Source organism: Cricetulus griseus, chromosome 5, assembly GCF_003668045.3.
Source record: "Cricetulus griseus strain 17A/GY chromosome 5, alternate assembly CriGri-PICRH-1.0, whole genome shotgun sequence".
Classification (NCBI taxonomy): domain Eukaryota; kingdom Metazoa; phylum Chordata; class Mammalia; order Rodentia; family Cricetidae; genus Cricetulus; species Cricetulus griseus.
This window is the reverse complement of record NC_048598.1, coordinates 78,726,482-78,798,570: the sequence shown is the minus strand read 5'-3', so window position 1 is coordinate 78,798,570 and position 72,089 is coordinate 78,726,482.

Genomic DNA, 72,089 nt, shown 5'->3' with positions numbered 1-72,089 from the left:
CAAAAACAAACAAGAATAAACAGTCAATGGACCTTATTTTCCCTTAATATTAATGGTCTTAACTGGCCTATAACAACACACAGGCTAAAAAATTGGATACGAAGACAGAATCCATCCTTCTGCTACATACACAAAACACACCTCGAATTCAAAGACAGACATTACGTCAGAGTAAAGGGTTGGGATAAAATATTCCAATCAAATGGACCCAAGAAACGAGCTGGGGTAGATATCCTAGTATCTAACAAGTTAGGCTTCAAACTAAAATCAATCAAAAGAGATGAAGATAGTCATTTCATGTTCATCACAGGAAAAATCCATCAGGAAGAAGTCTCAATTCTAAACATCTATGCCCCAAATACAAAGGCATCAACATTCGTAAAAGAAACATTATTAGAACTCAAATCACAAATAAGAGCTCACACTGTAATAGTGGGAGACTTCAACACCACACTCTCACCATTGGACAGGACCACCAGACAGAAACTTAACAAAGAGACAAAGGAACTAACAGAAGTCATGACCCATATGGGATTAACAGACATCTATAGAACTTTCCATCCAAACACAAAAGAATATACTTCTTTTCAGCATCACATGGAATCATCTCAAAAATTGACCACATACTCGGCAACATAGCACACCTCAACAGTTACAAAAAAATTGGAATAATCCCCTGTGTCTTATCAGACCACCATGCTTTAAAGTTAGAAATTAAAAACAAAACAAATTACAGAAAACCTACCAACTCATGGAAATTGAACAACACGCAATTGTACCATGCCTGGGTCAAGGAAGAAATAAAGAAAGAAATTAAAGACTTCCTAGAATTCAATGAAAATGTAGACACAACTTACCCAAACTTACGGGACACTATGAAAGCAGTACTAAGAGGAAAGTTCATAGATCTAAATGGTCACATGAAGAAACTAGACTAGCCACACCGGAGAGTTGATATCACAGCTGAAAGCTCTAGAACAAATGGAAGCAAATTCACCCTGGAGGAGTAGATGCCTGGAAATAATCAAACTGAGACCAGAAATCAATAAAGTGGAAACAAAGAAAACAATTCAAAGGATCAAGGTAACAAAGAGTTGGTTCTTGGAGAAAATCAACAAGATAGACAAACGGTTATACACTTTAACCAAAGAGCAGAGAAAGAACATTCAAATTAACAAAATCAGAAATGAAAAGGGGGACACAACAACTGAGGAAATCCAGAGAATCTTCAGGTCATACTATGAAAACCTGTACTCCACAAAATTTGAAAATTTAAAGGAAATGAACAATTTTCTAGACAGATATCACTTACCAATATTGAATCAAGAACAGATAAGCAACTTAAATAGACCTATAACCTCTAAGGAAATAGAAGCAGTCATCAACAGTCTCCCAACAAAAAAAAAAAAAAAAAAAAAAAAAAAAAAAAAAAAAAAAAAAAACCTGGGGCCAGATAGATTCACTGAAGAATTCTACCAGAAATTCAAAGAAGAGCTAATACCAATACTCCTCAAATTGTTCCACACAATAGAAGCAGAAGGGACATTGCCAAACTCTTTACAAGGCTACAATTACATTGAAACACAAGCCACACAAAGACACAACTAAGAAACAGAACAACAGACCAATATCCTTCATAAACAATGATGCAAAAATTCTCAATAAAATACTGGCAAATCGAATGCAAGAACACATCAGAGAAATCATCCAACATGATCAAGTAGGCTTCAACCCAGGGATGCAACCATGGTTCAACATATGAAAATCCATCAATGTAATCCACTATATAAACAGACTGAGGAAAAAAAAAAAAAAAAAAAAAACACATGATCATCTCACTAGATGCCGCAAAAGCCTTTGACAAAATCCAACACCCCTTCATGATAAAGGTCTTGGAGAAATCAGGGATTACAGGAACATACCTCAACATAACAAAAGCAATATACAGCAAGCCAACAGCCAACATCAAATTAAATGGATAGAAACTCGATCCACTTCCTCTAAAATCGGGGACAAGACAAGGCTGTCCACTCTGTCCATACCTCTTCAATATTGTCCTTGAAGTTCTAGCTAGAGCAATAAGACAACAAAAGGAGATCAAGGGAATACAAATCAGAAAGGAAGAAGTCAAACTCTTACTATTTACAGACTATATGATACTCTACATTAGTGACCCGAAAAACTCTACCAGGGAACTCCTACATCTTTTAACACTTTCAGGAAATTGGCAGGATACAAGATTAACCCAAAAAAATCTGTAGCCCTACTATATACCAGTGACACATTGGTGGAGAAAGAAATCAGACAAAAATCACACTTTACAATTGCCACAAACAACATAAAATACCTTCGGGTAACGCTAACCAAAAAAGGGAAAGACCTGTACCATAAGAATTTTGAGTCTCTAAAGAAAGAAATTAAAGAAGATACTAGAAAATGGAAGGATCTCCCATGCTCTTGAATAGGTAGGATCAACATAGTAAAAATGGAAATCTTGCCAAAAGCAATCTACAGATTTAATGCAATCCCCATCAAAATCCCAACACAATTCTTCAAAGACCTTGAAAAAACAATTCTCAACTTCATATGGAGAAACAAATGATACAGGATAGTCAAAATAATGCTGTACAATAAAGGAACTTCTGGAGGCATCACCATCCTGGACTTCAAGCACTATTACAGAGCTATAGTCCTGAAAACAGCTTGGTATTGGCACAAAAATAAACAGGTAGACCAATGGAACAGAGCTGAAAACCCTGATATTAACTCACACATCTATGAACATGAAATATTTGACAAGCAATCCAAATTTATACAATGGAACAAAGAGAATATCTTCAACAAATGGTGCTGGCATAACTGGTTGGGGACATGTAGAAGACTGAAGATAGACCCAACTTATAATTAAATTAGGCAAGTGTAAATCTTACTGATTTTCTGAAAGACCTGCTCTTCATTTCATTGATTCTTTATAATTTTTATTTGTTTCTTTGTTTCCATTTCATTGATTTCAACCATGCCTTTGATTATTTCTTGCCATCTTTTCCTTTAGGTGTGATTTCTTCTTTTTATTCTGGAGTTTCAGGTATTCTGTTAAGTTGCTATTATGACATATACCAAATATTTTGATGGAGGCACTTAACATTATGAATTTGCCTCTTGTAACCACCTACATTGCTTCCAATAAGATTGAAAAATTCTAGGAGTTGTTAAGAAGACATATTCTTTCATGTTTGGATAAAATGTTATCTATATATGTTAGGTCCATTTGGTTTATAATGTTAGTTAAAACTGGCCTTTCTCTGTTTAGTTCATGTCTAGATAACCTCTCTATGGGTGAAAGTGAATTGTTGAATTCTCTTTCAATTAGTGTTTAAGTGTCAATTGTGATTTGAGCTGTAGCATGTTTCTTTCATGAACATGAGTGCTATTGTATTTGGGGCATAGATGCTATGAATTGCAATGTCTTCTTGTTGGATTTTTCCATGAATCCAATCTCCTCTGATTAATTACAGTTTGAAGTCTATTTTTTCAGATATTAAAATAGCTACCTCAGCTTTAGAGGATAAAATTACAAAAGAAATATCACTAAGTCAAGGACCTATATAATTACTGAAAGAATTAAAATAAAATAAGATTAAAAGTAATTACAGATTGGAATGGATATATGATCATGGTGAGATAGAGTATCCAAAACTATATTGGAGTATAGGATTGAATATAGAAATAGTTTCTATGCATTTCCTATAACAGAAAAATAATTCTGTTTTTCTGAAATGTGTGTTCACTTTATGGGATTAAAAAATGGATATCCATGCCACACTCTAATTTTGTCAACTCTTGAGTCCTGGAATATTAGGGTTCTCAATGTAGAAGTGCAGTGGTAATATAAAGTGCTTTAAGGGAATATTGGAAGCATGAACTGAAAATTCCAGTGTTACACCACAACGTATTTGCCTTTGTTCAAAACACACATAAGCAGTCATAGAAAAACTGATCAATGCAGCAGCTTCAGCATATCCAAACCTTAACTGTACTCATGCTAGACTGAAATGTAAATATTGCATGTCTTCTGACAAAACAAAACAAACAATAAAAAATCACTTGTTCAAGTTTTGTCCAAGACATCAAATCTGTACATCTGAAATTAGAAATTAATTGAATTTTTTAATGATATCAGAGCATGAACATGATCTTTAAATCATGTGCGAGGGGCTATCCTGTGTATGTAGCCAGCAATTTCCAGGTATGGACATACAACACATCTGTTTGTTTAACACATGAATTTGGGGACAAGAAAGGCATTTCATTCCATACACTAATCAGGACATGAAATCACACTGAGAAAATAAAGTTTTAAAATTTAAAAAATTAAGCAATAATCTAGAGATGTGCATTTGACTTATAAAGCCATTGAAAGTTGCAACGAAATGATAGGTATCAGTCTCAGCATGATACTTCCTTTTAGAGAAAAAGAAGGAAGAAATTCCTACTGCATGTGGCCAACTTACAGTTCTTGCCTTGAGTCCTGGTTATTAGAATGAATTCAGCCATTATTTTTGTATATATTTTTTCTGTAGCTGTGTTTGATTTTCTTTCTTTTAATTAGAAACAATCTTATTTTACATATCAATCCCAGTTCCCTCTCCCTCCCATCCTCCCATGCCCAACTTTGACCCCCCCCCATCCCATCTCCTTTCTCATTCCCAGGGAGGGTGAGGCATTCCATGGGAGATCTTCAAAGTCTGTCATATTTGAAGCAGGGCCTAGGACCTCCATCATATGTCTAGGCTATGGGGAGTAGGCTCCCAAAGTCCATTCATATACTATGGATAAATACTGATCTACTACCAGATGTCCCATAAATTAAGGGGGTCTGGAACAGTCCTATGCTGATTTCCCAGCTGTCAGTCTGGGGTCCATGAGCTCCCCCTTGTTCAGATCAGCAGTTTCTGTGGGATTCTCCAGCCTGGTATTGACCTCTTTGCTCATCACTCCTCCCTCTCTGCAACTGAATTACAGGAGGTCAGCTCATTGTTTAGCTGCGGGTGTCTGCTTCTGCTATCATCAGCTACTGGATGAAGACTTTAGGATGGCATAAGAGGTAGTCATCAATCCCATCATAGGGGAAGGGTATTTAAGGTAGCCTCTCCACTATTACTTACATTCTTAGGTGGGATCATCCTTATGGATCTCTGGACATTTTCTTAGTGCAAGATTTCACTTTAAACCTATAATGAATACCTCTATTATGGTATCTCTTTTCTTGCTCTCATGTATTCTTCCCCCAACTCATTCTTCCTGATTCCTTTTGTTCTCCTCCCCCTCCTCTTCTTCTCTCTTATCTCCTAACGACCTCTCCCCTCCCCCGACTTGTGCTCCCAATTTTCTCAGGAGATCTTGTCTGTTTCCCCTTCTCCAGGGGACCAAGTATGTCTCTTTTAGGGTCTTCCTTGTTTCCTAGCTTTTCTGGAGGTGTGGATTGTAGGCAGGTAATCCTTTCCTCTATTTCTAATATCCATATATATGAGTGAGTACATACCATGTTTGTCTTTTTGTGACTGGGTTACCTCACTCAGGATGGATTCTTACAGTTTCATCCATTTTCCTTCGAATTTCAAGGTTTCATTGTTTTTTTTTTTTTCAGAGTAGTACTCCATTGTATAAAAGTAACACATTTTCTCTATCCATTCTTCAGTTGAGGGGCATCTAGGCTGCTTCCAGTTTCTGTGTATTACAAATAGTGCTGCCATGAACATCGTTGAACAGAAGTCCTTGTTGTATTGCAATACTTCTTTTGGGTATATGTCTAAGAGTGTAATTGCTGGATCTTGAGGTAGACTGACTCCCATTTTCTTGAGAAACCAACATACCGATTTCCAAAGTGGTTGTACAAGTTTGGACTCCCAACAGCACTAGAAGAGTGTTCCCCTTTCTCCACATCCTCTCCAGCATAAACTGTCATTGGTGTTTTTGATATTAGCCATTCTGACAGAAGGAAGATGATATCTCAGTGCTGTTTTGATTTGCATTTCCCTGATGGCTAAGGATGCTGAACACTTTTTTATGTGTCTTTCAGCCTTTTTAGATTCCTCTATTGAAAATTCTCTATTTAGTTCTGCACACCACTTTTTAATTGTATTGTTTGGTGTTTTGGAGACCAGCTTCTTGAGTTCTTTGTATAATTTGGAGATCAGCCCTCTGTCAGATGTGGGGTTGGTGAGGATCTCTTACCATTCTGTGGGCTGCCTTTTTGTCTTATTGATTGTTTCTTTTGCCTTACAGTAGCTTCTCAGTTTCAGGAGGTCCCATTTATTAATTCTTAATCTCAGTGTCTGTGCTACTGATGTATAACAAGGTTTATAAAAGACATAGAGATTGAAAATTGTGGAGAAATATGAATTTGAATTCAAATTCCAGCCCATCAAACACTAAGCATGCTTATCCTTATATTCTTCCTTGGTGAAACATGCATAAAGTGAAAACTGCCAACAGCTGTTTCCCAGATGAAATCATAAGTACACATAGAAGGCTTAAAGGCAGATTCCACGAAAAATGCATAACTATACACTGAAGAGTGGGTTCCTTGCTAGGATTTCTGACTTTCTTTCATCTTCCCATGTATTTTGCCTTCATGTTTTTCTGTCTCTATTATATACTGTTGCTAATTTTTCTAAATATATTTTTAATTAACTGCATCTTTCTAAATGTCTACTCTAAATAACTTTACTGTCTCCTTTTAAAATGCAGCTGGACCCTGATTGCAGTGACCAGTGCCCTCGATAAAGGGGCTTGTTTCAAACCAGCCCTAAATTCCCAGAAGCCTTAATTACAGAACAGCACCTCTTAGTCTTGATTAAAAATAATAATAGTGATTAATAATGTCTGAGAAAATTGGTAATAATTATGGTTTCAATGAAAGCATGTCATTTATCATTAAAAGCATGCTCCCTTCATGAAGTAGGTACTCAATATAGTTCTTAAATGATGGGTAACATAGAGTTGACATAAATGGCCTCTTAGAAATGACAGAAAAAAGTGTATATGTGTATGTGTTTGTGTGTATAAAATCATATACATATATGATTTTACTATTGCTTTATTTGTGAATCATTTTAAAAATCCTTTAATCTTTTTTCTGGCCTCCCCATTGCACTTAGGGAAGTTGCTCTCACTTTAATCTCCTTATACAAAGAAGGAGTTTAATCCCCTTATACAAAGAAGGAGTTTCCTAACTGGATAAGGACAGGGAAGATAGGAATTAAAGTTCACTTTGGCCTGACTCTAAGTGAACACTGGCATCCTTCAAATATCAACATGAAAATATTGTGTGTTACATATGAACTAGTTCTGCAAGTGAAGTTTTAGTGATTTATTAACTACTGTTTCCTTCAGGACACCATCACCTTTAGTTAGTGATGTCCTGCAGATGTGTCACTATGGTGAAACTCCAGAGCACATGAATCAGAACATGGGCTCCTCCTAGTACCACAGTAAAATCCTGTCTTTATGAGTGGTGATGATAACTAGAAGATCAAACCTGCTTTCTACCCCATGACTTTACTCAAGACTGTTTTCATTTCTGAAGAACAAACTGCTAATATTGAACTTGACTGCAATTCTTGATTCTATTTACTTAAAAGAAATGGAACACAAACTATAACACAGGAAGACAGAACAGCAATTATATTTCAAATTTCTAAAGGCCTTGTCAGCTCCTTCAACTTTTAGTAATGGAGTAGCCTAAAGGGCAGTGTCATGTAATATTAGGGATAGGCTTTTGTCAAGATACAAGTTTACATTGCATGACCAAATTATTTGAATTTGTTATTTTTTGCATGACATTTTTCAATTTACCTGGAATTACTCTACCCAGTTTATCAAAAAGCCTCCTGCTCCCATCTTTGTACTGAAACCCTTGTTGTCCTAGGTCAAGTCCTTATTATTTTTACCTAAACTTTAAGTAATCTAACAGATAGCCATCCACCCAGCCTCATTTTTTTCTCCCTAATCCACCCAGTTCGTTACTGCCAGACTAATCTATCCAAGGGACTACTGTATCATCTACCACAGGTACAAACCTATAATTTATCCATCTTCAGCTTATTGTGCAAAAATCAAAGCTATTAAAGGAGCTTTAAATTAATATGTTGTAGATTCACCCTCTTTCCAGTTATGATCATCTTCATGCAAACTAGACAATGACACTGAAATACCCACTATAATATCCTATCCACAACTGCAGATAACTTTCCATTTGTAATTATTTTCCACATTTCTGCAAGTTTAAATTATCTGCCTTTTTGGAAGCCTAAAGAGAAGATACAATTTACTTGTATATACAAATGTTCCTATTTTCTATGAGACACCTTGGTTCCTTGACCTACTAAAATACTTGATAATGTCTCTACCCCATGGGGCCAATTGACTGGGTTAAACTTTGACCATGGTGCACTAGTTCTGAACCGCAGCTGAGAAAATGTGAGAGCAAACATGGACCACAGGAAAGTGGCATATTCAAAGAGAGGTATTCATGCTGTTCTTGACTATAGCCCCCAAAGTCCATACAACTGTTGCTATCCACAGATCTCCTTGCCTTGATCTAAAAGAAGAAAAGAAACAAAAGATTTAAAAATAACATGCCTTTAGTTTTTGTACCTTAAGAAAAGAAAACAAAATTCTTTACATCTAGCTAGCAAAAGAACTGCAGATTAATAGTAATATTCAAATAGTTTGGGTTCAGGACTATTGTTAAATTATTCCTTTGCATATAATTTTGAGTGAAGGGGCTACCATTTTTAAAGACCTATAGTTCCTTTTCAAATAGTTTTCCCAAGACTCCATAAAAATATAATAACTATGTAAAAGAAGCATATCCACCATCAAACTTTAGGTTGTACTGGGTGCTTATGCAATAAGTTGTGCAGAGCAATGCAGAAGGGAACCAATATGTCCTTGGAGCCCTTGGGAAATTTTTTTAGAAGCAAAAAGTAAAATATCTGTCCTGTGAAGCCACAAATACACTGCATCTTGAACATGACATGGCTTTAATAATGTATTACAAAAACATGGTGTTGGCTTGGAGGAGCAATGGGGGACATTTTACTAAGTGAGAAAAGATTTATGGATCAATCACTGGTGTGGAGTTATAGTGGATCATCCCTTTGCTAACAAAGGTGTATAGAACAATATTTTCTTCTCTGCTTTGTCAACAGCTGAAACTCATTTGTCTCTGTTGCACAATTCATACATAGTCACCATCACTCCATAAATTCATCACCATGGTCTATGAAGCTTAAGACAAGGTCAGAAAGCTTATGAAAAAGTTGGTAATCTATCTACTAAGGACTGAAAAATATTAATAGAGATAGCTGGGTGCACAGGGGGCCTGGTTTGCATTATAAAAGTGACTGGCCATCAGTCATCATCACAGTAGGTCATTCTGAAAAAATCCTAGGGCTTAAGAGAACCAGAAAAAAAAAATCACACAGATCAAAGCTGCCAGGTTAGAAATCAGCTGCCTCTGAAATATTGCATTAGACTTCTGCCTAGAAGGAGTTCCTCAGAGTACTACCTTATTCAGAAACATAAGAAGACAGAAACAATAAAGCTTCCCTTGTGCCTATAGTTCGCTGTCATGTTACCATGCCACATTTGAAGATGGGCAGCCCTTGTCATTTTTTTCTATAAAGGAACCTTGTCCTATAGCTCCCTTCTCTATCTCTCTTATGCTGCTAGCTGTGGTTCATGGCAGTCCTTCTTATAAGATTACCTTGCAAGTTCTACAGAATCTGCTACTGTGTGAGCAAACTCCAACTCCTTCCAGTTCTACTTTAGACCAAGCTAAATTCCCAAGGACTCCAATGACATGTTGATTTCCTCTGCATTGTATCATAAAACTTATTGAATAAGCTTCAAGCATAGCCTAACGCTTTAATGATGGATATACTCTGACTTGGTAACATTGGACAATTCCTAAAAGAAACAAAGGATGAATAGGTCCAGAAAAGAAATAAAAGAGAATTCAACACAGCTCAAGGCAGAATGTCACCCAGATTTTCCTCTTGACTCTGTAGCCTCTCTGCTTTCACCAGACTCAGTCTGGCTATACAAGGCTAAATTTTTCACTCTCTGGACAATTAATTTCCACTCCTCACTTAATTGAAATTATGTATTTTAATATCACAGTATTCTACAAATGCAATAAGATATTATTTTAACTTTATCTGAAGAAATTTAATATTACCTTGTCTGTAACTACTTTTTATTTGTAATTTCCACCAAAAGGTTATTTACTGTGTTTCCCTAAATTAAAAATCTACAGATTTTCATGCATTTTTTTGCTACTGACAAGGAAGCATCAGAATTTTTGCAGTTTTATCCAACAGCTTCAGAGACCTTGAAAAGGTTGTAAGGAATTTAATCAAGGTCACTGTGCTACCATATTCATCCATTCCAAGAAAGATATCTGGAGAAAACAGAAAACCAGTTTCTATTTTTTATAGCAAATCTTTCCAAGATGCTTATTTCCCCCTGCTATTATGTAAAAATGGTCCAGAACTAGGAATAATCCTTGCTGAGGAATTTACTTCTTTATTCTCTCAGTATACTAATTTCATATGTATTTTTGTCAGCACTATATTTAGTAGACCAAGAGAGAGAGGAGACAGAGAAAAACATAGGAAATATCATTAATAGTCTGGTAGAGTGTGTTAGGATTTTATATTTTGCCTGAAAAGATTATACATTTGCTGAATAATTATCAACAGATGGTTAAAAGAAATAAGTCCTTTTAATTGTAATTTTCAGGGTTGAATATTACGACACAGAATTACAATAGAGTATTGTTACATATTTAATAATCTTTTAAAATGAATTTCTAATTCCTTCTTTGAAAAATGATGGAAGATTCTGGAGGATGATAGAAGTGACCTATCCAAAAGATTATAGCCAGTGGCAGAATAGTGGCACAAATATTATGTGGCAAAACCAACTACCTTTTACTTGAATTTAAGACCTGAATCATGAGCTGGGCTGCTTCCCTATAACTGTTAACAAGACTAAGAACCTGAACCTAGAGAGTTCATGAAACCTAGGAGAAATTCTACTACTATTATTCTACCTAAGGAGTATAATGACTCCTAATGCTGCTATAATGATGCCTACTTCTATACTCATAGTTCAGAGTCTCCCTCAAACTACTTCAGAAAATCTTCTTACAATAGATGGTAATTAATACAGAGACTCACAACCAGGCAAGATGCAGAGAATGCATCTAGTTCTAAAGAACTAGATTTTAGAGCCCTAAATGGGAGGTCTGTATCACACACCTCCCTCAGGTGTCAGGAATCCATGCAGAAGAATAGATAGAAAGGTAAGAGCCAGTGGTGGCAGATGAATGCATGGAAACAGTGTCTTTCAGACCTAACAAGGCTGAAGAACTAACAGATTGTGACAGCATGCATAAGATCTACATGAGTCCAAACAAGCAAAGCTTCTATCCTAGTGATCCTAGTCAACTGATACTTGCTGGAAAAGAAAAACTTCAGGTTCTCTAACAAAGCATTACTAGGTATATCAACCACAGTCCAGGGCAGGCTTTATACATGTGTGTGTGTGTGTGTGTGTGTGTGTGTGTGTGTGTGTGTGTGTGTGTGTGTTTTATCTTCATTTTCTTTTAAGAGAAACAAAGAGTGTGAAGTTGGGTAGGTGGCAGGGGGATGTGGAATGAATTGTGGGGAAGGCAAAGAAAATGACCAAAATACACTACATGAAATTTTTAAAATATAAATAAATAAGAGTGGAATGCTCATGATCACATGATGGGCTTTGCTTTTGTTTTGTTTGTTTTTATTTTTGTTTTGTGTGTGTTCAGTGTGTACTAAGAAAATAAATAGTGAAACACATTACAAAATTCCCCAAAGAACCCCAGGCTAATAAATTAGTTTTAACACAGTTGAATCTCAAAGGTTGGGTGCAAAAAAGCAAGACACAGAAAAATATGTAACTATGATGATTCTTCTCATATAAATTTTAAAATGTATAGTAAATATAGTTATTTAGCAAGTCTTATATGGGGTCTTTCATTTTCTTATTTACTTTTCTATTGCTGTGAAGAGACACTATGTCTAAGGCAATATATAGAGAAAAAGCATTTAACTGGGGGATGCCTAGAGCTTCAAGGGTTTAGTCCATTATCATTATAGTAGGAAGCCTGATGGCAGGCAGGCATAGTGCTGAAAACATAACTGAGAACTGATCTCAATCCATAGACCACAGATAAAGAGAGAAAAAGACCTGGGCTGGCCTGAGTATTTTAAACCTCAACACCTACCTCCAAAGATACATTTTCTCCAAAAAGGCAACAACTCATAATTCTTCTAATTCTTCTTAAACAGTTCTACTAGCTGGTGAATATTCACAATATGAACCATTCTCATTCTCATTCAAACCACATTCATTAATTTAGAAATATTAAATATGGAATAAGATGGCCATTGGATAGGTGAGAAGACGCAGTATTAGTGGGTTCTAAGAATCTGAGTGGTGGGTACACTGGAATCTGTTACATTATTCTCTATCTATGAGATATAAGAAATAATTCATAAGAATCTTTAATACCCAGTGTTTGAATAAAATAAATGTAATAGAGGGGAATATGGAGAGCAAAGTCACCTTTCTCTAGGCATGTAAGGAAAACTTCATTCTCATTGACATCATATGTCTTCTATTTTATGTTTTTCAACAAAAACTGACATATGATTAATGTAGGCAAAGTAAAAGGGAAATTGAACTTAATAACTTTAAGAAAACACATGATGATCATACTTTATTAAAATGCACTGTCAAACATTTTTCAATAATATTAAGCTTATAGAAATCTGGAAGGACGAGTTATCGAAGCTGGAGAAATACTAGTATTATATGTTGGAATGTAACTTGTCCTGGCAACCCATGACAATGGAACATAATCTAAATTTGTTAGGCAGGTGAAGCACCATCTATATAATGTTCATGTATCATTAACTGAACCACTAAAATAAACTATACAATTAAATTCTTTTACTCCATGTTTTTGCATTAAAAACATCCCAGTGGCAATACAAAGAGTGCCACAGAATTGATATGGGAAGCTGTGCATAAGCATAAAAATGTTCCCAAATCTATAGAGAGGCTGGTGTGAGGAAAATGAGAACAAGAGTCCAGCCACCCCAACACACAAAATTAGATCTTGTCTATTTTTTTCATCTCCATTCTACTAAGCACTATATTCTATAATTGGAGAGGCATGAATAGCTACCCTAAATATCTAAAGTTTCCCTTTCTAGCTTTGCCATACATGGATTTTAATTTGATCAAGTGTAGCTTTCAACTCAGATACAGAGCCTGACATCTTTTCTTGAAAACGGATGGATAAGAACATGGATGGCTTTAGTAATATGGCATTGGGAAAAGGATCTGGTATGAGTGCCACCTCCTGGTCTTCAACTGACTTTCAGATAGATGTCATCAACCTTTGTTTCCTCTGCTGATTTTCTTTGTTTTCCATCTTGCTATATTTTCTTTTTGTTGCTATTCTTTGGAGTACACTGGCCCTTCCCATCAACCCCTGCACACATACTGATCCCGTCAAAGTATATAGGTTGTCCCTGCTACCACTGGCCTTTTAAGGATTCACTCTGTAATACAATATACATGTTTTCTATCTATGACTTCAGCCATGAGTTACCCACAAACACTTAAATGTCAAAATAGCATCCTTTACCCAAATTCTCATTTTGCTTCACTTGTGTGTCAATTTGTGATTTTCTTGTATTGATATTCCAAATCCTTACCTCTCTTCTTTTTCATGATATGCAACTGTACCTGTGTTTCTCTAATTGTGCATATTTTGTTATGCATATTTCTCTTATGCATACCACGAATTACCATCTTTGTTTCTACTGTGCATCAGAGATGGAGAGAGGACAAAGATGCAGATATCAGAAGTTATTTTTGTACATCTTTTCAGACAAGACTAATGTTGTCTGCAGCCATCTCTACCTGACTGTGGAATGCTGCAGTTACCACAGATTTTGTGAAAGAGATTTGTGGAGAACTAGCTCCTCCCAGATAGTGTCACTGAAATCACTCAACTGACTTAGTTCTGTATTTTTAGAGCCATATCTTAAAAGCTACAACACATAGATGCTCCCAGTGCTGGCAGTAATGGGAGAAGACTAACAGACAAAAAGAAATACCATATCTCATAGTTTAACATAAAATTGTAATATAGTCTGTTGCAAATGATGCCTGCCATGGCTGCTGCTGTTACTGCTGTCATCATCATGTTCATTATTCTCCCATATCAACTTCTCAGCATCTAGTAGGCAGTATGTTCCCATGCAGTCAGTAAGGATGCAGTTGGCTAACACTATCACAGGAAAGATGCAGGCCTCTGCAGAGATTAGGTAAAAGATTCGTGACTGAAACTCCATACAGGTAAAAAGAATCCAGGTTCCCATTATAGGAGTAAGTTAAAATAGTAACATTTGATTTACCTAAAGTAGCGTCTTTCAGCCTATATAAATAGAAATAAAAATCTATGTGTGGAAAAAGAACTATTGTAGCCTTCGAATTTGTTCATTAGATAAGGTCAAGGTTACCTCTGACAAAGGAATTTCAAGTTACATACAAGGCCATAGCTCTTGTCTTCTGATATAAATTTTTAAGGTCACAGAAGACTGTGATACCACAGGCTTTACATTTATTTTAGAAACCTCACACCTAAAAAACAGTAGCTAGAAGATATTAGATATTTATTGATTGTGTATAGCTTAGATTTTAGTTGGGGTAAACTGAATATTAACTTACTACAAAGAAAATGGGTAAAATGATTAAGGAAAGTTGTTGAGTAGACATTTAAACTAAAGACTTATTCTTGAGACAAACAGAACATTTTGGTATAACTACTATGTATCAAATCTACATAAAATTTATGCCTCAAATAAGACTTGAAAAAATTCATAATCATGATTACGTGGTAGTAGGAGACTTGAACCAATTTTGAAAAGTCATGCTTTTAAATCTCTAGAAATTTTATTCATGTGTAATATTCTCTATTTGAAATCTTGCTGTTTTTAATCATCTGGAAGGTAATGTTAATAGAAGTGAGGCCTTAGAAAAATGTGTGTGTGTATGTGTGTGTGTGTGTGTGTGTGTGTGTGTGTGTGTGTGTGTGTGTGTACTATATATTAAAGCAAAAGTTGATTATAATAGTTTGTAAGGTACAAAAGTACAATTGACAAATCATATATGTCCCAAACTCAAATGTTGAAATCAACTCACTCAGCATGTTAGTTGTAAAAGATGAGACATAGTGATTAAAATGCTCTCAAGATTGGAAGCCAGGGGTGATGTTAGTACTTTATGAAATGGTTTTGAGACCTCTCATCTGATCTCCAGGATGGACAATACAATGAAATTACACAGTATGAAAACTGAAAGAGTGCCTCACTGGAAGGCAGCAGCACAAATCTCCTGACTGAAGTTTCTACATCCAGAACTGAGAACTTTCTGTTCTTCACAAACCAATGACACTCTGTCATAGCAGTAAGAACTAAAATACCTGGAACACATGAATCAAACCCTTTCAATAAACATAATACCATTATTTTCTTCCAGAAAAGCAAAATTATGGTAATAAAATCAACTGCAAAATACTGTGCCTCCAGTGTGACCACAATGGCCAAACAAATCTTTTCTTCTCTCGTGAAAACTGGAGTTTCAGGGATGCATTGTGCTTTTAACGGACTGGAATATATGATAAATGTACCAGTTTTAATGGAAAATGCAAAAAGCACACAAAAATCACCATAGTATTTTCTTGACTTTTGATACATTGATCACCAGAATAGTAATCTAATAAAAGCAAAACTTAAGTCAAATTGAATAATATAAAAAACATTATACACTTTCCAATAGTCATTATTATTTTCATAATAATTTTCTTCTTAAAGGTTTTTTTTATGTTTTGTATGGGAGTGTGTAGATGCCACAGCATATATGTAGAGACAATGAATAACTTGCAGAAGTTTGTTTTCTCCTTCTTCCATGGGAATTCTGGGAATGGGAGTTAGAACACCAGTCTTGGCATCAAGCACCTCTAAAAGCTTTATCTTCTTGCTGGACCCATTTTCTTGTTATTTATCTTAGTAAATGCTCACTTGGTGCACATGTCTAACACAATACAGACAGCCATTGGCCACAGAGGTGTAGGATACCCACCTCTTAAAGTATCTACATTCACAGATATTCCAATAGCCAATGTATAGGGAAGATCTCCACAGAAGGTCTTGCATCATGTCGACAAGTCTCAAATGTATTGAGTCCTGCTTCAAAAAGACAGAAATCATGGAGTATGTCAAGCAACCTATGGGATATTACCCTAGTCCTTTCCTGAGCCTCCCAAATTGGTCACTACTATCTCCTCATTTGACACAGTTCATCTATTCTTCCAACCTGGAAATAAATAATGAAACCTTCAAGAATTAAGTCAATGGCTACCCTTTTCTCTACAGGAATCCTAAAAGTCTCCTAGCCAGTCTCATCTCAATAATACACCTGCTTAAAGCATTCCACATATACCCCTATTAAACTGTTTTTTAATGTTATTATTGGTCCCATAGAAACTAGAGATAATGTCTTACTTGAACATTTCCATATCATTAGTCCTACAATCATTTCAAATTATGGAAGATGCTCATAATAACAGAACAATTTAGATAATTAATCGTAAACCAAAGACAATAGACATCTACTGAGCAAAGGCCTCTTGCTCATTGATACTTTTTCAGAGAAATTAATAGAATCAGCATCTTAGCAAAGATAGCATCAGAATGCTAATGAGGAGATGGTCTTTTAAAGCATTCCTTGGGGAGGGGTGCAGAGATGGCTCAGCCAGGAAAATATTTATCAAACAAGCATGAAGAACTGATTCATACCCCCAGCACTGACATAAAAACTAGAAACAGTGACAGCACAACTATAATGCCAGCCCTGAGAAGCCAGAGCCAAGCGGAACCCTGAAGCTCATTAACCAGGTGGCTTAGCCATATTAGTGAGCTCTGAGTTTAGAAAGCGGCCTTATTATAAAAAAAAAAAATGAAGTGGAGCAAGTGATTGAAGAGACTATCAAACACCAGTATCCAAAATTTTACACACATTCATGTGCACCCACTTGCACATAGGCACACAATTACACTATACCCATAAACAAATACAAAGTAAAGACAAATTAATAAGGAAAGGTACTCAAAGGCAAAAGCAGGGCTGTTATAGTCATGTTGTACCCTTAAAAGAAAGAGCTGCAGCAATCTCAATATAATGAGTGTGAGTCTGAGGTAGTATGGAGTGTCCAGCCATTAGCTGTGGCAGTTTTCCAACTTTGGAGTTAAGGTGTAACCAGAAATATGTACAGGACAGAGAGTCCAGCCAAAGGAGGAACTTTACCTGGAATCTTACTGTGTCATCTCTGAGTGAGTGTATAGAACAAGCTAGACCCAAAAACTAAAAAAAAAAAAAAAGAAAGAAAAAAAAAAAGAAAAAAAAATTAAAAGTTTCAAATTCTTATTCTTTCATTAAAACATCAGTTATCTTAAATTATTTATGAGGACTAGCTAATATGAACAAATATTCTTGGCTTGGGAACTTTGAGAAGTAGTCAAAGCTATTGTGACCTGAAGAAGTTAGTAGGGAAGAGAAAACTTGGTTTATTTGGGGGTTTCTTTGTTGTGATTTTCTGTGTTTTTTTAAACACTATCATTTATTGACCAGGTTATGAGAACACAGATGCCTTCACAAAGTTTACAGCAAAAAATCCCCACTCACTTACTTGAAAAACAACTTATCCCAAAGTCAGATGCTACTTTCATAGGACAAAAGACAGTGAGCTGCAGCTCTCTGGAGGATGACTGGCCTCACTTGAGTACAACTAGCCAGCCCTAGTGGTATGGTGTTATTGAGGTAGTATTGTTGAGCTCTGCAGCTCTCTACAAGGAACTGTTGCCACTTTTTGACAATTAAACTCCTTAGCCATGCCTTTCCTTCTTCTCTTACTATTGGAAATTTTCCTGGAAAATGTCACCCCCATTTCTGACTCAGCAGAGGCTATCCAGAAAATATAATTGAATTTTTCTATGATGAATACTTTCTACCCTGCCTTGAGGGCATCATTTGAAGTTCCTAGGATCATAGTCAAGAGCTACAGCTGTAAATATAAAGAAGAAAAAAGAATGTTCTTCATCTATTTGACCTCAGGACACACCTTGAGTGTCATTCTTTTGAAAAATATTTCTTATGTCTTGATTTTGTGAATTTCTACATTATTAAAATTAAGCATGAACAAACACAATTATAATTAACCAAGGAGTTGATTAGGTTCTTTTTTTTACAGTTATTTTAGAGCATTAACTTTGATACAGAAATGTCAGAAGAACTCTTCAAATGCACCCCCCATTCTGTATCAGGGAGAGATTTCAAGTCATCATCTTCTATTAAGAGTTGAAGAGGTGGAAACACAAAATTGCTAGACAGTTTTGATAAGCATGTTTCTAAATGTATTAACAAACACCTGTGACCTTCATAACATGCCTTGTTCCACTGAAAATCCTTGCTTCAAATATATGAAACTGCAAATGTCTGCTTCTTTTATCCCAGCCTGATGTCTACCAAGTGTGACTTTATAATTGGGAAACCTCTGATCTTTAATGATTACTCTGATGCCTACCTGTATTCCACATACCCACTTTGAGCCATATAGAAGTCTAGAAACCATTAAATATAACAACAAGGACTATTTTAATAGAAATGCTTTGCTATAGTACCTTAGTAATGTTAACTCATTTTTACTTTAAAAATGAGGCGGTTCAGTAGGGTTGCACTTGCCTAAGAATGTAGCCAGCATGCACAGCATATACTGTAGAGACCTACCAGGTAAGTCTAGGTGCTATAAACAGTAGATAAAATTTTAAAATTTCCTCTATAGTTGCAGATGGCCACTGTTATCTCTGTCCATTTATCATGCATCAATCTGTCTATATATTTATTAACTATACAAAAGTCTACATGAGCAATGTTGGAAACCTGCTTTACTTTTAACACAGCTCTCTCCATGACCCAGAGGCTTCAGTTTTGTGATGATTGTACAGTTGATTAAATTATTTACTTCATTAAATGTCATTGTTCCCTAACTAGAACTAATAAACTAAAAAATAAACTAATAAACTAAAAAATAAAATAAAATAAATGTCATTCCCTAGGTCTGATACTTTCAATACAGAATTGTTCAATTTTCCCCAATTCAAACAACTCAAATACAAATTAAGCTCCTGTCACAGACACCCATGCTAGTCCTGTATCACTCACGATTCTGTTTCCTGCCTCCTCTCCACTCATGCATCATAACAAAAAATATTTAAGTCACATCCTTGGAAGAAGGGCTATTTTATCAGGATCTTACTTTCTCCTAAAATAAAACTAGTGTAGCTTTCCCCACCTGCAGTCTCAGAGTAAGCTCACACAGGAGGAAAGTTATGTCCAAAGGCATACAGTTGAATGTCCCTCACAGGCATCAGTCTCTGGGGTGACAGGGAGTCCTGGTTAGAGAGGGGGAAACCTGCCCCACTATTTAATCATGTTTTATTTCTTTTATGACTGGATACATTAGCATACCCAAGTGAATTGGAAAGATCTATTATGTCCTTCACTGCCTCAGATTCTCTTCCTTCCCTCACAAGAGGGATGTCATGGTAGGTGACTTCCAACCATCCCAAAGCAATAAAGAGTAATTAGTTCTGTTTTGTGCTGTTGGAAATTCTTGATTTTCCTACATTTTCCACCTCATAAAATAGGCACAGCCAAGAGAAGTGGCATTCATTACAGTTTTTAGGCCACTGACTTTTCTACAATACAGCAAAGTCAATATTCAGGTCTTAGTGTTACTGTTGCTGTGATGAAACACCATGACCAATGCAACTTGGGGAGGAAAGGGTTTATTTCACTCAGTTCTATATAACAGTTCAATATCAAAAGTACTAAGGAGTGGAACTCAAGCAGGGAAGGAATCTGAAGGCAGGAGTTGATGCAAAGGTGATGAAGGAATGCTGCTTACTCAGTTGCAGCACATGGGCTAGCTTAGCCTACTTTCCTACAGGACCCAGAACCACCAAGGAATGACACGACCTACAAGTGGCTGTTGCCACTCCCCCATGCCATTGATCACTAATTGAGAATATGTCTCACAGTTAAATCTTATGGATTTTTTCTCCACTGAGGCCTCCTCCTCTCTGATGACTCTACATTATATCAAGTTGACATCAAACTAGCCAGTACAATGTGTATGAAACAACTTCTGTCAGTCAACAGCCAGTTGCCTACAAAAGGAGCAAATCTCATATTTCAGAGTTCAAATTAAAGTCATCAAAGAAGGATAAGCTCTTCCTTTTTTCACATCTTATTCACTTTTCTAGGGCCTGAGCTAACATATCTCTGTGGGCTTTTTCTAAGGAAATGAGAAAACTCATAAAGCAATGAAAAAGGAATGAATTGCCCAGTTTAGAGATTATGATGCAAATTTGGCCTGTAGAAAAGCCAGTGGAAGTCTTTCTCTCTGGCTCTCAACCAACATCATTAAATCACTGGGAAAACTGTGATAAGAAATAGACCTATGTTCTCAATTAATTCAGGCTGCTCTAACAAAAATACCAAGTAATGAACAGATTATAGGCAACATGGATTTATTCAACTCTATTCCAGTGATTGGCAAATCACAGGTGGTTTTCTTTGTCCACATCTGGTAATAGAAATGGGTAATCTCTGCCTCCCATTAAAAGGGCTTAGGTGTGACAACTTCATAACAATTCATACTGAGGCCTAAATAGTTTTAATTCCAACAAATGAGCTTTGAGAGAAGACAGGAACTCCACTGCAGCATCTGCAGGATTTGATGTGCTGTGGTGGAGCCCACCAGTCTGTTTAAGAATCCTCCAGGTGGTTCTGAAGCACCATAGTTAGAAAGTACCAGCTTTGGAGAAGAGGCATCAGCCCATTACATAGGAGACTGCTCTTCCAGCTCCTGAACACTTGTGAGTGATTGACGTCCCAAGAGCACCTGGAAGAATATTCAAACAGTCCTCCTCTCCCAGGGAAGTTCTTGTCAACTGTGGAGGCAAAGGGCATTGAGTGCTCATGGAAAGTTTGGCTCAATATTCACACTTAGCTAACTTAACTGCCTGGCAGTTTCACTTGGTTTTGGTCAGGGTATATTACCACAGCAATAGGATGCTAGGCCTCTCCACCCACCTCTGTCCACTCCCACCCATTAAGTGCTGCCAGCTTAACACTTCCAGCTTGGTTGCTGATGCTTCTATTAGCCATTGGCCTGTGCACGTGGGTTTCCTCAAAGTTAGAAGATCTCATTGAAGGCAGGTACCAGAGCCAGTGCAGGGAAAAGGCCCGGGGCATCCTGAGGTCCTCCCTGCCATCCCCTAACAACACCAAAGTGGATGAAGAAGAGAGCACGAGTTTGTGATCCTGGACTGAGATGTCCCTAGAGGTAGTAGAGATAATAGAGAGGGTCTTGTAGTGGTTTGAGTGATATCTGAATACTTGGTCCCCAATTGGTGGCTGTTGTTAAGGATTAGGTGTGGCCTTGCTGGAGGAAGCATATCACTAGGGGCAGGCTTTGAGGTTTCAAAAGACTTGTGCCATTTCAAGTACTTTCTCTTAAAAGACTTGTGCCATTTCAAGTATGTTCTCTCTCTCTCTCTCTCTCTCTCTCTCTCTCTCTCTCTCTCTCTCTCTTCATACACAAAATCTGTTCTGTAAAGTAAACTGATACACAGAAATACCACATTTAGAATGAAATTTAACATGTTGTTGAATATGTACATTAACCATAACTAGATACCATGTTTTCCAAGGAAAAGGGAATGGAGAAAGGTAAATAAATACATAAAATATTTCTCTTTGAAATGTCCTCACTAAGAATTTTAACCAGAATGATCCAGAGTAACACCATTGTCATTCATCCCAGTTAAGAGGAGGGGTGCTCTTCAGTGGGCACATTTAATCTTGCCCACTTAACAACACTGATAAGTTATTTGAAAGCCAAAATGTCTTGCTGTTCTTGAGTTCATTTTACTTCACTAAAAGATCTCCGGGTCTGTCACAGAAAATTCTTAAATAGTTATGGTAACTTACCTAAATACTGTGAAGCTTTCTGGAAAGGCCTAAATAATTTGAAATCTGTGATATCCCTTAAAATTAAATTTTATATTATAAGATTTCCACCGTTAGTAGAAATTTGGAATATTTGTGTTTTGAAAGGAAAGATTCACATACCCAGTGTGCACAAATTGTCTGTGCACTGTTAAACAGTTTTACACATTTTGAGAGATATTGAGAAATTCTGAGGAGGAAATCATGCTTGAGGGCTATACAGAAATCTAAAGCTTTTTTGAAAATTAAATTTTCTTTATTTCTTCTTTGATCCACTCATCATTGAATCCTTAAAAGCTCTTGTCTCCAAGAGATTTGTTGCCCAGCAGGTAGTCTGTTTCAGAGATGCTTCCGTGTGCTGCTGAATGGAATGCCTGGCATTTGCGTAGATATTCTGTAGATATTTAGTAGGTATGTTGTATATATGATGCCATTTAATTCTGATGTTTCTCTGTTCAATTTTTGTTCAAATGACATGTCTATGGGAGAAGGTGGGGTATTGAAATTGTCTACTATTAACAAAGTGATGTTAATCTGTGTCTTTAAATCCAGTAATACATTTTTATGAGAACTGAACTTCACTGAGCAAGTGTCTGTGGAGTAAGTCCTTTGGGCATATGCCAAGGATTGGTACAGCTGAGTTCTATGGTAGATTCATATTTTAGATCTCTGAGGATACTCCACGGTGATTTCAAGAATGGCTACCTATTCCCTTTCTGCCAACACTGAACTCTAGTTACTTTCTTTATGTCTTCACTGCATTTGTTGTCAGCTGACCTACTCATCTTAGCCATCTAAATAAGGTGAGATGAAATCTCAAAGCTATTTTAATGTGTATTTCCCTAATCACTGATACTGTGAACATATTTTGAGTATTCCTTAACCATTTTTATTTCTTCAATTTAGACATTTCTGTTTGGATCCTCAACCTCATTTCTTATTTGGATCATATTTTTCTTTGAGTTTTTTTTCTTACTTAATTTTATATTCTGCACATTAATCATCTGCCATATGTGTAGCCATTGGAGCTACTGTTCTATTCTGTGGTTTTCATCTTCACTCACTGAATTGTTTCCTTAGCTATAAAGCAGCTTTTCAGTTTTAACATGTCCCACTCATCAACCATTGGCCTTAATTTGGAGATAAATGAAATCCTTTCCAGAGAATTCTTTCCTATAACTGTATCTTGTAATGTGCTATGCTTTGTTTTTCTAGCAGTTAATGAGACCTGTTTCAAATTTTGATCTAGTCTGATCCACTAGCATCTAATTTTTCTTCAGGCTGATGCATATCAGCCTAATTTCATTCTTCCACACTTGGACATACAGTTTCCCTAACCCATTTGTTGAAGATGTTTTCTCTTCTTCAATGCATGTTTTATCCCTCTTTGTTAGATTTCAGATGTCTGTACTTAGAGGACTCAGGTTTGGCTCTTCTATTTTATTAGTCTACATGCCTGTTTTTGTGCAAGTACCACATTGCTTTTATTACTATATATTGAAATCTATTTTGAAGTCTGGAATACCAATCCCTCCATATTCTACATTTTACTTGGGATTGTTTTGGCTAAATACAGTCTATTGTGGTTACATATGAATTATAGATTTTTTTCTGTTATTGAAGGATATTTTAGGTACTTTGCTTGGAATTGCACTATCTGTAAATAAATCTTTGTAGAATAGTCATTTTCACAATTAATTCTACCAATCCGTGTACATGAGATATCTTCAATTTTTTTGGAATATTTTTGTTATCTTTATGATGTTTTTATTGTAGAGGATTCAAGCTCCTTACTTATGTTTAGTTATTTGTTGCATGATCACTGGAGGGTATAATATGAAAAAAAAAAATTATATAATTCCATTTAATTTAAAATTTATAAAATTAAAAATAAATAAAAATAACAATTAAATTTCCCATTCCATTATTTGTTTGCATGAAGATGTTGAATACACATACACCTACTTCTCCAATAATTGGGACTGGCACAATAAGCCAAGACTAGTGATACCCATTCAAAAGTCTTCACTGAAGAGATATCATCTAAGAAAAGATGGGTAAATACTGAAAAATGAGATGATAACAAAGAGTACTAAAAAGGCATAGCTGTTGAAAAGGAGGAATGCAAGAAAGGTTAACATGGCAGTAAGTATATTTTTGTTTTGTTTTATTTTATGCTGAGGGAACAATTTACAGAGAGAAAAATATGGAATGTGTCCCAGGAAGACTTGCCAATTCTTTAGATATTTGTGATATTTTTAACCTTCTGACAGTGAAGAAAACATCCTTTGCAGCATTTAGACAAATTGTTAAAGAAATTGTGAGTTTCCACAAAATGTGGAGACATCGAATTTTAGTGCCCTTGGATAGCTTGAATAACTGTCCTGTATTGTACCTATTGTCACCTGTGTCTGTACAAGCATTCCAATCAACAACTCTAGAGTAAGCCACCATTGGCTGCTTTGTCAAGCTCAGCAGATGTTGTGAACATATATATATATATATATATATATATATATATATATATCATCACTGCATCCTGCTTCTGCTTTTGGGAAACTTTATGCTATAAGCCTAACTGCCTCAATCAAGGAAATAAAATGTTATTCTTCAGTTTGTGTGTACTATCATTCTTTGTTCCATGCAATTATGTTAGACAATAATGATGACTTCCAAACTTGTGATTTGAAATCTATATAGATCTCTTTTCAGGTATTTCAAGTCTTTGATCCTTTTGAGCCTGTTTCTAGCAATGTAATTTTCCTAACATATATTGAATGCAAGATAGCATAGCTCTGTTTCCTTTTCCTCCTCTTGCTAGGCAAGGCATTAATTACTAATTAACATTGGTCTTCTTATGTAAATATATCTAAAACAAGCCTCCATACAGCAGCAGAAGTAAATAAACTATTCAAAGACCTTTATATTGAGAACTGAGTACAGTCGGCACTGATACTACTTGAGTAGTTAAAATCATGGTAAAGAAGGGAGCAACAAGTGGTCCCAGGTTATCCCACAAGACTTTTACTCTTGGTTTTACTCTTCAACGGTATTTTCTATAAATAAAAAAAATTCACAATTTTCTTTAACAAAATGTGTTGACAAATAGATGCCATTTGAGTGGAATCTGGGCATGCAATCCAGTGTGTTCACACATAAAAACACTTATCTGTTGTAGAATATTATTTTAAGATGTGTTACATTTGTTTATGCTATGCAACATTTCTTTTATTATACAAAGATGTGCTACATTCTTTATTTTGCATTTGTTTAACTCTGTAAAGCTGTGTTCCTTAGCTAGTCTAAAACACCTGAATAAAGAGCTGAATGGCTAATAGAAAACAGGTGAAAGGATAAGCAGGGCGGGTAGGCAGAGATAAAAAATAGGAGGAGAAATCTGGGTAGAGGAAGATCTAGGAATGAGAGAAGGAGGAGGACATCAGGGACCACCCACCCAGCTACAAAGCAAGCCAAGGAGATAGAAGTAAAGAAAGGTATACAGAAATAGAGAGCAATAAATCCTCAGAGGCAAAAGATAGATTGGATTTTTAAGGTAAGAAAAATGTCTAGAAATAAGCCAACCCAAGGCTGGGCATTTATAAGCAATAATAAATCTGTGTGTATATTTATGTGGGAGCTGGGTGGGGGAGCCCCCAAAAGAATAAAGAGTAAAAACAATGAACACTTATCCCCTTCAAGGTCCCTAATGGAGCAGAAGGATAAAGAGTTGTCTGAGACCACATACTTAATTTCTTCCACTAATATATACATCAGAAAAGTTCCAAGTACTCCAGAAACTTTGTTTTTCCCTAAACCAAATTCCAAACTTTCAATTTGGCATTTAAATATTTCAAATGTTTTTCAATAAAACAACTTATTTTCTTGGGTGTTTGAGTCCTTGTATATTCTGGATATTAATTGCCTGACAGATATATAACTGATAAGGATGTTTTCCATTCTGTAGGCTTCCTCTTCACTTAAATAATGGTGTCCTTTGCTGCACAAAAGCCCATTCATTAATTGTTGGTCTAAATACCTGCAGTGTTGGGGTCCCAATTAAAACATTAAAAATAATACAAGTACTGGAATGAGTGGATGGCTCAGTGGAGAGAGCACTTTCTGTACAAGCAGAAGAGTGCATTTAACACCCCCCCAGGAATGGAAGCACAACTGGAAAGGACTCCCCAGGAGAAATTGACTAACTCTAATAGCAGAGTCTGCATGCTATGGATTCAATGAGAAAGCCTCAGTAATAAAGTGGACCTTCCCCCTTGGCCACCCTGACCTCTCCTGAGCCCAACTCCTGACCCAGGTCCCCATCACCCCAGGATCTCTCTGGGCCTGCGTCTTCATAGAGTGTACACGGCTGCATAGAGCCAACCTGCCCAGACAGGAAGGACCTCCATAAGTCTGGAAATACCACACTCTTCCTTCCCCCTCAGCTGCCCCAACCTCTCATGAGTGAGGAGACTACCAGGAGAGGCAATACAATCCATATCTGCGGACATTGAAGTCTTGGCCTACACACACCACTTGGTGACAAAGATCACATAGAGAGGCCCCATCTGCACCCACTTGAAGAGGAGATGGGAATAAGACAGAATAAGAACACACTCAACAGAAAGAACAATATGACACCACCAGAATCTAGCAACTCCACACCAGCAAGATCTGAAAAGCAGAACACAGAGGAAGTAGAAGAGACAGAACTAAAAATCTACTTTATGAAGATGTTCAAGACCCTAAAAGAGGAAATAACAAAACCTCTTAAAGATATAGAAAAAAAACAAACAAAAAATTTAAGAAATAAGTAATTCTCTTAAAGAATCTAAAGAAAAAACAACCAAACAAGTGAAGGAAGCACTCAAAACAGTTCAAGGCATGGAAGCTGAAAAATATAGAAAAAATTTCTATAGAAAAAAATAAAGAAAACACAGAATGAGGGGATGCTGGAAATAAAAAAGCTGGATAAATTATCAGGATCTAAGGATGTGAGTATAACCAATAGAATTCAAGAGATGGAAGAGAGAATCATAGTTGTTGAAGACTCGCTAGAGCATATACAGTCATCAACCAAAGAAAATCTCAAGTTCAACAAATCTCTAACACAAAATATACAGGAAATAGGGGATACTGTGAAAATGCAGAATCTAAGAATAATAGGTATAAAAGAAGGTGAAAAATACAGCTCAAAGGTAGAGAAAACATATTCAACAGAATCATAGAAGAAAACTTCCCCAACCTACAGAAGGATATGCCTATGAAAGTACAAGAAGCTTACAGAACACCAAATAGACTGGACCACAAAAAGACCACAAATAGCCTGGACCCCTCACCATACAATAATCAAAACATCAAACTTACAGAATACAGGGAAAATATTAAGAGCAGCAAAGGAAAATATCAAGTAACATATAAAGGCAGACCTATCAGAATCACACCTAACTTCCCAATGGAAACTTTGAAAGCCAAAAGGTCCTGGAAAGATATCCTACAAACAGTAAAGGAACATGAATGCCAACCCAGACTACTGTAACCAGCAAAGCTTTCAATCACTGTAGATGGAGAAAACAAGATATTCCACGACAAAACCAGATTTAAAAATTACATATCCACAAATTCAGCACTACAGAAAGACCTAGAGGGAAAATTCCTACCCAACAAAGATAACTACACTCACAAAAACATAGGTAATAGATAATCCAACTTTAACAAACAGGAAAAGAAACAGGAGGGTGAAATCTACACACAATGACACCACCAAAAACAAATCCAAAACAAACAAGAACCAGCATTCAATGGACATTAATATCCCTCAATATCAATGGTCTTAACATGCCTATAAAAAGATACAGGTTAACAGAACTGATACGAAGACAGAATCCATCCTTTTACTGTATACAAGAAACATATCTCAACTTCAGAGACAGGCTTTACCTCAGAGTAAATGGTTGGTAAAATATTTTCCAATCAAATAGACCCAAGAAACAAGCTGGGGTAGCAATCCTAAAATCTAGACAAATTAGACTTTAAACTAAAATCAATCAAAAAAGATGAAGAAGGGCTTTTCATACTCATCACAGGAAAAGTCCATTAAGATGAAGTCTCAATCCTAAACATCTATGCCCAAATACGAAGGCACCCACATTTGTAAAAGAAACATTACTAAAGCTCAAACCACACATAAAGTCACACACACCTATAGTAGGAGACTAACACCCCTCTCTCACCACTAGACAGGACCACCAGACAGAAACTTAACAAAGAAACAGAGGATCTAACAGAAGTATTGACCCAATTGGGATTAACTGACATCTCTAGAACATTACATCCAAACACAAAAGAATATACCTTCTCTCAGCATCACATGGAACTTTCTTTAAAGTTGACCACACACTTGGCAACATAGCAAAACTCCACAGATACAAAAAATTTAAATAACCCCCTTTATCTTATCAAACCACCATGCTTTAAAATTAGAATTCAACAGCAATACAAATTGCAGAAAACCTACAATCTCATGGAAATTGAAAAACACCCAATTGCACCATTTCTGGATCCAGGAATAAGTGAAATTAAATACTTCCTAGAATTCAATGAGAATGTAGATTCAACATACCCAAACTTATGGGACACTCTGAAAGCAGTGATAAGAGGAAAGTTCATAGCACTAAGTGCCCAAGTGAAGAAACTGGAGAACAGTCACACTAGAAAATTGACAGAACAACTGAAAAGTTTAGAACAAAAAGAAGTAAACTCGCCACAGAAGAGTAGATGCCAGTAAATAAATAATCAAAATGATGGCTGAAATTAATAAAGCAGAAACTAGGAAAACATTACAAATAATCAATGAATCGAAGAGTTGGTTCTTTGAGAAGATCAACAAGATAGACTATCCAAACTAACCAAAAGGCAGAGAGAGAGAGCATACTAACAAAATTAGAAATGAAAGGGGGATATAACAACAGACACTGAGGTAATCCACAGAATCATCAGGTCATACTTTGAAAACATATACTCCACAAAATTCGAAAATCTAAAGGAAATGGACAATTTTCTGGATAGATACCACTTACCAAAATTAAAGCAAGAACAGATAAGCAGTTTAAATCGACCTATAACCCCTATTGAAATAGAAGCAGTCATCAAAGCCTTCCAACCAAAAAAAGCCCAGGGCCAGATAGCTTTACTGGATAATTCAACCAGAAATTCAAACAAGAGCTAATAAATACCAGTACTTCTCAAAGTGTTCCACAAAATAGAAGCAGAAGGGACATTGCCAAACTCTTTTTATGAGGCTACAATCACTTTGGTACCCAAGCCACACAAAGATACAACTAAAAAGAGAACTACAGACCAATATCCCTCATGTACATTGATGCAAAAATACCTAACGAAATATTGGTGAATCGAATCCAAGAACACATTAACAAATCATCCACTATGATCAAGTAGGCTTCATCCCAGGGTGCAAGGATGGTTCAACATACGAAAATCCATCAATGCAATCCACCATATAAACAAACTGAAAAAGAAAAACCACATGATCTCACTAGGTGCTGAAAAGGCCTTTAACAAAATCGAGCATCCCTTCATGATGAAGATCTTGGAGAGAACAGGAATAAAAGGAGCATATCTAAATATGATAAAAGCAAAATATAGCAAACCAACAACCAACATCAAACTAACTGGAGAGAAACTTAAAGTGATTCTTCTAAAATAATAAAGAAGACAAGGCTGTCCACTCTCTCCATATCTCTTCAATATTGCACTTGAAATCCTAGCTAGAGCAATAAGACAACAAAAGGATATCAAGGGGATAAAAATTGGAAAGGAAAAAGTCAAACTTTCACTATTTGCAAATGATATGATACTCTAAATAAGTGAACCAAAAAACTCTCCCAGGGAACTCATATAGCTGATAAACACCTTCAGCAAAGTAGCAGGATACAAAATCAACTAAAAAAAAATCAGTAGCCCTACTATATACAGACGTTAAACAGAATGAGAAAGGAATCAGAGAAACATATTAAAAATAGCAACCATGCCAAAAGAAATGTATAGATTCAACACAATCCCCATCAAAATCCCAACACAGTTCTTCACAGACCTTGAAAGAACAATACTCAAATTTATATGGAAAAACAGAAGACCCAGGATAGCCAAAAACAACCCTGTATAATAAAGGAAGCTTTGGAGGCATCACCATCCCTGACTTCAAACTCTATTATAGAGTCATAGTCCTGAAAACAGCTTGGTATTGGCAAAAAAATAGAGAGACCAATGGAATCAAACTGAAATACATGATATTAACCCACATACCTATGAACACCTGATTTTTGACAAAGATGCTAAATCTATACAATGGAAACAAAAACATAGCATCTTTAACAAATGATGCTGGTATGACTGGATTCTGACATGCAGAGGCCTGCAGAGAGATACATATCTGTCAACATGCTCAAAACATAAGTCCAAATGGATCAAAGATCTCAACATAAATCCAGCCACATTGAACCTTCTAGAAGAGAAAGTGGGAGATAACCTTGAACGTATTGGTACAGGAGACTACTTCCTGAACATAGCACCAGTAGCACAGACATTGAGGTCTATAATTGATAAATGAGACCTCCTGAACCTGAGAGGGTCTGTAAGGCAAAGGACCCAGTCAGTAAGACAAAAACGGCAGCCCACAGAATGGGAAAAGATCTTCACCAACTCCACGTTTGACAGAGAGCTGATTTCCAAAATATACAATGAACACAAGAAGCTAGCCACCAAAACACCAATCAATGAAATTAAAAAGTGGGGCACAGAACTAAATACAGAATTCTCAACAGAAGAATCTAAAATGGCTGAAAGACATTTAAGAAAGTGTTCAAAATCCTTAGCCATCAGAGAAATGCAACTCAAAACTACTCTGAGATACCATCTTACACCAGCCAGAAAGGTTAAAATCAAAAACATCAATGGCAATCCATGCTGAATAGGATGTGGATAAAAACGAACACTCCTCCAATGCTAGTGGGAGTGCAAACTTGTAAGACCACTCTGAAATCAGTATGGTGCTTGCTCAGGAAAATGGGAATCAGTATACCTGAAAATCCAGCAATTCCTCTCTTCAGCATATACCCAAATAGTTCAAGTTCATATAACAAAGGACATCTGTTCAACCATGTTCATAGCAGCGTTGTTCATAAGAGCCAGAACCTGGAAGCAACCTAGATGCCCCTCAACTGAAGAATGGATAGAGAAAATGTGGTAAATATACACAATGGAGGATTAGTTGGCAGAAAAAAGCTGAAATCTTGAAATTCACAGGCAAATGTATGGAACTAGAAGAAACCATCCATAGTGAGGTAACCCAGTAAACATGGTATGTACTCACTCGTATATGAATTTTAGACATAGAACAAAGGATTACCAGCCTACAATCCTTTTCACCAAAGGAACTAGGAAACAAGGACTCTCAGAGAAAAATGCATAGTCCCTGGAAAATGGGAAGGGCCAGGATCTCCTAAGCTAATTCAGAGCAAGAGGGTAGGGGAGAGGGAGCTAGCAAAATGTGAGGAGGAAAAGCAGAGGGGAGAGGAGGAAATGGAGAAGCAGAAAGATTGAGTTGGGGGAAGAATAGAGGAGAGCAGGATGAGATATAACAGATGGAGCCATTTTAGGTCTGAGGAGAGATCTGGCACTATGGAGATTTCCGGAGATCTACAAGGATGACACCAATTGACAATCTAGGCAATGACAGAGAGGCTACCCTAAATGCCCTTCCCCTATAATGAGACTGATGACTACTTTATATGTCATCCTTGAGCCCTCATTCAGTGGCTTATGGAAGCAGAGGCAGACACCCACAGGCATACACTGAACAGAACTCTGGAATCCAGTTGCAGAGAGGGAGAAATGAAGACCCAGGGTGACAGGACCAGGCTGGTGACTCCCACAGAAACAGCTGACCTGAACAAGGGGGAGCCCTTCCCAAGTGAAGGGATGCTCTCTTGGCCTGGAAACATGGGGGAGGGCCTAAACCAGGCCCAGGATTATGTTGTGGAATTTGGGAAGCCCCCATGGAGGACTCTACCCTCTATTGGGAGGAGGTGAGCAGGGAGTGGGCTGGTGTGGTTTGGGGGGAGGGTTGAGAGTGAGAAGGGATTGACATGTGGAATTATAATTTTGTAAAAATTAAATAAAATTAAAAAATAATAAAGTGGAGAACACACACAGAGAGAGAGAGAGAGAGAGAGAGAGAGAGAGAGAGAGAGAGAGCATATATACATACAAATGTTATAAAAGCTGATCATTGGAGAAGAATAGACTACTTGAACATTTTGTTACCCTAATTTAAAGCTTTTGATTATTAAGATAGAAAACATGTGACATTCCATAACTGTTAACTTATGTCCTAGACCTTTCTAACAATCTCTACTTTGTGCTTCTGGATATGTGGATATTGCTTACTTATTCCCATTGATTTTCTAGATTAATGATGAGATTACAATCAAGAATAGAAATTACATGAATTCAAAAGCTTCAAATTTTCTTGAAGTTTTCATTTTTTCACATATAATATACATGTTATACCATCTGCTAGACCGGTGCTAATCAACCAGTGGGTTTTTTGTGGGGTTGACATATTAGATACCCTGAATGTCAGATATTTACATTAGAATTCATACAGTAGCAAAATTAAAGTTTGGAAATAGCAACAAAATAATTTTATTGTTGGGGGTAAGCACAACATCAGAAACTATGTTAAAGGATTTCAGCATTAGGAAGGTTGAGAACCATGCTGCTAGACTTTCATACTAACTAAACACTTTTTCTGTGCCTTTATAATCAGAAAGTTTAGTACCACTTAGTGGCACTTGTACAGGAGGAAAATGTATTTTCATATGTTAATTTTCTATGAAATCCTGTAAGTAAATTTGTGTAAATATATGGTTCTACAATGCTAAACTTCCTTGGAAAAGAACATTACATGTATTCATTCTCATTCCTACAGTACTTCAAAGGGTCATCATTGAACTAAAAGATATCATTTTGTGTTGACAACCTTAAGAAGTAACTTATCTTTGGAAACAGTGGTACAATGTATTTAAAATCTCCTAGCCATGAAATTTTTGTTGTCAATAAATGAGAGAAAGTCAGTCTTTCTAAATTTTTAACTGAGAAAAATCTATTACATCTGCTTTTCTACTTTGGAATTAAGGAAGCCTACATTTTAAATGTTATAAATGTTTTTTTTAATTCTTAAGAGATGTCATTGATTGAATTAGGAATGGTCTTCTGACCTGAGATAGTGTCCATATTGCTAACAAGCAGCAAGAATGTTGTCTGGTATGAAAATCATATGGGATGATGCTTTTCTCATTCTAATAAGAAAAATGTGAGAAATTGACAACATTGAGTTGACAAAACAGGAAGACATAGATGTCCTGGAAAAGGTCCAGTCACTGCTATTTCTGGGAATTAAGAAGCCATTAAGAAACCAGGATACATTGGTACCAATTATGGACAAATTGAGATGGATCATCCATGATATGAGGTTCCCAGCATTCTCTTCACCAGTCCAGAAAATGACTCAGACATAGAAGGAACTTGGAAGCTCTCAATCAATACACTTAGACAAAAAGAAAAGCTTTTAATTCTAGATTACGTAATTCCTAATGAGAAGAAATACCTTAACAGTGGAAAAGTTACTTTGTATTCTACATTTGGGTCTCTCCACAAACATTCTTACATATATTCTCCTAAACTGAAGCAATTAAGAGAACAGGGCAAGTACAGGTCTCTTCTCTGATGTATGAGTGGAACAGCATATCAACCCATATTCCAATGAGGAACTTCTCGAGAATAATATAAGGGCAGCTCCTCAAATCCAAGAATGGTCTAAGTTCTTGCATTCCAGGACCCTAGAACTCTTCACACTGCTCTGCCATTTACCATTCATTGCACAAGGCTGCCTCATTCCTTGCCCTTTCTGTATACTTTTTCATATAGTCACACATCAGCTAATGTCAGTATCTGTATTCCCTTTAACTAATGCAATCCCAGCAAAATTAGAGGTATTCATTAAAATTCAACACAAATATACTTTCAGACTGTAGGTAACTGTGAGACTTGCTATTATTTTCATTGTTGTGATACAAATTGTTTTTATTATTTTTCTTTTACAAATAATAGAAGTTTGATGTTTTAGAACTGAATGTACAAGGTAAGCACTCCAGATCTGAACTCTAGGGAATGAGAAGTCGCCTCGTGGTGCTTCTGGAGGCAGTGTCCCCTAGGTGTATAGTTCTTCTTCTTACAACCCCTCTCCTCCATTTACCTTTACTATTTTAAAGAGTGTTTCCCCCAAAGAGGGGATCACACATTTGTGCAATGTATATGCAGATGGTAGATGTAAAAACTAACCTTTGAACACGTGACAAGGTACCAGTGCAGAGGGAATAGAAAAGACCAGGACAGAAGGTAGTGTGTGATGTTCATCAAATTCCATGACCAGAGAAAAGAGGGGAAGTTCCCTTTCAAGATGGGAATAACCACTTAAGTTCACACTTCTGTGCAAAATATGTAGCTTCTGGGGATTTTCTTGATATCCCTCCCCCAAAATACTTGCACACAGAGAAAACCAATCTTTATCAAGTTTGCAATTCCTTCCAGAAGCAATAAACTCTGAAACATGTAAAACAGAGGTGAATGTTCTTCATGACTTCCTCCTCTATAGTCTTAATTGACAAGCTGGTGATGGTTAGCATGCATACCACATAGCACATTTGTGCTAGGAGGAGGATTCAGAGCTGAGTCACACAGTTTTTGATATGAGCTACTGCAAGGAGAGAAAGCCCACTGAATGGCAATTGCAAGGTCTTCGTTTAACCTTGATTCTGATATGTCCAAAAGATACAGGGATTTCAAAGAGCTCTGGGATGTGACAATACATTCATATATCTTTCAACTGAAAAAGAAATATAATTTGAGATGGGTATTTCATGGCATTGCCATTTCAAAGTGATTGTTTGACCTATGTCCATCTAAAAGTAGGCTTCAGATAACTCACACAATTAGCCTCTCTAGGGTTAAGTTAAGTATGTCAAGTCCGTTCCACATGCATGGTATATGGAGACCTCAAAAAAGTAAAAATATGTCAAAAACTAGACAGCTATGAATACCAGGTTGAATTACTGAAAGGTAATAGTACATTCCTTGTGGGTTAGTGGTAGCCATGCACATTCAGACATTATGGGTCTCTGTGACCCACTTCTGTCAATTTCTACTTCAGAGGCTCAACTTAGCAACACCTGAATTAAAGCTACAATCCCCTGACAGGATGCTCAATGAAACCTCTGATATCTGAGAATCATAGCTACAATCACGTGATCACCATTATGTCAACTATATAAATCCTATTATGGAATGAATGTAAACCCCATCCCAGATTCATAGGCTGAAGCTGTAAGTACCACTGTTTGTGTATAAGATTTTGAAAGAAAGAATTAGTGTTGAATAAAGGTCTAACAGTGAGATTTTTATCCTGTAGAACTCAGAAGATATGGAAGAGAAGTCAAGAGAGCATCAGAAAGAAAATGCCACAGTGTAAGGAACACAGTGGGTGTTTCTAGGTAAATGGAAGAGAACAGTCCTGGGAAATGCCAAAGCAGTTAAAACTCTGGCTGGGATCATTAGCCTCCAGAATATGAGAGACATATCTCATCATTTAAGGTACCTGGTCTAGAGTTCTTTTTATGACATTCAGAGCAGATAATTCTAAGTTATTATCTATACCATTATGGAAGGCTGAAGGCAGAGGCTGGGCAATCTCCAAGTTCAAGGCCAGCCTGGACTACAGAGTGAATTTCAGAATCGCCAAGCTTAAGCAGTGAAGGAAACCATCAAAACAGAAAGCTAATGAAGATGTGATTGACTGATAGGCTACATTCTAGCCTCAGTAAGCAGCAGAACTTATCAGCTTCAACCTCATGGTTCTTGTAAAATTGCCCCCTCAAAGTCCATACAGAACACACCCAGATACCGAGTTCTCATCTCATAGGAGATTTATTACCCCACATGAGCAAGCACAGGGGTGAGGAAGGAGCTACAAAGGCAGACAACAACCATCACCTGCAGCAAACAGGCAAAGAGCAAACAGGTGGTTTTTTGTTTTGTTTTGTTTTGTTTTGCTTTTTGTTTTTTGCAGGAGTGGGTTTTAAGGAGAAAAAAGGGGGAGTGTGTGCTAGGGTGAGTGTTAAATTCCTGATTGGACATGTTAGCCAAATAATGAATTTTTGATTGTTAGACCTTGGCACTTTGTCTCAGAAATGAGTCAGTGGCCAAAAAAGGGAATGAACCTTAGGGAATGGCTTTAGGAATGTAATCTAATGGTTTTTAGCAAGGGAGGAAAGGATAAAAGGCAAAACCTGCCGACACATGTTTTCCATGTTACAGTCTGTGATTAGCATGCTTTGGCTTGATAGAGCCCTTCAGTTCTAGCTGTAGAATCAAAAACAAAAGAAAGGGGGTTATGGAATCTCTGTCCAGAACTAAGAAAGCCACTGAGGTTAGGCATGTGTTGGAGGTGTCCCTGAATGGAGACCCAGATATGCCACTGGGTGAAGCTATGAAGCTGAAGCCAAAATTACCTTGGAGACAACAAAATGTTGGAGATGTCAAAGCATGAAATGCCTGCCAAAGAAAGTTGCTAACAGGCAGGGGAACCAGCCCAAGAGAAAGAAGTGTGAAGCAGTCAATAGGGCTGAAAGGATATGGAGACCTGAAGAGTGTTTTGACATCAGACATGGAGATGCAAAGTTTTGAGGTTGCTCAGCTGGTTTGCATTCTTGCTTGGGTCCACTATTTCTTCACTATGCTTCCTTTCCTCCATGTTGCAACATTAATTTGTATCCTGTGCCAATATATGTTGGAAATATGTGATCTGCTTTTTTAGTTGATTTTATAAGGGATTACAGGTAAGAGATTCCCATGAGTCTCAGAACTGAGATTTTTGGACTCTGAACTTTTATAAACTATGGGAAATTTAAAGTTGGACTTAGTATATTCCTGTATTATATTATGGCTATAATCCTGTTGATCCAGATGTAAGACGCTCAGCTACCTCTGCAGCAGCTTGTCTGCCTGCCTTCTGCCATACTTCCCATCATGACGATAATGTACTAACCCTCTGAACTGTAAGCCAACCTAATTAAATGTTTTCCTTCATAAAAGTTGCCTTGATCATAGTGTCTCTTCACAGCCATAGAAACTCTAACTAAGACACGTGGTAAGTCTATATGGTAAAGAGTGGGAGATGGTGATTATTTTTGAGTTGTTTCTGAGAAAATACAATGTTCCTCAACTGTCATGATTTTAATGATTTTAACTGAACTGTTATATATGGCCCATTTTATTTTATTTTTTTGAAGCATGTGGCTATTGAACAGCATACTTTATAAATGGTATATTTTGGCTCCATATACATATATATAGCAACAATGTTGTTTTTATGTATGTATATACATTTAAATACAAATTAAGTCCATCCTAAAGAGGCTCAACATCCAGTGGGAACATTGGCCTATTCAAAGTATAATACAGCATAATTTTTGTAAATATATTTGTGCAAAACTTCCAAGATAATTCAAAGAAAAATAATAACAACTTGAATGAAAATAGGTTCTTCATCACAAAATCCAACTCACGTCATTCTCTTCTTTCTTCCTAGTTCACACTTAACAATTGAAATCAGCAGTATAGTGAACATAATTTCCTTAGGTAATATGTATTGTTGTTTGCCTAATGAAAAATGCCTTAACATCAAATACAGTATAATTGACAACTATTTAAATTATTTAAGTTTGAAAAATTATATAATGCCCAGACATATAGATATCTTTTTACTCAAAGAATGGCATAACTTTGGTATTTATGTAAACCATTTTTCACTTTAACATCCACAAAGCACAGGAAAGGTCATGACAATGACAGGGAAGCACAGGAAATTTTTACCAAGTTAAAAAAAAAAAAGCCTAAGGAAGAAAGGACTTCAAGGGTATTCCTAGCATGAAACATATTCTCAAGAGAATTCATATTGATGTTTCAAAACAAAAATTCAGAGACAAATCAAGATGTACAGGAATATTTTCAAATAATTACATATGTGACAGATATTCCCAAGGCATGTTAACAGCCTTCTGAAAGGAGAATCATATTTTCAGGCAAAGCCCTTGTATACTTCTAGATGGTAAATAGTTGGGTTACAAAAAAAAAAAAAAAAGCTGTCAGAAATGATAGATAAATAGTCAAGGTATGTCAGCTAGAGCCATTTGTCACTTTCACATATACAAGTACTATATCTTAGTCAGTGTTCAGTTGCTATTAAGAGACACCAAAACTAAGACAACTCTTAAAAAAAGAAAGAAATCATTTCATCACGGGACTGTTTACACTTTCAAAGACTGAGTTCATTATCATCACGGTGGCAGGCATGAAGGCATGCTGCTCGAGGAGTAGCTGACAGCCTTGCATTCTTATACACAGGCAGAGAGAGAGAGAAAGAGAAAGAAGCTCAGCCTGGACTGGGGATTGTGGAAACTGCAAAGCCACCCCTAGTGAAATACTTCCTTCAACAAGTCCATACCTACTCCAGCAAGGCCACACTTCCTAATCCTCCTCAAATAGTGCCACTTCCTGATAATTAAGCATACAAATATATGGGCCTTTGGAGGCAATTCTTATTCAAACCACCATACATTGTGAAAAGGAAATGAAAGAATGGATTCAATTGCATATTAATATATGTAGACTGCTATGCATTCACCTTTCTCCTACAAACTAAGAAAATGATGAAGTTGACTAGACTTGGAATATAGGAAAAGCTGCTGAGGGAGGGACGGTGGGGTGGATGCATATACAGCATGGCATAGGTTCACTCAACAGGTTTTATTTTCTATAAAATATCTTATGCAAATTTTCCTCAAATGATAGTAAGAAGCATCCTATTTGTATTGTTATACAATGACACTGCTTACATAGCTTATTTTGAATATATTAAGTAATTGGATCACATTTACTGCAGATGTTATTACCTATTCTTGTCAAATCCAAAACAATAAGAGGGTGAACTGCTCCTTCCAAATCATGCTTAAGGATTAGAATTAGTGTGTGTGTGTGTGTGTGTGTGTGTGTGTGTGTGTGTGTGTGTGTGTGTGTGTGTGTGTGTGTTTGCATGAGTCAGAAGAGTAGAAATATCACTAGACATTATTTTCATATTACAAAGCACCAGAACTTTTGTATTTACAACTTAATGTGTTAAAATCCAGGATCACACCTAAGCCATTCATCTTCAAATTAATTTCAGTGGTGTTAATAAAACATTCTAATTTCAAATCAAAACAAAAAGAGCCTCTTTAATTTACCAGTGTATAGTTTAGCAGAGAATAAACTTTGTTATTATAGGATGAATTCTGTTTCTCCATAGTAAAAGGTTTACTTATCTGCAATTTTTTAGATGTCCTCAAGGTGAAATCCAATCTCCCCTTTCATCTGCATTCCAGCCACTGCCTGGCTTTCATTCAAGATTCTCTCAGTCAGCTCCTTAGACAATGCTGGCACCATAACTACTTGTTTTCTGTTTCTGAGAGTGCAATATGTTCTTTTCTTATTTTCTGTGATTCCTCTGGTTCCAGGACTAAGGAGTCTTCTAGATCTTACAACTTAAGGAGCTAGTGCAAAATAAACATTTGGAGACAGCCTTTTCCTATTTTTCATACTTCTCCTGCACATTGAAGCTGAATATGAAATATGCCTTTCCCACAGTTTCCCATAAAAATGTGCTTTCTTCCCCCTTTTTAATCAAATAAACACTCTAAACTTGTTATTGACATACTCTGAAACACAGTCCTAATGTTGGATGATATAAATTAAATTCCCAGCCCCAAAATAAGATGAAAGAAAAATTGGTTTACAATTCATGTAATTTAAAATGTTTGGCCTGAGGATACAGCTCAGTAGTAGAGCAGCATATTGGCGCTCTACTTGAGTTGATTTCTAGAACCACAAATAAATAACCAAAATGAAATGAAAATAAATAATATAAAACCAAATTAATAACATGGTTTATTTCCTTACATGGTGTGTTAAAATAAATGTGACTATATTTTCAGAAACAATAGAATCCAGGAAAAATGTTGTTCAAGAACAGAACATCAGCGGAAATGTGAGTATGTTTTGCCAATTGGGCATTGTGTAGTCACATACTGACTCACCAACCTATGTGTATCTATGTAAGCAGATTCTCAATTACTTAATCTGTATATCTTAATTAATGTATCTTTGGCTGCACAAGAGTTAATACCTCAGAATTTCTCTATTAAATGATTCTATTTGGCTAGAATAATGAAAATAGGAACTTGACCTACATCTGAATCACTTATTATGAACACTGTGCTTGCATTGCATATGTCCTTGGAAATCCTATTGGAAACCTGATGTACACATTGGTGCCTTTGGCAATGTGACCATGTTCTGATGAGCCATCAGTTAAGGGGGGGGGAGGTAAATACTCACTCAATAGCTGTGCTTAAGAATGTGTCGATTGTCTAGCTAGCTAGCTAACTAGCTATCATCTATCTCTATATCTCTTTTTTCCTTTTCCTTATTCCCCTCCATCTATCCCTCCTCCTCTATTCCCCTCTCTAAGAGTCTCTTGATCATTGATCACACAGTTATCTGTAAAAAATAAACACTGAAGATATCGCCTCCTAATACATGCATACTGTACACATAGTTTTCTGCACTTAAGTCCCAGCTGGAGTTTTTGTTTTCAGTACTTCAGCTTCAAAGAAAACAGATCTTCAAGACAATGTCTTTCTTAACCCTCAGTGGGCTCATTCAAACCACACACACAAAAAAAATTTCAATGGATGCATGTGAAGAAGACAGAAAATAGAAGCACACTCGTGAGTTCCTTTGTCTTTCATGACAGATAATACTAATATCCTCAACTTTCAGTGCAAGTCCCAAGATCTTCCTTTCTATTTCTCTACCCTACACTTATCTCTGCTACACTATTTCCCTTTGTTTCCTTAGTGGTTAGGTGAAGAGAAAAATGGGAAATTCCAAAATAGGAGAGTATCTACCTTGATAGAAAATCCAATAATACAATAATAGTGTTGCATTTCAGCATGGGCAAAAAAATTACATATATATGATATATATGCATATATATCAATAAAATATTATTAGTGCTTAAGAATGGGAGAATCACATGACTGAAAACTACATATATATATATATATATATATATATATATATATATGAACCTATAAGGCATTATGCTAAAAGAAACAGGCAAGCATACACAGAAAATTAGCACATTATCCTATCTATATGTGATCATCATTTAGCTTTTTATTGCTGTAACAAATTCCTATGGAAAGCAATTTAAAGGAGGCAAGATTTGTCTGGGATCACAGCTTCAGAAATTTTAGTCTTACTCCATCATCAGTTGTCCATTGTTGTGGGACTGTGATGACAATAAGCATCATGTACAAGAACAGAATATCGGAAAGCTATTTGCTCTAGGGGAACCATGAAGCAGGCTGAGGAACAGAGGAAATGTTCATGGACCAGATATGCTTACCAAAGAATGCTCAAGACTTACTTTCTCCAGCCAGGGCCTTGTTTTTAGTTTCCACATTTTAATAATATCATTAAATTATGAATCATTTAATGAATTAATATGCATATAAAGTCAGAGTCCTTAGCATCCAGTCACCTCTTAATTATGCCCCTAGCTAGGGACCAAGCCTTTAATGTTTGTAAGGAGAAACATTACACTCAAACAAGAATAATATAGAACCTAAAATTATGTTTAACTCATGGAAAAACAGTAGAAAGGTGGATTCCAGAAGGCTGGAGCAAAGGCAACAATATTGATCAATGGTTATAGTTTTAGATAGGTAGTATATAGCTACATGACTACAGTCAATAATAAAATCTGTGTATTTTATCTATATGTATATGTTGTAAGTATATGTATGTTCCTATGTTTGTAGACACTAGTCTGAGTAGAAATGGGCACACGCTGTAACCCCCAGACTTAGTGGGCACCAGACCTTTGCACAACTGACTCCATGATGAAAGTACCAATTGGCCATAAAAATTCAGCATGTAGACAGTACCACTTGGCAAACCGGAAAAAAAAATTAGAAGTCTAATCTCTCAAAGTTCACATATCTGGCAAAGCCTGAAATGTACCAACCATGATTTTTAGTTTTTGTGGTTCTGCTTCTGGATAACTGTTACTGTTAATGGAAGTATGGCAACCCAGTGTCTGCTTTTTGTGCTTAAAAGCTCACCCTTTAAAAGTGCTGGGGCTACACTAGGATGATACCAAACACTCAGTGTGGTCTCCAGCTTGCTAATAAATATTGGTCTTCTCTGGTGGATACCCTAAAACATCTCTGTAGAGCCCACCAAAATCCCAAGAGACCATACTTTAAGAATATGGGATGAGAACCCTTCAGAATGGGGTCAAAGGGCTCCTGGAGGGTGTGAAACCTGAGGATATTCCAGGGTCCTAGAACTCCTTTTGAACAATGACTGCCTAATGTTTTGGAGAAGTCTAAGACTTCCACCCCAAAAGGAAACAAATTCAAAAGTTTTGGTCTGTCACTTCCAGAGGTAAGTCCATACATATAAGATGCATTGTGTTTAGCATAAAGGAGAGGCTAGATGCAGCTGCTGATCCAGCATTCCTCCATGGTACATGTGAGATATCAATAGACTCCCCTGATCTATGCAGGTGTATGGGTGTGCTGCATACAACCCTGATTTTCTTTACTGTGTGTCTCTGTGTGTGCCACTTTGTGTGTCTTTCTTTATGTTTCTGTTGACTGGAGAAATATCTAAACTGGAAGAGGAAATGATCCCTCACCTCCCAGGACCACACCTGCTATTGAACAACCCAATGCCACAGGACTTCTCATAGTCTCACAGACCATGAGGAACAGTGCTGGCAACTGATAGGCAGCGCTGCTGCTTCTGCTATGGTGACACCAATGGCAATGGTAGACATGGGCTTCTCTGGCCAAAACGAAAGTTTTATCGATGAGGAAGGTTATGTCTGTTTCTTACATGGAAAATCTCCAGACTGTTTGAGAATTCGATTGGCCCTCTTATAGCGCAATGACTGTTCAGGCTATCTGAAACATGAAACCCTGGCCACCCCAACATTTCCCTGTGTTGACTGGTGGCTTTCTTTGTTTATGAACCAACCCCACTTCTAATTTAAGACCTGTGCCTACATGATGGGGACCAAAAAATTGGTCTGCCAGTTCACCCCCCCAAAAAAACTACAAAACTTGTTCTCTTAGTCCTCCACTCCCAGCACTCACTGGTTTGGTCTTTTGAGTCCTGCTCCCACTGACCACAGTAGTATTCACCTAGCTTTTGGCAACAGGGGGTTGGGGGTATTCACTGATCAGGTATGGTACTGGATAGATTAAAGCCCCTTCTTTTCACCAGTGGACACACAGCACCAAGGACATGCAGGACCTCAGGAGCGAGTGAACAAAAAAGGGTGACCATAATTCTAGGGCCAAGGACAGTCTTATTTTTAGGGTTCGGCAAACAAGGTAAAAACCCATCTGGGTGTGGGGGCTGAAGGTGTGACACTATCAACTTTCACTGTTGTTTGGGGTCACTATTTTCTTTACTAATACAAGAGGTCACCAGGGTGGAGCTTGTGAGAAGGCTCAGACACAGGCAAGAGCATAGCCTCTTGATTCCTCTGGAGATGAGTTCTCCGGGTCTGCTGCAGGGCCTGTAAGGACTTGAGGAGAAAAACCTAGTAATTTTTGTTTTATGAACTTTTTTATATAGGTGGATCTGGCCCTTAGGAGGGAAAAGGGTACGAGGCTGGCCCAATTTTTGCTAGTCTCGGGTACATATTTTCAAGTTATTGTTATTATTTATTATTATTACTACTGCTGCTGTTGTTGCTGGTGTCATCATACAAGGTTGTTCTTCAGAATCAAGGGAGATTAGAATCCCTCTAAGACACAAGGTTTCTGTGTGACAGTGGGAGAAATATTGATTTAATGCCAATCAGGCAAGTATAATTGAAAAATAAAAAACAAAGTTTAATTGTGGTGAAAAATAACCTTCAAAAAAGACAGTAACATTAAAATCTAACATGTTGCTAATCTTTGTTCTCTTGGTCCCTCTGGATAACTATGATACTTATGGCTATGGCTGTGCCATTAATCCTTAAATTCTTGCTATCACTTTAGGATCCTGCTTGCTCAGTTGCCTGCTTAGCTCTATGTAAAACAATAACTAGATAAATAAAAATTTTAAAGTACTAATGGTACCACTGATTCTATGGGCATGTATCAAATCATGGACTTATCTGGGGCCATGTGGTAGTGTAGATAGTCACTCCTGCCCAACATTTGCATGTAGTTTTGGCAAATATGAATCCCAGTCTTCATACTTGCAAGGTGAACTCTTTATCCACCATGCTACCTCCTCCACCCTGTATAATACATTTTAATCATACAATTAATGCATAATTTCAAACATCCCAATCTAAAAATGATTCATAAGTATGATGATAGAGTTGTAGATTTAAATGTAATTGTTTCAGAATGTATACATGCATCAAAACAACACACTGTAACAAACATTTATAATTATGATTTCTCAATCACAAATAATATTGTTAAACATAAAAGTTAGGCAATACCTACTAAGTAGTAACAAGTCATATTAAAAATGATTATGTTCTGAGAGGCCAGTCCCATGATCTTTTTAACAATATTATGGTTCAAGTGAAGTGAGTTTAACCTTGTATCCTAGCGATCTTGTAAGGGAAAATGTATCTAAACTTCTCACTCTTGTTACACACAGCCAGTTCTTTTCTTCTTATGCTTGTGTTGCCTACTTCTTTTCATCATTTTTCCCAAAGCAAGTCATTGCCCAGTTAGGAATGGTGGTAGCTTGGAGAGGTAAGCACTTATATAGAATTAGAATTTCTCTGTAAAACTAAGTGAGAACAAGGTCTTGATTTCACTTCCATGGATAGAAATGTTTTCATATTGAACCAAGGATTTGTTGAGAAATAACTAACAGTCATGTAAATCACCTTGACTGGGGCCCCAAAAGATTCCATTTGAATCCTTACCACCACTTTTATATTTCATTACAACAGCATATATCTTTTTGTCCTGACTTCAATTTTATTCAGCTGTAAGATTATTAGAATAATTCTTGCTTTTAAATATTGTTCCAAGAAGTATATTACATTCTTTATGTAGTGTAAAAGTGTAGTCAGTGGTAGTTGCCACAATTATCGTTATAAATAATATCAAGGAAAGTCTTGATAATATCTTCCATCCTTTCTATTTTCCATCTACCACACCTATTAACTGAATAAAATGTAATAAAGCTCAACAAAAAATACTGTCTCAATTCATTTATGTATTAAAATAGCTAAAGACAAAATTCCAGATGACTTTTTGATCAGAAAGAACTTTGCCTTGGCCAGAAAGCCAAATATTAAATTATTGTATGATGGAGATTTTTTTCACTAACCTTAGAGAGCAACAAGAGAACTTATCTGACACATAGAAATAGCTATTTTCTTTGTTCTTCCACAGAAAAATGTCCAATGCCATTTAACCTCTACAAAGTGAGCTTCTCAGAACCATGCACATGAGTCTTTGTTTTGCTCACACAAAGATGTTCTGTCCCTTTAAACTACTATCTCTTCGAAGGTGCTTTTCTAAGTAACCAGGTCCTCATATATATTTACAACCCTTTTAGATGATCATGGAGTATAATAGTATATGGATGAGAGAGAGTGTATGTATTTCTTTCCTTGGGAGCAATTTATGTTTCACATCTTAAAAGAGCATAGTTAGTATGCAATAAGTTGTAAATTTTGATAACTTAAAAACATTTTTTTTCTTTTCTACTGGCCACCCTCAACTTCAGGGAAATGCAAGCTGTTCTAGTCTATATTATTTTATGTTCAATACAAATAAATCATTGCAAATCAAATTTTGGAATATCTGGTTACCCAATTCTGGCATTGTTTGGCTTGTCCATGTTTTGGCGGTGGTGGTGATTATAGTGATGGTCAATAAAAATGAGGATCTTACAAATTAATGAGTGTTCAACACTTGAATCTTCAGTAGATCCTCTAGCATCTCCCCTTTAGAGTAAAAAGAAAATAATCAAAGAGACGTTTGATTAATTAATTTCTGAACATAACATTTATTGTTTAGATAAGCAAAAGTAACTGTATATTCAAGACAAGAGTTAGAATTGACATGAGGCTCAATGGCATCCCATTTATGAGGATGTTTCATGCTTATTCTTATAAAATATTAAATGATAACAGAGGGATGAAGATTATGACCTATCTAAAAGTGCTTGCTGCCTGAACATGAGTTCTCTGTAAAGCTAATTTAGAGATGCTGAGGCATGTCACCAGAAAGGGACACATTCATTCTCATGGGCTCAAGACTGGAATTCTTAGTAATTCCCTTACAGGTGGAATATTTCTGACTCTCTTGACATGCTTCATCATTTTATATAGGCCTAAAATACATACTTTTCCATAGAAACAGAATCTCTTGACAGAACAAAGGCCAAGGAAACATAAACATTTATTATTTAAGCAATTTCGAAGAAACTCAAGGAAGTGAATCCATTTTTATGAAATCCAATTGTGCTACCTAAGAAAAATGGCACTAGCTATGGCTAAATTTAGAGGTGTCTTCTCTTTTGACACTCTTATTTGGAACATCCTTAGTAGGCTGTCTGTCTCCTAACTGGCAGCAAATGCAGCAGTATGGACAAGATAGGTTGATTTGAATACTAGGAATTATGGCATGATTTAAATCAACCTTAGGTTATTATGAAATGTAAATTCATTATCTGACAGCTGGGAAAGTAGTGTGAAAAGATTTAGAGACTGCTTTCTGAATAAAGTGTTAATGGGCATGTATTCAGAGGACCACTAGTCTAATGAAACTTCTAAATACATTGTTCATCAAAATGGTGCCAGGCCCAAAACATGTATCTTGAGGGTGAAAAAAATGGGAATCTAGAATATGTCAATCAAATTAGCTCCTAGTTCTGTAAATAGTAGTAGCATGAGGCATCTTATCTAATCTCCAGTTTGGCACACCAGAAATCATTAGTTAATATCAACATCCAAACCTTGCTTTGTAATTATACCAAGGTTACACGATTCTTAAATTCACACTTAAATTCTAAAGGTCTGAGCAGGTTCCCATAGAAGGTATGGTTGCAGATGACCATAGCTTCCTATTTCTCCATTCTGAGATCCCTGTAGATTCTTCGAGTTTTAAACAGATGAACAGTGCAATTGTCACTAGAACATCTATCTCTAGGGGAAAGCACCCAATGGAGGAACTGGAAAATAAATGCACCCTCTGCAAATAGTAATAGATCAGTGGTCTACAGAAAGTAATTTTGTGCTGCTTATAAATGAATTCCCAAATCCAAGAAAGTAGATAATTCATTATATTGTATAGCTTGGAACATTCTTAATGCCCCCCACTGTTTGGGAGTGTTCTGGGAATGCAAATGTGTGACACAGCCATTTAACCTGAGAGCGATGTTTGGTAAACTCTTGTACTTGGAGTGAATTTAGTAACAATGTGTAAAGAAAGGGAAGTGGATTATTATTCTGAATAATTTGAGAAAACCAATTAAGTGTCTAAAATACACTAGCTATTCTTCAGAAATGTAAGCAAAGTATATTTAATAACTCAGATATGGCTTTCACCTCCAGAAAATTACACAGAGTGAGAGCTCATAATTTTGCCACAAGAGTCATTTGCTTATGAGTTCACAAACATCATAATTTTAAGTTAGATTTCATACAGATCTCCAAAGTACAAAATATCTCCAGAATTATTTTTAAAAAGTGTCATATCAAGGAAGGCATCGAGGCTAGAGTGTGGTTAGTCACATTGCGTCTGCAGTCAGGGAGATGAATACTGAAGCTCACTTTTTTCCTGTTTTCCTTGCCATTTAGTGGAGAACAATAGAAACCACAATGTGCCACCATATTCAGGATGTGACTTACCTCCTCAGTTAGAGCTCTTTTTGTTAAAGTCCTCACAGATACCCTGTCACCACCAGCAACAAGGTATGTTCCCTGAGTGATTCTGAATCTAGTCAAGCTGGAAATGAAAGTGAACCATCACAGAAAGCACTCTACATGTTACATCTTTTCATTGACTCCTACTCTAATACAAACCAAAACAACAGATTTAATGAAAATATTTCCCCTTTTACGATAAGAGTTCTATAATCCCCACATCTGACATAAAGGTAAGAAGGAATAGGGAGGATGACATGACTACAAAGCATAAATTTCTTACCATGGACTTCTTCCTGTAGAACAAAGGAAGATGCTCATAAAATAGTGATAAACTACTGTTAAACATAACCCCAATATTCCAGATTCGTAGCAAAAATGAAGCTATGACTTGCACATTCTTGTCTATGTCTGTTTTGTTCATTTACTTTGGGAAAAGGTTTTGCATGCATCATTATCGATGATTGGTAAGTAATAGTTACATAGCTGCTATATAATTTTGAAAGATAAAAGGTAGGTTTAAAAAATCCCAAAGGTAATAGTCTAAACAGTTGTTTCTCTTAGGCTTGTGGAAGTCCTCGTTAGCCAAAATGAATAAAAAAAGAAACTCTCCTTGATAATATACACTGTTGTGCAGAGTGTTTGTCATCTCAGCATAATCAGATGCACTATTGTTTGCAAATTATAAATTATTCAGAAATCTTATTACTGGTATGTAGCTGTTGACTGTTGACAAAAATAGAGCACATTTAGTGGGAGTGTCTGTTCTAAGCTAAATACAAAAGGAAGACAAATGTAATAATTAGGCTGTATTTATGGAGCCAAAATAAAATCGCAGTCTCTGATTTCATGACTGTTTCATCTAGTATAACTGTCTTTGTATCGTGCTTCTTAACATTGCACCCATGGGCTAGGATTTGGAGGCAGGGTCACAGTGCTGAATGAAGGTCATAGTACAGATCTGACAGGAGCAAGTACAGTGTCCAAAAGTGAACTGCCACCTTGAGAAGCAATCAAGCAGTTTCTACTGGGCTGATTGCCTCTAACTCCACCTCGAGGCATGTAGCAAAGTGGTAGTCAGGTCTTGATTAATCAGCAGAGGCACTAATGAACCAGCCTTGCCTGAGGTTTCCTGTGCTCTCTGATTCCTAACTGCCTCTTTAGTGAATGACTTGGGGCCTTGAGTGAGCCTCACATGGGCAGCCCACTCTGTATTGACACAGATATCTAATGACAGAGGAGAAAATCCCAGTAAGTGGTACATGCATGTTTGTTGTTGATCAAAATGTGCCTCATATAAATATTTAACTTTGGTGAGGGAAAGATTGTGAGAATTTGAGCTGAGAATTTAGTTCTGCATATGGCTGAGTCACATTGAAATAAGTGTTCCGATGACAAATTCTCTACTTTCTGCTCCCAGTGAAACCTAGACATAGAGGTCCCCAGGACACAGAATGCATGCTGCTTCAATGCATACTTAATCATCTCTCTAAAACTGGTAAATTAAAAGATGAAACATCTGCTGCTTTTAGTGGACATAGGAGTAGAAGACATTCATTTGGGAAGACAATTCCAGGAAGCTTTGCCAATGGGCAGGGAAGGGAGAACCAAGAAAGAAGGTCAATCACAAAGTGTGTAATCAACTCAAGGGCCATTGGGGGTATGCACCATTTAACCCCACTGGAGAGTTTGTAACTTCATGAGGACACACTTGTAGATGTATGTCTCTGGGAAAGACTGGAAGGTATCCATCTCCCAGCTCCTGTAGTCATTAGATTCAACAGCTGGAGGATCAGTGATAATTCATCTGCTATCACACTGATCTGCGTCATGAATGGCCAGGGCCAACTGTCACCACAAAAGGCTCCAGTGTCATTGGAGCTCTGTGTCAGGCAGTCCATTGAGAAAGGCCAAGCATGCAGAATATCCACTTCAATTACAAAAACTACTAGTAATTCATTTATACTCTTTCCTCCATTCGTCAGATCAAAATCCCCAATTTTTAAATAGTATATGAATATTTTCTATGTAGTAACAGAGTAAAATTCAAAAGCCTCCTGACTCATACAAGAAGTCACTAGAAACATTTTAAAGAACCTTAGATAATACATGACAGACACTGATTCCCTCTGGGTTCCCAATAATGGTCTTCATACCAGCTCCCATGCATCAGTTTTTCTAGTAACAGAAACATGGTCAAGGCTACAGAGGAGATCACATTTTATCACATCTGGCTGCTTGGTCTTTACAAGACCTGATGGAATCTAGATTCACATACCTATCTCGATAGTAGAGAATTTTGACTTACTGTCACAGCCATGTTTGATTAAAAGTGCATATCCCAATCCAACTACAACCCCTTAGACAAATAACCACTTCAAACATCAGTAATTGTCACCTGATAATTTATGCCAGTGTTTGATCTGGTCACCAATTAAGTTCTTTTTTTCAAAGAAACTATTTCTATTTAATCCTCTAAAGGGAGATGTGATTATATTATAAACCCCCAAAATAAAAAAATGATCTTTAAAAAATATTTCTCAATAGGCAAATGTCTTACAAACTTACCTAATGCCTTACAAAATCCTTACAAGCCACTCATCATTTTTATTTTCTTCTGCATAAAATTTTGCAATATTGATTGTACACATTTAGCATGTCAAGGTTGTATATTGAAATAAAGTTTTATGCAAAACTCTATCCGATATCATTGCTCAAAACCAAAGGGGATTACAATAAGCAATGCTTCCTGCTTCTCATTAACTATTTCCTTTGGAGTTACAATTAGACTCTGGTGCTTTCTCTTCCTGCTTTTAATTGTCCTATAGAGATGCTGAGGAGTGGTGCTCTCGCCTTTCAATCTTGAAGAAGCAGAGTTTTGTGGCAGTTAAAATGTAAGACTCTCTTAAACAGATAGCTTCCTGTTATGTCTCATCAGGAAGCAAGTGCAAGTTTGAATCTATAAAGATCTTGGTGGTCGGTATCCTAGCTGCCTAATTGACTATCTCTCTCTGTATGCCTCCAGCAAATAATTAGAACAAACAAAACATGTCACACTTTTACCTCCAAGCCACCTGTTCCTGAGCCTCCCTAAGTCTCCTTGAGCAGTTAGATGAAAGGAACACTGGGGAGCAAGAGGACTTCTAGAATTAAACAGGTCAAAAGAATCTCTTGCTCCAAAATCTAAAAGGAAGAGCCAGTCCAGCCAGGAGCTTAACGGTTGCAGCACACCCTGTCTGCAGAGTCCACATAAACTAGTTTTAAAGTTTGCTTTAAAGTTTCCTTGCAGGTTTTTAGCTAAATGGTAAATTTGAAGCTCAGACTTCAAAAGCTATCTTAAAGAATCGGTGAGTGAAAGGTCATCATATACTCTGTAATGTCACACACTGAGGCCCTGCAGGATGATGTGACAGTGTTCATTAAGTTACTATGTATTCCAGAAAGAGGAGGCAGCCAAGCAGCATTGTGCAGAGGTGAGTATTCTGAGAACTCAGTTGCTAGGCAGACTTGTGAAGCATGCAAACTGCTTACTCCTCACAGGAAGAGCTACCCCTGTGAACAGGCATCCTGGATATCTTCCAGGAAGTGACAGTAGCATAGCACTATGATGGAAGAAGGCATGCAGACTGCAAATGAATGGCTGCTTATGAGTAAGTTGTTATCAAAATATTTGTTTGCTGAGGGCTATGGGTAGCATCTCGGTTTCAGTTATGGTCACAGTATCAAGGTGCTATTACAAGGAGAAGGCTGTATACCCCTTAAGTGAAGAGAATGAAGCTCCTCAAAAAATTCATGTCAATCCAAAAAATCAAAATGTGGTCTCATAAAAAATTACAGTCTTTTGGGAAAATGAAAGAGAGTAGTGCATCAGATTTAAATAGATGAGCACTTGCTCCATTGATTCATGTCCTTATAGGAGAAGGTCATGTAAAGATGAGACAGAGATTATAGTGGTAGGGTTAGACATGAAATACCCACCCTCCAAACTCATGTATTGAAGGCTGCATTCTCAATGCAATTTCAAGTTGGAATGTTGGGAAAGTGATTGGATCACTAAGGGAGTGGTTTAACCTTTGGATCAACCACTGATGGATTGGTTTAGCCTTTGGATTAACCACTGATGGATTCCGGGTTTGAAGCATGATTGGAGAGTGGTAGAAACTAGAAGGTGGGTCCTATTTGTGTTGATCTCACCCAGTGAGGATAAAACCACTATCACAATTTTGAGACAAATGTATAGCAAGCTGGATTTGTATTAGGGTGTAACCAAGAGCTGGCCAGTGACTGCCTCATAAGTTGCATAAAAAAAGAAAAGAACAGCCATTTCTTGGGCCCCTTTTAAGGAATATAATCACAAGTAGTTGCATAACAGGATTACAAAAGAGAGACAATGGAGCACTACGGAAGTATAGAAAAATCTAACACCATGTGGTCACCATGTGAATAGGGCATGTTGGGGAGGGTTAGGTTATTCTCAAAAATAGCTCAGTCATGGGATGGGGCAGGTTAGGTTCCAGGAAACAGACTCAAAAACAGAAACTCAGAAACAGTAAATGAAGCTTTTTTTTTTTTTTTTTTTTTTTTTTTGGTTTTTTTGAGACAGGGTTTCTCTGTGTAGCTTTGGAGCTTATCCTGGCACTCTCTCTGGAGACCAGGCTGGCCTCGAACTCACAGAGATCCACCTACCTCTGCCTCCTGAGTGCTGTGATTAAAGGCATGCAAGACCAATGCCTGGCAGAAACCTTATTTTTAACAGTACAGCATTATGACTCCTGTCTTCAAAATGGAGTCAGGCAGGTTACTAAAAAAACAGCTTACTGATCGCACTCCATGAAGGGTGTATCTGGTCCCTTGCTCATTCTACCTCCAGTAAATGACATGTGAAGAGTTTTATAGAACCTTGTCCTTCTGCCATGGTATTTCTGCCTCATCCCAGGTCTAAAAGCAGCAGAGATAAATGACTATGGACTAAAATCTCCAAAAGCTTGAGCATGAATACTTCATTCTTTAATTATTCTTGGGTATTGAGCCATAAGGAGAGAAATAGACTAATAAATTTAAATGAAGAATTCCCATAGCATACACGCCAAGCATTGCTGGAAGTTTCAGAAACTAGGTATGGTAAGGAAGAGTTCTGCCTTACGGCCTTCAGTGAGACCTTGGCCTGATCAACATCATGATCTTCTTTCTTTTCCTTTCTGGGGACGCAAAGTTTTATGTATTTTTTCCAAGCTGGTCTTGAATACTTGTGATGTAGTTGTGAATGACCTAGATCTCATAATTCTCTTGCTTTTATCTCCCTGGTGCTAGGATTCAGGTATGTACCCAGTTGATGATAAATTTCGGGCTAGGCAACCAACTAAGCTATCCTAAACCTTCAAATGTCAAATTTTTAGCTTCCTCCCAGGGACAGTCCTAGTATCTATGGTTTTAGGAAAATGAGTTTAAGACCGTTTGCTATAAGAGTTGCAAGAAACTAGAACAAGTTTTGTGACTGCTGATGAGTAAGAGCTTCCCAAAGAAGCTGATTACATAGCTACATGAATATTAAACCCATGGCCAGAAAGGTAAGAATGCCCAAGGCAGCACATCTACTAGCAAAACATGTCCTAACACATAAGGTTCCATAAGAAAAACAAAACCGAAAACAAAAAACAACCTACAAGATTTTTTTGTGTATATGTGAAGGGAGTTATTATCAATTATAAGGTTCATATTGTCTCTCTGCTCTTGTAATATAAAAAATCCAGCCCTTTGGACCTTTCCTGTTATAGATTCTTGCTACATTGCTAGTTAACAGCAATAATCCAGGCCACCTCAAGAAAGAAAATAAGCACCACATCCACAAGGCAGACACTAACTAGGGGTTGAAGTACTGTGGTCTTCTAATCGGCCAGATACTGTCCAGGGCTGATTCAAAGACTTGAGATGGGTTCCCAAAGTCCATTCATGTACTAGGGTAATTACGCAGTTTTAGAACGATTCCTCAGAACAAAGACTTAGCCAGTAAGATGTTATCAGTTCATCTCAAGTCTTTGTTTTATTTTTCTCTTCCTTTTTTATTTAAAATAGAAACAAGCTTCATTTACATGTCAATCCCACTTCCCTTACCCTCCCCTCCAGTCCTGCTCCCCAGTAACCCCCATCCCATCCCCTTTCTGCTCCCTATGGAGGGTGAGGCCTTCCACGGGGGATCTTTAATGTCTGTCATATCTTTTGGAGCAGGCCCTAGACCTTCCTCTGTGTGTCTCTGCTGAGAGAGTATCCCTCTATGTAGACTGGGTTCCTAGACCAGGCTGAAGAAACCCACAGAAACAGCTGACCTGAACAAGGGGTTGCTCTAGGATCCCAGACTGATAGCTGAGAAATCAGCATAGGACTGTTCCAGATCCCCTGAATGAAGATGTTAGTTTGGAGGTCTGGTTAATCTATGGGGCCTCTGGTAGTGTTCTAAGAAAAGCAGTCCAGCCAAGATGAGATCCCACTCTCCGTGGTTGTGCTGGGTCTCTGAGATCAGAGTCTTTTTCTTTCTTTTCTACCTTAGTCCAGGTTTCTGCTCTAGCTGCACTGTCATCTAGGTTTTTGTGCAGCTTCCTGGAGACATAGCTGCATTTCTTTCTTATTTTGAGGATATGAAATGATGTGTGGAAGGGATTTCCATAAACTGTGCTCTCACTTTTTATTTGCACCGGTGGTAAAAGGAAAGGGTAGAGACAGTAACATTAATTAAAAAAATAAAAATAAACATGCTACATCAAAAATTTTTATTCCTATTTCAGGAAAGGCAAATGCCATATTTAATACAGATTACTAAAAACAATTATCTGGAAAATTTGATTTTGTGTTCTTGTTTCAAGAGGTTACCCCCACCCCCATATCTCGAATGACTTTTCTGGCTGCAACTTCCATGCTTGTACTGCTCCTTCATTAGGAGAAGTTAGCAGGCCTTTCACATTTTGAAGGCAGCACCAGATAGGGTCCATAGGAAATGCAATGGCTTAGAAACCCTGATGAATGTGAATTCTCCCCGGGCACATAATGCTAAGTGTGCCTGTGTATGCATAGAGGAAGTGCAGATTTGAATAAGCAGCCCAAAACTCTTTTGATAGATTTCCAGGATCTGGGGTTCATCTGCCTCTATTAGGTGCTTTGTTATGCCATCCCAGCAAAGAACTCAACCATTTACCTGTAAGAGGATTATTGATTTATTCAAATCTGACTTTTTCCATTCCTGAAACATAAAAAGGTGTGACTCAGCACTCTGGTGTGTATGCAGTAGTGATGGTAGACATAATTTTCTGCCCTGAATGCTTGTCGTAAGACCAAAGAAGAAAGATAGATAAACAACACTGCAGAATAATACAAATGGAACATAGTAAGTAACCTTAGCTAGAGGACACCCCAATATCCATGAATGTCTGACCATAACTTGACCAGACTTCAGATGTACAGAGCCTGGAAGCACACATCCTCAGAGGCATTTAGACAATGCCTCTGGAAACAAACTTGATCTGAGGATACAGTTTAGCTCAATGCAATATAGCATACTCAGGGTGTCACCCAGTCCATTTGGTATGAATTTGGGCACTACCCTAAGGTTAGATGGACTCTTCTACAAATATAAAGAGCTAGAACACATGGTTCTCAGTAACATGTTCAAGGCTTCTCGAGTCAGAGATTAGGAAGTTCAGGAACTTTTGCTTTTGGAATGTCTACTAGGAAAGCAAACAGATATCAGCAATGAGAAGCACAGGATACATTTTACTATAGTGGCAATAATATCTGAAGACAGCTCAAAGCTGAATAGAACAAAAGTTGGCATGCTGCTTTGATTCATCTGTCATTTCTTATTATCATCCTCAAAAACATAAGTGGCTATTGTCTGAACAAGTAAATGTGAAAGGGAATATTGTGCATGCCATGTGTAGTGGGAGATTGTTTAAATGAGTAGATGGTAGACAGCTTTATAGAATTTTCAGAAATAGAAGAGTAACATCTTCAAAGGGCTGAGGATGCTGAAAGCACACTGAAAATAGAACCATATATCCTACTTTATGACATTTCTAACATGGAGGCAAGACAGGCTATTCTCACAGTGCAATAGAGACTTAGAAAACAGACTCATGCCTTGGATAATAGAATAAAACAAGTATAGAGGGAAGTGAGTGTTTCCAACTGAAATAAGCAAATAGGTTCATTTTTTTTTCAAGAGAGACTCCACATTTAGAAATCTGCATATAGGGCATTCATGTTGTTCCAAAATGTGTGCAAAGAATATTCAAATACTATTGACATCTGTATGCATACATCCTATCTAACCCTGTATTCTTCTTCTATGTGGGATTTGTCTCTATTAAATATCACCCAGAATACAGAGCCAAGTTAGTATAATTTGGGTTATTTTTGATATACCACTTTTGCATATGTGTGCTAATATTTTTTCATATAAGTATTATGCATTTGATTCAAACCCAAACTTTAAGTTACTAACATTTTTTAAAACAAAACTTCTAATGGTTCTTTCAAAGCCCATTTTATGACTACCTCATAATCGATGCAAACACTCCCATGATAGAGGGATGTAGGTTGAGACTTGATCTTCCTGACAACTCTATTTGTCTTTTTTTTTCTTAATCTTTTTCAATCTTCTAATTTGAGCATTGTTTCACTTTCACTATCATCACATTATGTCCCCAGTGTTATAAATTGTGAGGCTGCATTCAACCTAAGCCTGGAATACTTGCAGTGTCTGCTAGTTAAGGAATTAACAGCTAATGAACAAGAATTCCCAATGCAGACCCAGAGGGCACCATTAAAAGATAAGGCTCAAAGAACAACTTCGCTAAGTCTTTTACATAAAAATCAACCTGGACCAATGTCCATTAATAAGGAAGGATTAATACAGGTTTTATCTGTACTTAAAATAATCATTTACAGGTTAAACCTAAGAATTTTGTGACTTGCCAACTACTTTCTTTGTGTGAACACATAAAACATTGCATACCCTTGAGAACAAAAGTAAGAAATGAATACACTTAACCTAATTTGAAAACTTAGTTTAGGCTAGCAATATAGCTCATGCCTGTAATCACAGTGCTTGGGAGTCTGAGGTAGGAGGAACAGTCGGAGTTCCAAGAAAGCCTAGATTTTATATCAAAATCCTATCCTCCAAACATCAAATAAAAAACATGAACAAGCCTCTATTTACCAATTCGCTATTAACTCTGTCCTTTGTCCTGAAGCATGAAGGAACATGATCATGATAGTTTCCAGTTTAAAGAGGCTTCTTGCCAAGTAAGAGAGACAATGAACAAAATACACCATAGAGGACATACATTTAAGACACTGTCCATTCAGTGCACTCAAGAGACATGACAGCAGTGTGTTTAAACATCCTATCTTCAGTGATGATCAAAGTATTCAGATTCAGTCACATATTTACTAATGTGGTGCTTCAGACACCATGTACAGCCCTTCACCTCTGAACAGTCCTTTCTAATACAGAAACATAAAGAGCAAATGCAAATTGACAAACAGCTTACAAACAGCTGGCAATTTCTCCTTAATTCTATAAACACAATAGAAACAGAAAAGGTCCCTCACAAACAAGAGAAGGTGAAGGAGCATAATCACAAAGTGAAATGTAAAATTCTAGAACTGAAAAAGAAAATAATAGAAAAATGAAAGAAGTTCACAGCAATGTGTGTTTGTTTATGTTGGTTTCTTAAGATGGGAAAGTCAGAAAAGTTAGTGAATTAAATGTGTGTTAGACCTTTCTGTACTATGTTTATGGACTTGCTGTTAAAGTTCTAATGAAATAATGATTTTAATATAAAAAAACAAATGCAAAAGAATCTGTGTTTTGCTCAAAGCACATAAAGAACTTGAAAGGTGTTTTATTAACAAGTAAAGAACTGAAAAAAAAAACAAGAGTTCTTTGATCTGTTACAGAAATGAAGTCTCAGGGCAAACCACAGCTCAAGTTTAAAATATCTGCATCTGTGTATAGAACATTCCAACACATAACAGCCAAAGCTCTCAAATGGAATTATTCTTGGGGCCTAGAACTGGGGGTGAAGAATTTTAACAATAAGAATGGATTGCAGGAGACTGTGCATGAAGAAATATGAGTTTTAAAATCTCCAAGATGAGAACTCTTTCTATCCTTGATGTCCTGGGAAACTGATACAAATGGATACATAAAGGGAGTTTTCTTATGTTACTTTTCAGACAAGAATAACTGTTTTTCAAGTGTCATTTTAGCTCACCCCCAATTCCCATTTAATCTCCTAAAACAAGAAGATAAAAAAGATATACAGACTGAGAAATAATTTATATTTTATTGAAAAGCAATTTTTTTCCTGATCAAGATTTCCCCTTCCTCCAATTCTTCCCCTCTATCCACCCACTCAATTCCATGGACTTTATTTTTCTTTTTTTAGAAAACAAATAGGACAACAATGTGAACAAATAAACCAGAATTAGAAAAAAAGAGATAAAAGAAAAACACACACACACACACACACACACACACACAAAAAAAAAAAAAAAAAAAAACCTCTCATGCACACCTATACACATTGCAAATAATACCCACAAAATACAAAATTAGAAACCATAATATACAAGCAAAAAAAACACTAAAATAAGAACAATAAAAGGAAGAAAGTCTACAAAAATACTATTGAGTTCATTGTGTGTTGTTCATCTACTATTTAGGCATGGGACCTATCCTTAAGTCTGGTTATATACCAGACAGATTGCATTGGTGAAAAATAAATTTTCCTTTACAAGTAGGTTTTATTGAAAAAAATCTTCGTGGTTATGGGTGGGAGTTGGTGTCCACTCGGTACTGGGACACCATGCATACCTTGTAAATATGTCTCTGTGAGTTGACATATTCATCAGTCCTGTTGTATCTGGAGGACATTGTTGCCTTAGAATCATCCATTTCTCCACTGTGGCTTAAAAACTAAGCACCACATATAAGAGAAAACACAATATTTGTTTTGGAGTATGGGTTAACATATCCAGGATTATTTTTCTCTAGCTTCATACATATCCATGCGTATTTCATAATTTAGATTTCTTAACAGCTGAATAATATTCCATTGTGTAAATGTACCACATTTTCACTTTTCATCCATTCATCAAAGGACATCTAAGCTGTTTCTAATTTCTGGCTATGATAAGTAGAGCATCAATGAGCATGGACAAGTGAGTGTTTGTGTAGTAGAATAGAATGTAGATTCCTTTACATATATGCCCAAGAATGGTAGAGCTGGCTCTTAAGTTATATGTAGTCCATAAATATTGTAATTATAGTTCTTGCTTAATAATTGCTTTGTTATATATAATTTTACTATGTTAATGTTAAAACCCTCCTTTTATTTAGACAGAAATGAGGAGATGATGGGGAATGTTCTTCTGTGTATATGTTTGTCTTGTTTGTTGATTAATAGAGCAATGTTAACAAATAGGGCAGCAAGATAGTGGGATTAGCATATGAGGTGGATTATGGGGAGTGTAGACACAGAGGAATTTTAATGTGATCCCAGGAGGTGACATGGCCAGGCAGAAACTTCCGCTAGCTAACCATAGAAGTCTGGAGTTCTGTGCAGACAGGAAGGACTTGACATAGCTGGGCAGTATCAGCATATAAGCAGGGACAAACAGGAAATAGCTCTCTTCTCTGCAGAGACAATGAGCAGTAGCCATGTAGGCTGCCAGAGGAGTAACAGGTCCAGAATCTTTCTCTGGTAAGGTAAGACCACATAGAAACACACACATTGACAGAAATGAGTTAATAATTGAGTCAGAGCTAGCCAATAAGAAGCCATAGGCAACAGCCAACAGCTTTATAATTTCAAAAAAGTTGTATGTAGTTCAAATTCCTAAGAAACCACCACACTGATTTCCACAATGGCTGTATAGTTTGAGTTACCACCAGCAGAGGATGAGTGTTGTGGGATAATTTTTTGGTACACTGTGAAGATGTGTCTCTGCCTAAGACACCTTTTGATTGGTTTAATTAAGAGCTGAATGGCCAATAGCTAGGCAGGACTTCCATGGAGAGAGAGAAACTCGGGAAGAATCTGAGATGTGAGGCCAGACAAAGAATGGACTAGAGGTAAAGAGCCACACAGCAAAAGGTGGATGAATAGAAATGGATTAATTTAAGTTATAAGAGCTAGTTGGGATCAAGCCTAAGTTCAATCCAAGTGTTAATAATTAATAACATATCTCCACATCAGTATTTGGGGGCTGACAGTACCAAGAAAGTCCATGAGAAAGTTAATAGATGAGTGCTCACCTCTTCCCCCATACCTTGCCATTACGTGCTGTCACTTGTCTTATTGTTCTTAGTCATTCTGACAGGCAAAAGATGTAAGGAAGAATGTCAACCTCAGAGTCAGTACAGAACACAACACCCAGACACCAAACTCTCAGCACAAAGGAGATGTCTTACCCTAGAGGGGAAATGGGTGTGGGGTGGAGGAGGCTGGAAATGCAGCAGCAGCAAGTGCCAGAAAGCAAAAGAAGCAAGAGAAGGTGTTTCTGTCAGAGTGGGCTTTTATGGAGAAAGGAGAAGTCTGTTACAGTGAGTTGGCAAATCTTGATTGGACACATTGAACAAATAATGAATTTTGATTCTTGAGCCTTGGCATTTTGTTTCAGGGATGTGGCAATAACCAAAGAAGGGAATAGTCCCTGAGAGCTAGCTTTAGGAATATAACAGTATGTAGCAAGGGAGAAGAAAAGAGAAAAAAGCTAAAACCTGTCTGCAATGTTTGCCATTTTCAGGCCTGTGTTTGCAACCCTTGGGCCTGCTATAGGACCTTCATCCCACCTTTTTGTTTTATTTTGGGGTGGCTGGGTCTTAGGTAAGTGGGTATAACTCTCTCTAGTTACTTACTGCTGACATTGTAGTGTCATTGTTAGGGACCCAAGCAAGCTGGAATGTTGGTCGAGGTCAGGAAGGGTAGGTTGTTTCTGTCAGTGGCCAGGTTCTGCTGAGCCATATGAGGCTAGAGAAGTATAGTCTGTGAGGCTGGACCAGGATAAAGATGCTAAGGAAATAGCTGGTGCTGGCACTAGAGTGGCTGGAACAGTTGCAGTTGATGAAATTTGCTAGAATAAACAGACTAAGGACAGAAGTAATATTAAGGAGTTTAGGGAAATTTTTATCTTGATTGTACATTTGAAACTGTTAGGCTCTGGTAGTTAGGAAGATGAATCCCAAGACCAGGGAAAGGGGGAGTGGTCCCACTCTTGAGAACAATCAATAGGCAGGAAAACTTAGGCAGTTCATTGGCAGGAGTCTGTTTGAGTTTGAAACTTATAGAAGATTTTATTTCATTTAGGTTTACACTTTCAACGGTTGAGTCCATAGCCATCATTGTGCAGAGCATGGTAGGCATGGTAGGCATGGAACTGGAGCAGTAGCTGAGACCTTACATCTGATTCACAATCAGGAGACAGAGAGGGAGCTAGCTAGCAATGGCCCACCCACCCTAGTGACTCACCTCCTCTAACAAGACACATTGCAACAAAAACACACTTCCTCCAGCAAGTCCACACCTCCTAATTCTTCCCAAACAGTTCTTCCAACTGGGAACCAAGTATTAAAATATATGAATCTACAGAGACTTTTATCATTCAAACCATCCCAGGGGTCCACACAATGTCTTACTTTTCTTTGGAAATTAAAAAGAATAAAAAGAGTGTTTTGGTCTATGGAAAAAATGGTATGATAGATAATGTCAATATATATTCTCTATTACTATATAATAGTATAGTTTAAATATTGCCAATGCTCATTTCAAAAACTGTGTGGTACAATTATGTGTTCCATCAGAGGCCATAAGACAGCATCAAATGCTCTGAAGCTGGAGTTACAGGTGATTTTGAGGCACCAAATGTGAAGGCTTAGATCAAAACTCAAATCCTTTAGAAGAACTGCACGTACTCTTAAACACTGAGACACCTCTCTAATCACCTATGCTCATTTAAAAAATTTTTCTATTTCTAATTCTTTACACCACTCTCTTAAAATGTAGAGATATTTAAGGATTTAAAATTATATGAATATGTGAGTAATTCTCTTGATTTAAACTAACTTGTGTGCAATTTATTAATCAGTAAACACTAACATTCTGAATGTGCACGAGTTAAGGGAAGAATTTAAATAAGTTTACATAAATTAAACTTCCAATTGCCATGTTAATGTGCAGAAAGTTGATATTATCCAAGTTTATGTAATTTTCTTCCTTCTATAATTTTGATGTTACTCACACATTACCCTAAGCTGTGATATAATGTCCAGAACATGTATGTGAAAAAGGAAAAATGTCCACATTATCACTGGTTCTTACATACACCTTGTAGTGTCCTTCTTTCTTCCTTTCTTTCTTTCTTTCTTTCTTTCTTTCTTTCTTTCTTTCTTTCTTTCCTTCCTTCCTTCCTTCTTTCTTTCTCTCTTTTTAAGGAAGACACTATTTTTAAAGAGCCTGAAGGTTTTCACAATGTGAACTAAGAAATGATGAAAGACTTCTAGATCACAATCACTGAAAATATTTACATATATAGAAATGTACAAAATCGGAAAATCTTGAAATTTTTCCCTGATCAGAAGAGGAAGTGCATCTGAAAGTCATCCATGAGAGGTCTTCCTGAGAAAACAGCCAGGAGTTTAAAATTTCACATAAATGGCCAGATGCCACTTCAATCTATCATGACTATTGGGTCTTAAATATGGCAAGACAATTCTTAATGGGAAGCTGTAAAGAAGTACGCTTGGAGAGCAGACCTAATGATAACTGCCGGGAATAGCAAGGTCTCCCTCACATGTTTATGCCCTGCCTGCATCTCTTCTGGGCAGGGGCCACTGCAAAGCAGTTCTTTATCAGAGAAGAATGGCACTTCCTCATGACCCGTACTGAGGGAGAAGGACAAGGAAAGGGGTGAGACATACTTCCCTGCTCCAGCTTTCTTCTTGAACAAGAATTTATTCTTGCAGTAGCATATCCTGAGCCCTCTCAATACCAATTCAGTAAAGCGTGAGTAAATGAAGAAGTGCACAAGTCTGAGACCATATGGCCAAGTTCAAGAGACCCACAAAACCATCCAGTGGCCTTGGAGAAATGCTTCATAAATGAACAAATGAGGGCTAAAATGTCCTGCTGGGAGATAATAGGCATGACATTGCTTTAGCCTAGCATGTCTTTATGAATATGATAACATTCTATATTATGAAATATGGAAGGTGTATTTTCTAAAGCAAGAATCTATACCATTGTGCATTGGTACAGCTGGCTCCTCTGGCTTGTTTCCCAATCTTTCAGTATTTTAAAATAACTTTCTATACTTCTCTCATACCTGTATCATCAGTTTATCCTTATTTTTTTTTACATGAAAACCAACAACAGTGATGTCTAAGCATACTTCAAATAGATGGGAAGTTAGGAAAGATTTTACTGGGCTTCTCCACTGTTTCTAAAACTTCATATGCATGTACACATATCTTTTCTTTCTCCTCCCTCCTCTCTCTCTCTCTCTCTCTCTCTCTCTCTCTCTCTCTCTCTCTCTCTCTCTCTCTCCTCCCAAGCAGTTGTGCTACATAGCTTCATCAATTTTGACTAACATTGTTTCAATGAGAAGAAAATGTTACTCCTAAGAGATGATCTTTTGTCTCCAATTTTTAAGCTCTTTTTTTCCTCTGTTTTCCCATGAAACATAGGAAACGTAACAACACTGGGGATTGAAGATATCAGCCAAGAAGGTTTTCATATTAGAGCAGATTGAATTTATGAAGATGTAGCTAGAAACCTTAACTCCCATTCAGTTTCTTTTTATTAACTGTAAGCAATGTTAGATGACCAAATGAAATATATATGGTAGCTTGTAAACAACAAAAATTGATGACATTTTTAAATTCTGAAAGCTGGAAAGTTCAAGATCTGGTAGAATTGGTGTCTGGTGGCCTTGTTCTTGGTTCATGAATGCCACCTTGTCACACTGCATACTTAGATGAAGGGAAAGGCATGTGACCCTGCACAGGCTTCTTTCCTAAAAGCATTCATTATACGCCTGAAAGTTTCCTCCTTCTGACCTATTGAAGATCCTAGTTCTTATGAATGCATCATTAAATATTGTGTAGTGAGGGAGCCATTATAGTTTTAAAGAGAAATATGGCACTAGGAAAATGTCTAGAGATCTACCAGGATGAAAACAATTAACAATCTAAGCAATAGTGGAGAGGCTACCTTAAATGCCCTTCCCTGATAATGAGATTATATAACATCCTAGAGCCTTCATCAAGCAGCTGATGGAAGTTGAAGCAGAGACCCACAGCTAAACACTAAACTGAACTGGAATCCAGTTGCAGAGAGGAAGGAGGGATGAGCAAAGGGGTCAAGACCAAGCTGGTGAAACCCACAGAAACAGATGACATGAAAAAGGGGAGCTCATGGACCCCAGACTGATAACTTTATCAGGGAAACCAGGGAAACCAGCATAGGACTGTTCCAGACACCCTGAGCATGGGTGTCAATGAGGAGGCCTTGGAAATCTATGGGTCCTCTGGTAGTAGATCAATATTTATCCGAAGCATACAAATGGACTTTGGGAGCCCATCCCACATAGAGGAATATGCTCTCAGCCTAGACACGGGGGAGGGCCTAGGCCCTGCTCCAAATGATATGACAGACTGTGAAGATATCCAATGGAAGGCCTCACCCTCCCTCGAGAGCAGAAAGGGTTTGGGATAGGGAGTTAGGGGGGGGGCAGGGGAGGAGAGGAGGGCGAGGGAACTGGGATTGACAGGTAAAACAATCTCACTTCTAATTTAAATTTAAAAAATGAAGAAAATGAGAACTTTAGATAAAAGTCATCATATCCCTATCTTTTAAATGCACTATCTTTTATTATTGCACTTTTAAAATATGAACTATTTTATTTCATTTGGAGATGTGTGTTAACAGATCCATAAACTGAACATGGGGATAGGGTATAATTAAGGTGACTAGTAACTTACTAGTAAAAGCTGAGAATAAAGGGATTTTAAGTTTGTTTCTTACATTATTTGAAATTTTCCAGATGTTTACTAAGCCTTACATGGAATTTTTGCAACAATGGGAAACAACCCTACTCTATATATTTCCAATTATGGTAAAATAAAAAACTTTAATACTTAAAAATATTGTGCATTGACTAATTTTAGCTTCACAGAAATATCCATGGCATATATTATACATGTGAAGACATATGTGGATTTCTATGAACATAATATGCATACAAGTACCCCATGTGTATCTATTATGCTTTGTATAGCACATAAAAGAAAAATAAAATTATTCATATAAATAATCACCACCTGGAGTGTGGCCACCCCTCTAATAGACTATCTAATATTTAGTTGGAAGTATCAGGCAAAAAAAATAGTCAGATCTAGTAGAAGTTTGTGTTTTGTCCAGACCCCTGCTGATCCTCCACTGGGCTTGGTAGCTGCTCTTTTCACTGCTCATTACACCCACTCCAAAGAAAGGGCAGATTGCTTTCCAAGGCTTGCCGAAACCTCAGTATGCACTAATTGTGTTTATACTGCCCTTTTTTGGTATAATAAAAAAGTCAATTTTTATTTCTAAATTCTCTTTTAAGTTCCTGTATCTCAGAGTTTACATTTCTAAAACTAAACTTTCAGCATGGGAAGGGACAAGAAAGAGGAATTTGGATTTAGTGGGAAGTCCCACATAAGCTAACACATAGGCAAAGTTGCTGCACTTCCCCACATTATTTGTTTCTTGACAGCATGAGAATTTGTGGATGTCAGTCAGTGCTGGTCCCTCAACATGATTACAGCACTTTATTTGTCATTCAGTGTTGAGTAATTTATGCAAATATCAATATATCTAATTAATAAATAATGAATTTGCATTCATCTAGGCTGGCTCCTGGAAATATTTTAAAAACTATCTGTTATCCTCTAGTCACCTACTTTTTGAATAATTTTGCCTCAATTGACTTTCTAGACACAGAAATGAAGACTGATAAGGTCCAGACACAGTAAGTGTATGAGAAAATGTTATGAGAGTTAAAACTGACATCATTCCCAGATTCTTATCTAGAATTCTCAAATGTGCCTGAACATTACTATCTCATGTGACTGTTGTGAATATGTGACTTATTTGAATACAGCAGTTGCCCAATAACTTATTCAAGTCCACCGCACAGAGAAATATCACTTCATAGTGTATGTGGCAAATGCAGAGACAAATGGATGCTCAGTGTACCAAGAACGACTGAACATTGAGTGCTCAACCATAAACAGGACATGCATGCCTCACTTTCTAAGATTCAGAGAACAACATGAAAGAGAGGCAGTAAGGAACATAAAAGTCCAAAGATAGAAGAACTGTGAAATAAGATAGAAGATAGAAGATAGAAGAAACTGCTCTTCAGGAGATGGTACAAATGCAGTAATGATCTCGAAGCATCAGCAGCTGCCTAAAATGGGACTGCAAAGACTGGACCTGTCAATAGTCAATCACAAGCCAGGCAAGGTGGCATGTCTTTAATCCCATCACTCCGAATACAGGGCAGGCAGTTCTCTGAGTTCAAAGCCAACCTGGTCTAGAGAGAGAGTCTAGGGCAGCCAAGACTACATGAGAAACCTTGTCTTGAGACAACAACAACAAAAAAATCAGTCAACCTTGACAGATCTAGGAGGGACCTACATAGCCCTTACACACCTGCTGAACTATGGACAACTGATGGATTGTGGGAGAATGCAGATATATTGTTTTAAATTCTGTACCTATTGATGGGTGTTGGGAGCCAAATCTCAGGGCTTGGCATGAGATCCTAGGCCATGCTTGGCAGGCCACATAGTTAACCTTTACATAACAGCTCCTTAGAACCTCAGCTCAAGAAAAGAAACAACTTGACCCAGTACTCCACCTACAGGCTCAGTCACCGAGGCAACCCTTCCTGGACCACTTACTCATGAACTCTTTACCCTGCCAAACATCCTCTTTGTGGCTTCCTAATATCCTGCCTATACTAACACGTGGTGCACAAACAACCCATTCTGCCCCTGACCATATCCTGACTATATAAGCTAGCGTGAGAAAAGTAAAGTTTGCCACTTGATCAGAATCCTGTCTTGTGGTAGTTCTTTCTGCGTCTCTTGTCCCCATTCCCTATTCCTGACTCTCTTGCCCCAGGTTGATGTCCTGCCGGTCGGGAAGGATGGGCCCACCATGCTTCACTGGATAGGCCCCAAAACAAATTTAGCCCTGGTTAAACTCAGTGACTCATAAAACAAAACAACTAAATGTGGGAAAGGGGCTTATAGAGAGGAGTGGGTTACTAGTGGTGGGAGGGAGATTGGAAAAGAACAGAGGGTGACAGTGACATTAGTCTGTATATTACATATGGCCAAAGCAACGAGGTGAGTGATCCACTGCTCTTACCCAATTCCCTTCCAAAGCCCCATCCACCCCGATCTCCCCGGGCCTCCTCCTGCTTGGGGTAGACCTACCCAGGCAGTGAGGAACTCCCAGAGCCTGGAAACACCCCACTCTTACTTCCTGTCCGCCCACACACACCTGACCCCTATGGAGACCTAACTGCTCAGAGTTAGGAGAATACCAGGAGAGGCAAGACCATCCAGAGTTTCAGACATTGAATTCCTGGCCCACACACACTACTGGGTAACAAGAGGAGATAGAGAGACCCCACCTGAACTCACTGGAAAAAGATATGGGAAGAAGACAGAATAAGAACTCGCTCAACAACAGAAAGACCAATATGACAACACCAGAATCTAGGGACTCCACTCCAACAAGATCTGAAAATCCCAACACAGTGCATGAAGAAGAGATGGACCTCAAAAATTATCTCAGCAAGATGATAGAGACCTTTAAAGAAGAAACAAGAAAATCCCTTAAAGAAATAGAAGAAAAAGCAAGTAAAAAATTACATGAAATGGAGGAAAGACAAAACAAAAAATTCAAGAAATAAACAAATCTCTTAAAGAATCTAAAGAAACCCAAGAAAAAAACAAGCAAACAAGTGAAGGAAGCTCTTGAAACAGTTCAAAGCATGAAAGCTGATTTAGACACAATAAAGAAAACACAGAATGAGACCATGCTGGAAATGGAAAGGCTGGATAAATGATCAGGAACTAAAGACGTGAGTTTAAGTAATAGAATCCAAGAGACAGAAGAGAGAATCTCAGCTATTGAAGACTTGCTAGAGGATATATATATTCATCAACCAAAGAAAACCTCAAGTCCAACAAATCCCTAACACAAAATATCCAGGAAATATGGGACACCGTGAAAAGACCAAACCTAAGAGTAATAGGTATAGAAGAAGGTGAAGAAACACTGCTCAAAGGTACAGAAAACATATTCAACAAAATCATAGAAGAAAACTTCCCCAACCTACAGAAGGATATGCCTATGAATGTACAAGAAGCTTACAGGACACCAAACAGACTGGACCACAAAAAGAAGTCCCCCTGACATATAATAATCAAAACACCAAATCTACAGAATAAAGAGAAAATGTTAAGAGCAGCAAAGGAAAAAGGCCAAGTAACATATAAAGGCAAACCAATTAGAATCACACCCAACTTCTCAATGGAAACTCTGAAAGCCAAAAGGTCTTGGATAGATATCATACAAGCACTAAGGGAGCATGGATGTCAACCCAGACTACTGTACCCAGCAAAATTTTCAATCACTATAGAAGGAGAAAACAAGATATTCCATGACAAAAAAAAACAGATTTAAACAATACTTATCCACAAATCCAGCACTACAGAAGGCTCTGGAAGGAAAACTCCAACCCAAAGAACATAACTACACTCACAAAAACACAGGCAATAGATAATCTAATTTTACCAAACACAAAAAGAAGTAGGAGGGCGAAATTCACACACAGTGACACCACCACAATAAATCCAAAACAAACAAGAACCAAAGAACAATGGATATTAATATCCCTAAATGTCAATGGTCTTAACTTACCCATAAAAAGATATAGGCTAACAGAATGGATACGAAGACAGAATACATCCTTCTTCTTTTTACAAGAAACACACCTCAACTTCAAAGACAGGCAATACCTCAGAGTAAAAGGATGGGAAAAGATTTTCCAATCAAACGGGCTCAAGAAACAAGCTGGTATAGCAATCCTAATATCTAAGAAATTGGACTTTAAACTAAAATCAATCAAAAGGGATGAAGAAGGGCATTTCATACTCATCACAGGAAAAATCCATCAAGATGAAGTCTCAATCCTGAACATCTATGCCCCAAATATGAAGGCACCCACATTTGTGAAAGAAACATTGCTAAAGCTCAAACCACACATAAAACCACATACACTTATTGTAGGAGATTTCAACACCCCCCTTATGCCACTAGACAGGACCACCAGACAGAAAATTAAAAAAGAAACAAAGGATCTGAAAGAAGTTATTACCCAACTGTGGTTAACCGATATCTATAGATCATTCCATCCAAACTCAAAAGAATATACCTTCCTCTCAGTGCCACATGGCACCTTCTCTAAAATTGATCACATAGTAGGCAACAAAGCAAACCTCCATAATTACAAATGAATTGAAATAACCCCCTGTATCTTATCAGATCACCATGCATTAAAGCTAGAATTCAGCAACAATACGAATGGCAGAAACCCTGCATATTCTTGGAAAATGAATAAAACCCAATTGCAACATTCCTGGGTTGAGGAAGAAATAAAAAAGAAAATTAAAGACTTCCTAGAATCTAATGAGAATGCAGACACAACATACCCAAACTTATGGGACACTCTGAAAGCAGTGCTAAGAGGGAAGTTCATAGCACTAAGTGCCCACAGGAAAAAACTGGAGAAAAGTCACATTAGAGAATTGACAGAACAACTGAAAACATTAGAGCAAAAAGAATCAAACTCACCAAGGAAGAGTAGACGCCAGGAAACAATCAACCTGAGAGCTGAAATCAATAAAGTAGAAACTAGGAAAACATTACATAGAATCAATAAAAGAAAGAGTTTGTTCTTTGAGAAGATGAACAAGATAGACAAAACTCTAGCCAAACTAACCAAAAGGCAGAGAGAGAGCATGCTAATTAACAAAATCAGAAACAAAAAGGGGGATATAACAACAGACACTGAGGAAATCCAAAGAATCTTCAGGTCATACTTTGAAAACCTGTACTCCACCAAATTCAAAACTCTAATGGAAATGGACAGCTTTCTGGATAAATATCACTTACCAAAATTAAATCAAGATCAGATAAACAGTTTAAATTGACCCATAATGAAATAGAAGCAGTCATTAAAAGCCTCCCAACCAAAAAAAGCCCAGGGCCAGATGACTTCACTGCAGAATTCTACCAGAAATTCAAACAAGAGCTGATACCAGTACTCCTCAAGCTGTTCTGCACAATAGAAGCAGATGGGATACTGCCAAACTCTTTCTATGAGGCTACAATCACTTTGATACCCAAGCCACACAAAGATAAGAATAAGAAAGAGAACTACAGACCGATATCCCTCATGAACATCGATGCTAAAATACTCAATGAAATATTGGCGAACCGAATCCAAGAAAATATCAGAAATATCATCCACCACAATCAAGTAGGCTTCATCCCAGGGATGCAAGGATGGTTCAACATATGAAAATCCATCAATGTAATCTATCATATAAACAAACTGAAAAAGAAAAACCAGATGATCATCTCACTAGATGCTGAAAAAGCCTTTGACAAAATCCAACATCCCTTCATGATAAAGATCTTGGAGAGAACACGAATAAGAGGAACATATATAAACATGATAAATGCGATATACACCAAACCAATAGACAACATCAAACTAAATGGAGAGAAACTCAAAGTGTTTCCTCTAAAATCAGGAACAAGACAAGGCTGTCCACTCTCTCCATACCTCTTCAATATTGTACTTGAAGTTCTAGCTAGAGCAATAAGACAAGAACAGGGGATCAAAGGGATACAAATTGGAAAGGAAGAAGTCAAACTTTCACTATTTGCAGATGACATGATAGTCTACATTAGTGACCTGAAAAACTCTACTAGTAAACTCCTACAGCTGATAAACACCTTCAGGAAGGTAGCAGGATACAAAATTAACTCAAAAAATCTGTAGCCCTACTATATACAGATGATAAACCCAATGAGAAAGAAATCATGGAAATGTCACCTTTCACAATATCCACAAGCAACATAAAATATCCGTGGGTAACACTAACCAAAAAAGTGAAAGACCTGTACAATAAGAACTTTGAGACTTTAAAGAAAGAAATTAAAGAAGATACCAGAAAATGGAAAGATCTCCCATGCTCTTGGATAGGTAGAATTAACATAGTAAAAATGGCAATCCTGCCAAAAGCAATCTACAGATTCAATGCAATCCCCATCAAAATCCCAACACAGTTTTTCACAGACATTGAAAGAACAAAACTCAACTTTATATGGAAAAAATAAAAAACCCAGGATAGCCAAAACAACTCTACAATAAAAGATCTTCTGGAGGCATCACCATCCCTGACTTCAAGCTCTACTATAGAGCCATAGTTCTGAAAACAGCTTGGTATTGGCACAAAAATAGACAGATAGACCAATGGAATCGAATTGAAGTCCCAGATATTAAC